The sequence below is a fragment of the Salmo salar genome, chromosome 14, assembly GCF_965601325.2.
Source record: "Salmo salar chromosome 14, fSalSal1, whole genome shotgun sequence".
NCBI lineage: Eukaryota > Metazoa > Chordata > Actinopteri > Salmoniformes > Salmonidae > Salmo > Salmo salar.
In genome coordinates, this window is record NC_138304.1 from 27,126,317 (window position 1) to 27,198,405 (window position 72,089).

The 72,089-nt window shown below is 42.1% G+C and overlaps 2 protein-coding genes across 2 annotated transcripts; both read left to right on the forward strand.

The window, feature by feature from the left end:
• The first annotated feature begins 28,327 nt into the window (after positions 1 to 28,327).
• Positions 28,328 to 54,849, forward strand: cdh12a (cadherin 12a). The gene is made up of 10 exons (XM_082960683.1): positions 28,328 to 28,480; positions 31,607 to 31,901; positions 35,719 to 35,838; positions 36,541 to 36,708; positions 37,094 to 37,281; positions 40,278 to 40,531; positions 43,124 to 43,260; positions 49,262 to 49,383; positions 49,622 to 49,736; positions 54,758 to 54,849. Exons 1-10 carry the CDS (start codon positions 28,328 to 28,330, stop codon positions 54,847 to 54,849), a joined length of 1,644 nt encoding a protein of 547 aa, XP_082816809.1.
• Positions 54,850 to 55,127: 278 nt separating this feature from the next.
• cdh10a (cadherin 10, type 2a (T2-cadherin)) lies at positions 55,128 to 57,264 on the forward strand. Its single transcript, XM_082960862.1, has 2 exons — positions 55,128 to 55,759; positions 56,643 to 57,264. The coding sequence occupies exons 1-2, from the start codon at positions 55,570 to 55,572 to the stop codon at positions 57,167 to 57,169; spliced, it is 717 nt and encodes a 238-aa protein (XP_082816988.1). The 5' UTR covers positions 55,128 to 55,569; the 3' UTR covers positions 57,170 to 57,264.
• Positions 57,265 to 72,089: the final 14,825 nt, after the last annotated feature.

Sequence of the window (72,089 nt, forward strand, 5' to 3'; positions counted from 1 at the left end):
AACAAGCTTTATGAAGAGACAACCATGCTTTATGGGAAGCCGCAGAAGAGCCCATGCTTTATGGGGCACCAGCGAGAGCCAACCATGCTTTATGGGCCGCGAGAGACAACCATGCTTTATGAAGAGACAACCATGCTTTATGAAGAGACAAACAAGCTTTATGAAGAGACAACCATGCTTTATGAAGAGACAACCATGCTTTATGAAGAGACAACCATGCTTTATGACATGTCTCCTAATAATGCCGGTCACCACTGTAGAACCTAAAGAGTGGGAGGAGGAGTGTCCATTTTTGTTCATAAATGTTTTCAGTTCTTTGTAAGAGAGGACCTCCTACTTATATCTGATAACATTGATGTTGTATCTCTTTTCATAGAAATTCTCTCCTGATTGTTTTTTGATGGTAAAAAGTGGTAATTGGAAGCATCTATCGGCCACCCGATTCAGACATTGGTAGTTTTATTGATATCCTTGCATCACCCTTGGATTTGAATAATAATGAAGATAAAATGTGTTTTCTATTGGGTGATTACAACATAAACGTATCTAAAAGTGAGAACCCTTCACTGACATCAGACTTACTGAATGCTTTATACTCCAGCTATCTGTTTCCCCTCATCAAAAGCCCACAGCGTGACCAGTTCATCTGACACCCTTATTGATAATATTTTGACAAATTATTTGACTACTGTGACTTAAACAGGTATACTTTATACTGACATTTCTGACCACTTTCCAATTTCCCACTTCTCTTTGGCAGCTGGAAATTAACAGATGGGAATATTTAGTAGCATTGTGTAGAATATTTAACACCAATAAACGTGAGCGCTTTAAGATGCTGATTGAAGATTTTTCATGGGAAAAGTTTATAATCAGGCCGATATGGAGTCTGCTTACAAGATCTTTCAATTGTGTATTTCACCACAACTTTCCCTTAGTTTTAATCATGTAAGAGAGTAGCAGATGGATTCTGGAAACCTTGGTTTACAACTGGTCTCAAAAAATCTGCAGTAAAAAAAAAAAAAAATGGTATAAAAAGTTTCTCACAAATCCCTCCCCTGAATTCTGCAAATTACAAAAAGTATACGAACAAATTCACTGACCTACTTTAGATATTCCAAAAATCTATATTTCACAAACAAATTCCTAGAATCCTTAAATAATATAAAGTCAAATTGGAAAATCATCAGTCAACTGTTGAATATGAAAAAGGCATCTACAACTATCCCATCTCAATTTATTGTTGAAAATAAGACCTATAGGGATCCTGATGTTATTTCATGTTAATTCAAATCAAATCAAATTGTATTAGTCACATTAGCCAAAAACAACAGGTGTAGACCTTAGTGAAATGGTTACTTAAAAGCTCCTAACCAACAATGCAGTTTAAAAAATATGAATAAGAATAAGAAATAAAAGGAACAAGTAATTAAAGAGCAGCAGTAACATAACAACATCGAGACTACGGTATATACAGGGGGTACCGGTACAGAGTCAATGTGCGGGGGCACCAGTTAGTCGAGGTAATTGAGGTATTATGTACATGTAGGTAGAGTGACTATGCATAGATAAAAACACAGAGTAGCAGCGGTGTAAAGGAAGGGGGGGGGGGCAAATAGTCTGGGTAGCCATTTGATTAGATGTTTAGGAGTCTTATGGCTTGGGGGTAGAAGCTGTTTAGAAGCCTCTTGGACCTAGACTTGATGCTCCGGAACCGCTTGCCATGTGATAGCAGAGAGAACAGTCTATTACTAGGGTGTCTGGAGTCTTTGACCATTTTTAGGGCCTTCCTCTGACACCGCCTGGTATAAAGGTCCTGGGTGGCAGGAAGCTTGGCCCCAGTGATGTACTGGGCCGTACGCATTACCCTCTGTAGTGCCTTGCGGTCGAAGGCCGAACAGTTGCCATACCAGGCAGTGATGCAACCAGTCAGGATGCTCTCAATGGTGCAACTGTAGAACCTTTTGTGGATCAGAGGACCCAGGCCAAATCTTTTCAGTTTCTTGGTTTTGTCGTGCCCTATTCACGACTTTCTTGGTGTGCTTGGGCCATATTCCTTTGCTAGTGATGTGGACACCAAGGAACTTGAAGCTCTCAACCTACAGCCACGTCTATGAGAATGGGAGCGTGCTAGGTCCTCCTTTTCCTGTAGTCCACAATCATCTCCTTTGTCTTGATCACGTTGAGGGAGAGGTTGTTGTCCTGGCACCACACGGCCAGGTCTCTGGCAGATGTGTTGTTACCTACCCTTACCACCTGGGGGCAGCCCGTCAGGAAGTCCAGGATCCAGTTGCAGAGGGAGGTGTTTAATCCCAGGGTCCTTAGATTATTGATGAGCTTTGAGGGCACTATGGTGTTGAACGCTGAGCTGTAGTCAATGAACAGCATTCTCACATAGGTGTTCCTTTTGTCCAGGTGGGAAAGGGCAGTGTGGACTGCAATGAGATTGCATCATCTGTGGATGTGTTAGAGCAGTATGCAAATTGGAGTGGGTCTAGGGTTTCTTGGATAATGATGTTGATGTGAGCCATGACCAGCCTTTCAAAGCACTTCATGGCTACAGACGTGAGTGCTACGGGTTAGTAGTCATTTAGGCAGGTTACCTTAGTGTTCTTGGGCACAGGCACTATGGTGGTCTGCTTAAAACATGTTGGTATTACAGACTCGAACAGAGAGAGGTTGAAAATGTCAGTGAAGACACTTGCCAGTTGGTCAGCGCATGCTCGCAGTACACGTCCTGGTAATCAGTCTGGCCCTGCGGCCTTGTGAATGTTGATCTGTTTAAAGGTCTTACACACATCGGCTGCGGAGAGCGTGATCACACAGAACAGCTGGTCCAGAACAGCTGGTGCTCTCATGCATGTTTCAGTGTTATTTGCCTCGAAGCGAGCATAGAAGTAGTTTAGCTCATCTGGTAGGTTTGTGTCACTGGGCAGCTCTCTGCTGTGCTTCCCTTTGTAGTCTGTAATGGTTTGCAAGCTCTGCCACATCCGACGAGCATCCAAGCCGGTGTAGTACGGTTCTTCGGAGGTCATAGCGGGATTTCTTCTAAGTTCCCGGGTTCGAGTCCCGCTCCTTGAAAGCGGCAGCTTTAGCCTTTAGCTCAGTGCGGATTTTGTCTGTAATCCATGGCTTCTGGTTGGGGTATTTACGTACAGTCACTGTGGGGAAGACGTCATCGATGCACTTATTGATGAAGCCAGTGACTGATGTGGTGTACTCCTCAATGCCATCGGAAGAATCCCAGAACATATTCCAGTCTATGCTAGCAAAACGGTCCTGTAGCTTAGCATCTGCTTCATCTGACCGAGTCACTGGTGCTGCCTGCTTTAATTTTTGCTTGTAAGCAGGAATCAGGAGGTTTGAATTGTGGTCAGATTTTCCAAACTGAGGGCGAGGGAAAGCTTTGTACGCGTCTCTGTGTGTGTGGAGTAAAGGTGGTCTAGAGTTTTTTCCCTCTGGTTGCACATTCAACATGCTGACAGAAATTTGGTGAAATGGATTTAAGTTTCCCTGCATTAAAGTCCCCAGCCACTAGGAGTGCCGCCTCTGGATGAGCGTTTTCCTGTTTCCTTATGGCGGAATGCAGCTTATTGAGTGCAGTCTTAGTGCCAGCATCGGTCTGTGGTGGTACGTAGACAGCTACGAGAAAAAACAAATGAAAACTCTCTAGGTAGATAGTGTGGTCTACAGCTTATCGTGAGATACTCTACCTCAGGCGAGCAAAACCTCGAGACTTCCTTAGATATCCTCCACCAGCTGTTGTTTACAAATATACATAGTCCGCCCCCCCCCCCCTGTCTTACCAGACACCGCTGTTCTATCCTGCCGATACAGCGTATAACCAGCCAGCTGTATGTTGATTATGTCATCGTTCAGCCACAACTCTGTGAAGCATAAGATATTACAGTTTTTATTGTCCCGTTGGTAGTTTAATCGCCCTCGTAGATCGTCGATTTTATTTTCCAATGATTGCATGATAGCTAGTAGAACGGAAGGCAGTGGGGGTTTATTCGATCGCCTACGGATTCCCAGAAGGCATCTCTTCACGCAAATGATGGGGATTTGGGGCTGTTCCTAGGAAAGCAGTACATCCTTTACGTCGGGCTCGTCGGACTTGTTAAAGGGAAAAAAAAGCTTCTGCAGTTTGTGGTGAGTATTCGCTGTTCTGATGTCCAGAAGGTATTTTCGGTCATAAGAGACGGTAGCAGCAACATTATTTACAGAAGAAGTAAAAAAAAAAAAGTTACCAACAACACAAAAAAAACGGGAAAAAAAATGACAGTTGGTTAGGAGCATGTAAAACGTCAGCCATCTTCTCCGGCACCATGATACATTCATTTAAAGCTTTTAATTGTGAATAACTTTTTTTAATAACTTTTTTTGTGAATGTGTCTGTCACGTTCTGACCAGTAAAGGGGTCATTTGTTATTGTAGTTTGGTCAGGACGTGACAAGGGGGTATTTGTTTTATGTGGTTCGGGGTGTGTGTTTATGTAGAGGGGTATTTGGTTAGAGTATTCCGGGGTTTTTGGGTTATGTTCTATGTGTCGTATTCTAGGTTCTATCTATGTTGTGTATTTCTTTGTGTTGGCCTGGTATGGCTCTCAATCAGGAACAGCTGTACATCGTTGTTGTACTTAGGTACCCTGTTTTCACCTGTCCCTTTGTGGGAAGTTGTGTTTGTGCATTGCTGTGTGTAGCCTGCAACACTGTTCGTTCGATCGTGTTCTTGTTTTGTTTGTTACGTGTTCAATTAAAAGTTAAAATGAGCACTCAACCCGCTACGCCTTGGTCCCTTTCATACGACGACCGTTACAGTGTCTGTCTCTGTCAAAGAAAATAGAGAAAACTGATGGAAATCCCTTGGATTACAATAAGGCATATTCCCTTCTCTGCATCAGCTTGATCCTCCTGGTGTAATGGAGGCAATGGAGGTAATTGGTAACTTAAAGATATCAGCAGCAGGTCATGATGAGATTGGTGTCTCTCGATTACTGAGATCTTCCTCGATTACTGAGCCTCTAAAGTATATCTTCACCAAATCAATGCAAACTGGTATTGTTCCTGAAGATATGACAATTGCCAAGGTTTCTGATCAGGCCCTACACCCAAACAAGGGCACTGCGTTCATCCACCTCTGGCCTGCTGGCCCCCCTACCTCTGAGGAAGCACAGTTCCCGCTCAGCCCAGTCAAAACTGTTCGCTGCTCTGGCACCCCAATGGTGGAACAAGCTCCCTCACGACGCCAGGACAGCGGAGTCAATCACCACCTTCCGGAGACACCTGAAACCCCACCTCTTTAAGGAATACCTAGGAAAGGATAAAGTAATCCTTCTAACCCCCCCCCCCCCCCCCCCCCTTAAAAGATTTAGATGCACTATTGTAAAGTGGTTGTTCCACTGGATATCATAAGGTGAATGCACCAATTTGTAAGTCGCTCTGGATAAGAGCTTCTGCTAAATGACTTAAATGTAAATGTAAATGTAATGTAAATGTTTCCCCCTCTATAAATCTGGGGATCCCAGATCTTTTACATAGTACAGATATTGGCAGATACTATCATGTTTTTCAAAAATCCTAGTAAAATTGTTGTATAAGAAAATGTTGAAACATTTAAATCAACACTGTATTCTATGAGCACCAATATGGTGAAAACTATTATGGTAAAAACTACATGGCTCTTTTGTAACTTGTGGATAAAATCTTTACAGCCCTAACAAACAATGACTACGCTCTTGGTATCTTTTTCGATTTATCCAATGCGTTTGACATGGTTGATCATAAAATATTACTTTCTAAATTGCATTATTATGGTTTTCATGATTATACATATAATTGACTTTAATTATGTTCATGATAGAGAACAATTTGTTTACGCAAATGGCTGTGCATCTACCAAGGCCAAGATATCCTGTGGCGTGCCAAACAGTTTGATAACTGGACCTTTGTTATTCTTAATTTATATCAATGACCCTGCTGTTGTCTTCGACCGTACTTCCTATTCTCTTTGCTGACGATACCCATTTGATGTTATCACACAATCATTTTGACTCACTAGTACATGAAGCCAACTCAGGCATGGCCACATTTTCTGAATTGTTCTAGATAAACAAATGATCTCTTAATGTAAAAAAATCCAACTTTATTATATTCACTAGTAAGAGTAAGAAACAACTTGTGTAGGTAGGAGGAATATGCACTGGCCCAGACAATATTACAGTAAATGAGATATGGGTAAACGAAGCTATAGTCTAGAGTTGATGAACCAAACCAAAAGCCTGATGAACCAAATCACTAATCTTTCTGATGACACCAACAGATTTCATCACTTTGCTGCAGACAATTTTTTAAACAATATTATTGTAAATAAATGTACCCATATCTCATTTACTGTAATATTAATATTGTCCGGGCCAGTACATATGGCTCCTACCTACACAAAATACTCATCATACAAAATAAATGTGCAAGTCTAGCCACCTCCTCTAATTACCTGGCTCCATCTGCACCTTTGTTTTAAGAAACTCAATCTTGTCTGTTTATGACATTAATGTAAGTCAATCATTGACTTTTATCTACATGTCACGTTCGTCATAATAATTGGACCAAGGTGCAGCGCGATATGGTTTCCACATATTTAATATTAGAAACACACACAAAACAATAACAAAGAACAAAACAAACAACGAACCGTAACTAAGAGGTGCTACATATACTAACTCAAAACAATATCCCACAAACACAGGTGGGAAAAATGCTACCTAAACATGATCCCCAATTAGAGACAACGATTCCCAGCTGCCTCTAATTGGGAATCATACAAATCACCAACATAGAAATAATAAACTAGAACCCCACATAGAAAATATAAACTAGACTAACCCCCAGTCACGCCCTGACCTACTCCACCATAGAAAATAAGGACTCTCCATGCTCAGGACGTGACACTACAAATACTTATACTCACAGACAGTTGACCTAAACCCTTCAATGGATTCTTGCAGGTTAATTTTGAAATCCATCCATGTAACACAAGATACTACGATAACATCCCAGTGCCGCACCTTACAAAGTCAATTTCCTATCAGATACAGAGGCACCATAGTCTGTAATTCTTAGCTTCACATTGCCAAAACATCATCATCCCCACTAACTTCAAGCAAAGACTTGATGAACTAATCAGTAATCTCCTCCATATAGTCTAACTACTACACATACATTACATGTCTTTTGTCATGATTACCAACCACACTTGCACACCCTTTTTGTTGTTGTTTTAATTTGGTTTTATCTGTATTGTTGTCTATCACTTGTTTTCTTTGGTGCAAATAAATAAATATGTTGATGGAGGAGGCCTCTTCCAAAGCATCTTTACGTTCCATTTGATATAAATATATTTGTAAAGTTACAACAAAGTCCTGCAGCATCAAAGACCTATACAGGCTTAGGATAGAAGAGAGCCGAGAAACCCCTCGTACATACATAATGGAGCTAAAATGCAGTGGATTACACAGCCCTGAGGAACTAACAAACTACAACCCAATATCTTGAGTGTATTAGGACTGCAGTGAGAAGGTTGTTGGAACTTATGACCTCTTTCATGTCTAAATACATATGATGCCTACTTGCACAGATGCACAGTAAGAGACTACAGGGAGTACTCAACAAGTAATACACAAGTACACTATGTTCTCAACTGAGAAACAAACCCACTGAGATGTGAAACTAAACCTGACCTTGGTGGGTGTAGTGTCCATCATTATTCAATTACATGCATAGACCTTTTTATACACATGGGAATTCATGAATCAAATCTTACATTCTGAACACACCACCTTCCCGCTGGGGGAAATGAAATTTGAGGAGCCCATACCAATCTGCAGAGAGGTAAATTATGTGCAAATGCATTTTATTTTGCCTAATTATCCTGCATGTTGGAAGACCATCATAAGTCTTACCAGGATGCTATAAGCTGACTGGAGGAGATTGATTACAACACAATCCTGATGTCACTATATTGTTTATGCTCACAAAGTATGTTCATTTCATTTCCATTTTGATGTCAGACTGGATGAGAAAATAATGCATTGCATGTATAGGAAATGCTTCTAAACCCTTAAGAATATGCGTAAGTCCTCAACATTTTTTGTAAATATTTTGTACATAAGAGAAAATGTAAGTTTACACACATTTCATTGTAATTACATTAGGGAAGTTACCTTCTGCTTCATTGAGCACATCAGGGCTTGATTTGTTCCACCCTATCATGGTAGGATTAGCCACCTTGTTAGAGAGAGTGCTACTCTACTTAGTCATGAACCTGTTGTGACTGACCTTACCAGGGGCTAGACCCTGCTAGGTCTCCCTATCCTGTGTTAGCTGAGGACAGGCTTCGTTAGTGTGCAGCCCTATAAATATCCACTATCCAGACTGCGATAAGGATGAATAAGGATTATAATGTCACTGACCACGTTATACAGTAACCTATAGATAATATAAATCGTTTTTTGGGCTGGTAAACTAGACTAAATACTTTGCATTAAAGATTAGAAATTATATTGTTTTCTGTATGAGTAAAATACAATTATAAAATTATAAATATAGCAAAAATCATCTTGTAAAATGTAATTGTCAAATACAGCAACCGTGTGCTTGGAGGCCAGTTAATTAGCTAGTTCATTATGCCTGTTCATAACATATATTTCAGTCCTTTTCTGACCTGGTTATAGGTACTGTAGTCCATTAAAAAAATATATTCTGAGAAAAAAAAGGATATTACTGTCACAATGATTAATCATTCCATGAAAATATTGCAATAGGAAGGATGGGAAGAATAAGCAAATCAGTTTGTAGCCTATTCTATGAGACCTCATTACATCATTACACTGTATTTTTTTCTCCTGTGGAAGTGCGAGACGGGACAAATTAAATGTGTGTGGCTGACCATGATTTAATTTGATAGCCATTGCAGAATGCCTCTCGGTATCTGATATGTCGCCCTCATTTGTGGTCAGCCAGAGGCACAGGGACTATGAATAGAATCGTCTGTTGGTTAGAACACGGACAGACCTGTATGAATCTAAGCCTCTGCTGTATAATATCATGCACACTAAAAACAGATTCTTGCCCCCTATTCTCCTCTCATATTTTCAGTTGGATTCTAGGGGGACATGTTCAATCACTGTACAGAACCTCAGTAGCTCCACAGAGCACTGGAGACCCTTTGGTTTACAATGAAACACTGATGGAAGGGTCCAAGGGGACCAACATTCAAATCTTATATTCCAAGTGGTTGGAGAGAAATGAGGTCAGGAAAAATCCTCTTCCCCCTCAAGGACCATCCTCTTCCCCCTCAAGGACCATCTCTAACTCCTTTGACCTCAGGGGGAGGTAGTGACTAGACTACGTGTCATCTGTGCCCAAGTAATGTGTGTAAATAAAGGTTGGTAAAACCAAGAAAAAATATCAACAATTAGTGGGGACACATACAAGCAGAATCAGCATTTTACAAGTGTATTTCCATTCAGGGATGCACTACGGTACAGCCTTTTGCTGCCTGGTAAACAATAGTGATGAGTGAAAGCTTGTATTGATCTACCGTTATATTGTCCAGAGGGACAGTGTTATCATCTTAGGTCAAGGGGAAGATGAACACAAGGAGAAAATGGTAACAATGGGAACAGTTACTCTCCCAGGAAAAGCATAAAGGCATACAAAAACAGAATTACTCTTGACCAGGTAGGGCTGCATAAAGCGTTTTTGGAAGCTGACAGTTAATGAGTTTGGAAACAGCAACAGACTAATGGGCCAGTGCTCTCAGACCTCACTGTTTGCCAGAGGCATGGTAACTGTACAATTCAATTTGACCTTTCACTAAGCCCCGCCGCAGAATTTGGGGCAACCCATCGCAGCGCTCCAATTGATAGCAACTATCGTCGAGTCCGACACCTTGGACAAGCTCACATTTCAAACACATGAAAGCCAGGGTAATGGCAAAAACTAAGAGTTTCCTTTTAAAAAATAAAGCACAGTGCACCAGGGCTCCTTGCTACTGGGATTCCTGAAATGCATAGCCTGTTGATGGAGTATTTTTTTAATCCAAAATGATACTTTTGCTACATTGTTTGCTAGCTCAGCTGGTTAGCTAGCTCTGTCTCACTGGCCACCAAACATTGCTAGTGCTAGCTAGCTATGCTCTGGAACTTTGGAGACTAGTAAGTGTTTTTAAACCTACCACTTTGAGCTGGATGTGTCAATGTGTAGTTCATACATGCATAATCTATTAGCAGAAATACTGTTTTACCTCAATTAGCCACCAAATCCCTAGTTTGAAAACGACTGTTTAATGGAAGTAAGGTGTCCCAGAGTGTGTGAAAGTGCACTTTGGTAATGAAATTTCACTTCATTATGTTATAAAATACATTTTACCAAGACAAATATGATTAATAATGTTCTGAATCGTTCTGTGTGGTCTTTCTCTAACATATCATTGACATTATATCCAAAAAGTCAGATTTCATAACCTTATACAACCGATAATAAGCACCAACCTGTCACATCCTGACTAGTAAAAGGGGTCATTTGTCATTGTAGTATGGTCAGGGCGTGGCAGGGGGTGTTGTTTTTGTGTGTTTTGGGGTTGGTTTGTTTCATGGGGATTTGTTCTAGTTTTCATTTTCTGTGTGGCTGAGTATGGTTTCCAATCAGAGGCAGGTGTCTTTCGTTGTCTCTGATTGGAAGCCATACTTAGGCAGCCTGTTTTTTCCTTTGGGTTTGTGGGTGGTTGTTTTCCGTTATAGTCTTTGTACCTTACGGAACTGTTGGTCGTTGTATTTTTTCTGTTTAAGTGTTCTCCCATAATAAATTAAGATGAGCACTCTACACGCTGCGCCTTGGTCCCCTTTCATCGACCGCTGTGACACAACCTTTATTGACATAGCGGTGCAGGTTTCTTGTAACAACTTTTGAAGATTTTACATTTTGTGGTGGTTGCCTTCAAAGTTTTTTCAGAGGGTCGCAAAAAGCTAAATTAGTATGACACGAGCTGAATTAAATATAAAAGGCTTTGAAGGTAAAAAGATTTGTGTCCTGTGGATTCGAGAAGATGACAAGTTAAACGGGAAAGTGAGCCTGTCAGGTAGCCACTAGCCTTAATTCTTGCACAGAATCCAGACTAGTTGACGCGATGCAATGTTCCTGATTTTTGACCACTTTTTTTCTCTGGCCTCTATTGATTTATTCACCCTAACTCTGGCCATCTTACAAGGGTAAACACTCCAATAACTTTAGAACGTATTATGACAGAGACATGAGGTTTGGACCATTGGTTTGTTAGAGGATTATCCACACAAATAACATATTATTTTTGTCATTGGTCAAAATATGCAATTTTATTTGGACACACTACTGGAAGCTGTGCAGCGCCTTTTCCCTTACATTTTCCCCCACGTGGGCCAGCCTCATAGTAATTCAAGTTCTAGCCAATGACCTTCTGCCCCTTTCCATTTGAGTGAAAGCTAGCAAGATACACACACAGCAGAGCGAGAAAGAGAGCAATGACATGGCACACACAGTGGTGGAAAAAGTAGCCAATTGTTATACTTCAGTACAAGTAAAGATATCTTAACAAAAAATTAGTCAAGTAAAAGTGAATGCCGCCCAGTACTACTATAACAAAGTCTACAATTATTTGGTTTTAAATATACTTAAGTATCAAACGTAAAGGTCATTGCTAAAATATACTTAAGTATCAAAAGTAAAGGTAAAAGTATAAATCATTCCAAATTCCTTATATTAAGCAAATATTAAGCAGATGTCACCATTTTCTTGTTTTTTAATTTACAGATAGCCAGGGGCACACTCCAACACTCAGACATAATTTACAAGTGAAGCATTTGTGTTTAGTGAGTACGCCTGATCACAGGCAGTAGGGATGACCAGGGATGTTCTCTTGATACGTGCATGAAATTGACCATTTTAATGTCCTGCTAAGCATTCAATATGTATCGAGCACTTTTGGGTGTCAGGGAAAATGTTTAGAGTAAAAAGTACATCATTTTCTTTAGGAATGCAGTGAAGTAAAAGTAAACGTTATGAAAGTACAGATACCCCCAAAAATGACTTAAGTAGTACTAAAAAGTGACTTGCTCTATTATAATCAGTCACATTGACCCCAAAACACGTGGAGTTTTATACAGTGCTGGAAAGAGGATGATGTCAGCTTTCTAATGAGACCAACAGCATCTCTCTACTCCAAATATCAAGCAACACAAAACCATGTTTTCGCAAAAAACACAGTCAAACTTTGCAGTTACTTTTAAGACATGTATTCAATAATGAATAACAACTATTTACTTCATACAAAACACAATACATGAAATCCATTTACATGAGTGCCAGTGTTCTTCTTCTTTCACTCCCACTCACAGTGTCTGTCTGAATCTTTGTCACACACACACGTGCACGTATGCATACACATGCACATGTATATGTGCACACATTTGTACACATACGTTTGTACACATAAAAGCGTGCCCATTCACATGTACACACATACATGTACATTCATACTGTATGTATGACAGAGAAACACTCTCACACTGAACATGTTCATGCCATGATACTGTATGTGCGAGGACTACTGTACATGCAGTGTGCATGTGTATTTGCACGTGCACATGCATACATGTGCACATACACATGCACACAAACACGTGCACAACCCATGTAGTCCTCGCACATATCATGGTTGTGGCCCTTAGCTTCTCCATTTCAGATTAAATTCAGAGATAAGGATAAATAATGAATACATGTCCACGTTAAATAACATCTCTTAGAAATACATGTCACAGAGAACGTGTATAGGCTATACTCAAACACATCTGACATGTCCCTGGGTACAGCACACAGCATATGCAGAAACCTCTCACAAACCCAGGACCTGCATTTTTATGACAGTCACACAGAGTAAAGGTCATCTGAAAACAGCTAAAACAGGGAAGGGGATGGAGGGGGTGAGAGCTAAAAGGGTGAGAGTAAGCTCTGGTCTCTCTAAGCATCGACTAAAATGAGAAATGTTAAAGAAAATATGACCGTCCTGGGAGTGGCATCACGTGGACATTGGTAAAGTTGTTGACGTAGTGGACGATTCACTTAATATCCTCGTAGAACAGCACCCATTTGCAGGCGAGACAGTCACACCTCTTCTTCCTTGGAGCCACGCCATGCTCTTGGTAGAATTCTATCACTGCAGTTAGCTTATCTGTAGAAATTATGAAACCAGAAAATAAATTATTTAAAACATGCCTTTAATGTGTGCTGAAAGGCACAATGTATACGAAGCTCTTTTTTCCAATTCATGACACAGCCTACAACTCATTCTTTCTTAAATACCTCATGAACTTAAAAACGTTATTTATGCTCTGAATTTGGCCATAAATTATACAGATTATAAAAGCAAAGAGATTGTTTTGTTGAAACCAGATGAAACCCCCAAACAGCGAAAAATCTAAATTTGGCCAAAAACACAATTTATATACAAATTAGCCATTGCGACTTTCGACTGATTATTATTGAGCGCGTCACGTATGTGACGTTGTACGCAATTTTCGGGGAGCGCTACCCTGGTATTGTAAACACAACCCTGGCATTGTAAACACCATGCTCTACCAACTGAGCCACACGGGACCAGAATGTAGTTTCCATTTCTATCTTTTTTTGCCTCTAAGCTTCATAATTTCCATAAGGCAAAGCAAGCCTCTAGAGCTACTTTAATCTGTAATGTTATGCCAGTATTCTTTATTCTGACTGCAAAGTGTAACATGACAAAAGGGAATAGATGAGCTGCATCATATGGTCACAGTGTTAAATTACAGCCTTATTGTCACGTCCTGGCCAATATAAGGGTTAATTGTTATTGTAGTTTGGTCAGGACGTGGCAGAGGGTATTTGTTTTATGTGGTCCGGGGTGGTGTTTTCGTAAAAGGGTGTTTGATTTAGTATTTCCGGGTTTTTGGGTTATGGTCTATGTTTATGTATTTCTATGTGTAGTCTAGTAAGTGTGTTTCTATGTAGAGTTAATTGGGGTGGACTTCCAATTGAAGGCAGCTGTGTGGTGTTGCCTTTGATTGGAAGTCGTATATTAGTTGGGTGTGTTTGTCTGTGTGTTTGTGGGAGATTGTTCTGTGTTTAGCCTTGTGCCTTGTCAGACTGTCTGTATATCGTTCGTTCACTTGTTTTGTTATTTTGGTGTTCATTTTGGGAAGTTAATAAACGTCAAGATGAGCGCACACATACCTGCTGCGTTTTGGTCCTCCATGACCGACGAAAACCGTGACACTTATTCTAAAATTGATTCAATATTTTTTTCCACTTGTCAATCTACATACAATTCCCCAAGACGTCAAAGCAAAAACTTGTATTTCAAAATTTTTGCAAAACATTTTTGCAAATGTATAAAATAAATGGAAATATCAGATGCTTTACTCATTACTTTGTTAAAGCACCTTTGGCAGCGATTACAGCCTCAAATCTTCTGGGGTATGACGCTACAAGCTTGGATTGGGAGTTTCTCCCATTGTTCTCTGCAGATCCTCTCAAGCTCTGTGACATCAGGTTGGATAGGGAGCTATTTTCAGCTTTCTCAAGAGATCTTCAACCGAGTTCAAGTCCAGGCTCTGGCTGGGCCACTTAAGGACATTCATTGACTTGTCCTGAAGCCACTCCTGCGCTGTCTTGACTGTGTGCTTACGGTCGTTGTCCTGTTGGAAGGTGAACCTTCACCCAAGTCTGAGGTCCTGAGCGCTCTGGAGCAGGTTTTCATCAATGATCTCTCTGTACTTTGCTCCGTTCATCTTTCCTTCGATCCTGACTAGTCTCCCAGTCCGTGCCTCTGAAAAACATCCCCACAGTGTGATGCTGCCACCACCATGCTTCACCGTAGGGATGGTTTTGGCCAGGTGATGAGAGGTGCCTGGTTTCCTCCAGACGTGACGCTTGGCATTCAGGCCAAAGAGTTCAATCTTGGTTTCATCAGACCAGAGAATCTTTTTTCTAGTGGTTTGAGAGTCCTTTAGATGCCTTTTGGCAAACTCCAAGTGGGCTGTCATGTGCCTTTTACTGAGGAGTGATTTCCATCTGGCCACTCTACCATAAAGGCCTGATTGATGCAGTGCTGCAGAGATGGTTGTCCTTCTGCAAGGTTCCTTCCATCTCCACAGAGGAACTCTGGAGCTCTGACAGAGTGACAATCGGGTTCTTGGTCACCTCCCTGACCAAGGCCCTTCTCCCCCGATTGCTCAGTTTGCCGGACGGCCAGTTCTAGGTAGTGTCTTGGTGGTTCAAAACTACTTCCATTTAAGATTGATGGAGGCTACTGTGTTCTTGGGAATATTAAGTGCTGCAGACATGTTTTGGTACCCTTCCCCAGATCTGTCCCTCGACACAATCCTGACTCGGAGCTCTACAGATAATTCCTTCGACATCATGGCTTGGTCTTTGCTCTGACATGCACTGTCAACTGCGGGACCTTATATAGACAGGTGTGTGCCTTTTCAAATCATGTCTAATCAATTGAATTTGCCACAGGTGAACTACAATCAAGTTGTAGAAACATCTCAAGGATGATCGATGGAACCAGCATGCACCTGAGCTCAATTTCGAGTCTCATAACAAAGGGTCTAAATACTTATGTTAATAAGGTATTTCCATTTATTATTTTTTTTACAAATTTGCAAACATTTGTAAAAACCTGCTTTCGTGTTGTCATTATGGGGGTATTGTGTGTAGATTGATAATTAAAACATTAATTTAATACATTTTAAAATAAGGCTGTAATGTAGCAAAATGTGGAAAAATGTAAGGTGTCTGAATACTTTCCGAATGCACTGTATGCACACACACACACACACACACACACACACACAAACACACACACACACACACACACACACACACACACACACACACACACACACACACACACACACACACACACACACACACAAACATACACTGAGCTTGACTCAGCCCACCATGTGTTCAGAGGATTAAATAGTGTTTTTCACGGGACATGCCATGCCATCTGGACAGGGGTTGATCAGAGCAGGCAGGGTATTCACATTACTCCATGAACTACAATCAAATTAAGAATACGTTAGGAAAAAGGCAGAGGTTCAGACTCACAGACACAAACGCTATCATTCAATGTCATCAATATAGCGTGCTACACACCACTACTACCAGGTGTTGTGGCTTAGTCTTTGGGTAGTTTTTAATTTGGCTTTGACAATGGACAAGATCATGTATTCCACTAATGCTTCTGAGAGAGCAAAGAAAAAAATAATACCTTAGTCCATCTGCGATGACATAAAGTACACAGATACCATGCCACTGGGAAAGGCATCATGAGCCCTTCTGGGCTCCCGGGTGGCACAGTGGTCTAAGGCACTGCATCTCAGTGCTAGAGGCATCACTACAGACCCTGTTTCGATCCTGGGCTGTGATACAACCGATTGGGAGTTCCACAGGGCGGCGCACAATTGGCCCAGCGTTGTCCGGGTTAGGGTTTGGCCGGGGTAGGCCGTCATTGTACGTAAAAATGTGTTCTTAACTGACTTGCTTAGTTAAATAAAGGTTAAATAAATAAAAAATAAAACCCTATGACACAACAATTGTATCAGTAATTGCATTAGCAATAAATCAGGGTGAGGCTCTTTACAATCAAAGTCTCAGGGCACAAGTAAATTCCGCAGATAACGACCACAACAGAGCACATCACTGGTTCCTCCACTCTATTTATCCATGAATTTAGAGGTGGGAGGAGGATTCCAGACCAGCATGGGGACCTTAAGGGATCGAGACTCTCTTGACACCCACCTCAAATATATTCACAACACGGCACAGGAGCCCATCAGAGTGCTGGGCTTGCAACTTGGCTTTACGCTATGTGCACTGCTGAGCACTCCTGCATACAATACTACTACATACAGCTTATACTCTATTGCTCCTTTTTCATCTTTTTCATCTCTCCTCCGCACTCGTCTGCTGAGAGAAGAGTGAGAACAAAGTGTATTGGAGAACCTTGGAAAGAGAGGGAGAATGAAAGAGAGAGGGAAAGAGAGAGGGGTAGAGTGAAAAAGAGAGAGAGAGAAAAGAGAGGTTGAGGGAAAGAGAAAGAGAGCGGGACAGAGAGAGCGGGAGTGATAGAGACAGAGAGAGAATGTGTTTGAAGGGCTGTAAGTCTGAGTGTGTTCTTTGCTCGCAAGGGAGTTTCATCGCTTTTACCATCAGACGTTTGGATTAATTTGGTCTAACCCCACCAGCCTGGGAACCTGACGAGAGACAGTTAAGGTATGTTTCACTGCTACGGTCCTTAGTTGTTTTGTTTGTTTTGTGAGGATGAAATGCTACAATTACATAACAGAGAAGTGGAGTAGTTATACCCACTGGGTTAATTTCACTTTTTCATTAAAATAATAATTGAACTGAATATTTTATCTTTACAAAGATAAGATAGATAACGAAAAGACAGTAAAGTGTGACAGTAATGAAATAAGAAATTACTGGTACAGTAGCAAACCAAATCTGTCTATATCACCACCCAAAAACATCCTACCAACATGACTCCAAACTCGATTAAGCCCCCATGGAGTATGCCTACATGGATTAAAATATTGTTTTTATTGCATTTGAAGTGATAACATGCAGCAGCCCAGTCAGTCGTCTTTTGCTCAGTGATCTGCACTGGATGAAATTGATGCAAGTGGTGCAGGTACTCAAATTCCATATAAAGAATTGCACAGAATTCCATATAAAGCTCCATGGTAATTGTTTCTGTGTCTAGGTAAACACAAATACATGCAAGGAAGACAACTGCTTCAGTTTTCTTTCCTTTGACTTGCTGTTTTAATGTTTCCTTTCTAAATCCTGATGAAGGCACTGTGTGCCCAAGTGCTGGTTTTTGCCTTCACTGCATTAATAAAAGATGAGAGCAGGCTACAATAATGTGAGACTCACCACTTTCTTTAAAATCACTTAAAAACAAAACATAATTTTATTGCAAAGGCCGTGTTTTAGCACAGATATCGCTGACACGTGGTTTGTGCATTTATTTTTTACTTGCCTCAGCTCTACACATACAGTCAGGGCCGGAATTTGGCTGGGGGATCCCCCCCATCTTTTAGTTGATCCCATCTTTGCGGCAGAGAGAAAATAATTGCAGTTTTAAAGTTATGTCCTGCAATTCTACACATCATGCCATGGTGATACAGAACATTTAGTTTTAAAGCATATTTTCTGCAATTCTACATATTTGTGATCGGCCGCCTTGATTCGATCTTATGTAGAAACATTTGAAATTGTATTTTTTACATTGGATAAATGTAGAGACTCAGAGCTGGTATGGTATATCAAACACTGCAGTTGAGGAACACATGGGAAAGTAATTCTTCTTTGAATCTTGTAACCCCACTTTTGAAAAAATAGCCCTTGAATGTTTTGGGGCACTTACTGGAGAGCTCTTCTTTGTCTACACCCATTCAGCATAGTTCACACCCTCTTAAGCCTTAGCCCCACCCATCTTTTTAAGGATTTACATGTGAGGCCATGTGCTAAACAGTGAGTATGGAAGTGTACAACCAAAGATTTCATGACTAAAGGCTGGTTTATACTACCTCTATCGACATGTCTGTATAGAGTGGTTGCAGTGACATCATGGAAATTCTATTGTTGTCCAAAATCAAACTTGTCGTTGTCGTTATGAAAAAGTATAAACAAAAACGACAGGCTGCATGACATCAGCAGCCTGGGGGTCCAAAATAGCATAACTGGTGAATTTTAACACCAATAAATCCATCCGTTTAGAAAGGGATTTAGTATATGTCAGTCTAGCAAACCAGGCAACTAAATGCAATTTTCTAGATACTTTCTAGATAATGTTTTTGGTTCATTTCTAGCTTGTTGGAAGGTGTAAACGGTACAGTGAAATGGTTACTTGCATAGTGGAGTCTTTTGTTTAGACAATCTGACCCTTCTTTGGACACTGTTTAACAAACCTCCAAACAAGCTTCAATGCCATACAACACTCCTTCCGTGGCCTCCAACTGCTCTTAAACGCTAGTAAAACTAAATGCATGCTCTTCAACCGATCGCTGCCCGCACCCACCTGCCCGACTAGCATCACTACTCTGGATGGTTCTGACTTAGAATATGTGGACAACTATAAATACCTAGGTGTCTGGCTGGACTATAAACTCTCCTTCCAGACTCATATTAAGCATCTCCAATCCAAAATTAAATCTAGAATTGGCTTCCTATTTCCTTCATTCATGCTGCGAAACATACCCTCGTAAAACTGACTATCCTACGGATCCTTGACTTCGGCGATGTCATTTACAAAATAGCCTCCAACACTCTACTCAGCAAACTGGATGCAGTCCATCACAGTACCATCTGTTTTGTCACCAAAGCCCCATATACTACCCACCACTGCGACCTGTATGCTCTCGTCGGCTGGCCCCCGCTTCATATTCGTCGCCAGACCCACTGTTTCCAGGTCATCTATAAGTCTTTGCTAGGTAAAGCTCCGCCTTATCTCAGCTCACTGGTCACCATAACAACACCCACCCGTAGCACACGCTCCGGCAGATATATCTCACTGATCATCCCCAAAGCCAACACCTCCTTTGGCCGCCTTTCCTTCCAGTTCTCTACTGCCAATGACTGGAACGAATTGCAAAATTCACTGAAGTTGGAGACTTATATCTCCCTCACTAACTTTAAGCATCAGCTATCTGAGCAGCTCACCGATTGCTGCAGCTGTACACAGCCCATCTGTAAATAGCCCATCCAACTACCTACCTCATCCCCATATTGTTTTTATTTACTTTTTTTTGTTATTTTGCACACCAGTATTTCTACTTGCACATCATCATCTTCACATCTATCACTCCAGTGTTAAATTGCTAGATTGTAATTACTTTGCTACTTTGCCTATTTATTGCCTTACCTCCCTAATCTTACTCCATTTGCACACACTGTATATAGATTTTTCTCTTGTTATTGACTGTACTGTTGTTTATCCCATGTGTAACTCTATGTTGTTGTTTTTTTGTCACACTGCTTTGCTTTATCTTGGCCAGGTCGCAGTTGTAAATGAGAACTTGTTCTCAACTGGCCTATCTGGTTAAATAAAGTTGAAATAACGTATTTTTATTTTTAATCCCAACTCATAACGTTACTACCCTTCATAGCTAGCTAACATTAGGCATTAACTAGCAATGCAAATGGATCTGAGATACGAATAACATTACTACACAGATCATACACATAACGTTAGCTAGCGAGCCAGCCAGCCAGCTAACGTTAGCTAGCTAGCTAACAGTGTGCTTTAACTTTCTGACAAAATTAGAACGATAAAATATCTGAAAATGTACCTAGCTAGACTCTCTTACCCTTATACTTGGATGAACGCTTATCCCTCTCTGTCACGGATGCCATGGTTGCCCTTAGTTTGAAGATGTAATCCAGTTTTCTACAACAGCCTTCTGTGTTCTCTTTTCAACTCCCTCCACATTTGCAATCAAACACCTGAATTTTCTCCATCTCCTTAGCTATCATACTCTGCTCCCACCAGGCATTCCACTGATTTCAAAACTCGGTCCTCCAGAAAGTGGAGAGCCACTTGCGCAGTTCTTCGTGATATCTTTCAAAAAAGCCACTTTAGAAAGGATTACCTACACATAGTAAGCAGCTCATGTTTTCGACAGAAGCGAGCTACATGACAGACCAATCCAAACTCATCTCTCGGCATGTCCAGCCCTTCCATTATCTAAGCCAATCATGGCTAGCAGGAAGGTTCCTGTCTTTTTCTGTGGCTAAACCAACTAGGCTTGTAATTTAACAATTTTATTCATATTTACAGATGGCATACAAGTTTGTTATTAAGGCACATGAAAGTTCACATGTTCCAGAAGGCATTTCTGCCCAAAAATGCATTTTGATATAAAAGTATGCCTTTCATGTGAAGTAGTGATACATGACATATGCCTAATTTCCTAAAACAAGTGACATTTTGTGATGGGGCAGATTTTTCTTTGTAGTTTTAAAACTACTTTCATGCAATTATACTCATTTTGCCATGGGGTGGAGATGTTTTTGTTGTTGCAGTATTAAATAAACTTTCCTGCAATTCTACACATTTTGCCATGATCATACAATATCTGGGTGAGGGTGACTAACAAAATCAATGGGGGCCCCCTGGAAGTCAGGGCCCCTGTGCATGTGTCCTGCGTGCGCTGTCGGTAAATCGGCCAGGATTACTGCAGAGTTTAGATAGCTGGCTAGACTAATTTACCTATCAATCCAAAAAATTGGCTAATTGAGTGACTATCAGTGACCGACACAACAAGAAGAAAACTGCTGATGCACAACCACATTTAGAAATTGCACCTTGTGTATTGTAATATTATAACTGGTAAGTTGAGAACCTGCCAGAGTTCCCTTGGTGAGGGGCCCCTTAGTGGCCACTTATTTTGCTTATTGGCAGGGCCAGCCCTGCATACAAGTATGTAATGCAGTAAGTTGACTAACTTGTCCACACAACATTAAATAAGTTGGTCCAACCCATAAATCTTCTACAACTGGGGCAGCAGAGCTGGTTTGACGTCATAGGATGATTGATGACATTTGTGTTTGGGAGGATTTGAAAACGTTTCAGGGAGAGTGTGTGGTGTGTGTGTGTGAGAGAGAGAGTGATAATTATGTAGTAACATACAGTACAGATTGTTTAATGGTCCATAAGGGCATCTCAGACCATCCTTTCTTGGGGCTCCCGAGTTACGCAGCGATCTAAGGAACTGCATCTCAGTGCTAGAGGAGTTACTACAGACCCTGGTTTGATTTCAAGCTGTATCAAAACCAGCCGTGATTGGGAGTCCCATAGGGCAGCGCGTAATTGGCCCAGCGTTGTCCGGGTTAGGGTTTGTCATTGTAAATAAGAATTTGTTCTTAACTGACTTGCCTAGTTAAATAAAGGTTAAATAAAATTAAATTAAAATTAAAAATTCTAGCCTCTGGTAATGTTTGTGCATTTGGCCATGACTTTAAAGATATAATAATTCTCTGAGGATAAATAATTACCGTACTGTACAGTATACAGACCAGAGGGTCATATGTATGTGTTGATGCACTAATGCAAACACTGTTCCTAGGCTTTGCTGGTTCATATTGGGTTCTACTTTATATGAAAAACTGACTCTTATGTAACACAATTGCAGTTGAACATAATACCATTTCCTTTGTCTCTGAATATTGATCCAGCAACAAAAGTATTTTATGCTTTGCAATGGTCTACGTACTTGTATGCCTGTCATTGCAAACTTGTTCTTCGTTTCTATGTAAAAGTCGTGACACATCTCTCAATATAGAGATGGGGTGCACATGCAAAAAATACAAGTTTGTTCTTGCTTGATGTAGTCTTTTACGTTTTAATTCAATATAGTACAGCCATCACGGAAGTTTCTGCTACTGCCTTTCTCAAGGGATGCTGTTGGATATCTCTCAACACTTCTCTCAACCCAAAGGATACTACTGGTGGATTAGAGATGGCTGTCTTTTAGGGATGAGCATCTAACCCTTTCAACACGATTCGGTACTTATATACGCTTAACAAAAATATAAACACAACATGCAAAAATGTCAAAGATTTTACTGAGTTACAGTTCATATAAGGAAATCAATCAATTGAAATGAATTCATTAGGCCCAAATCTATGGATTGCACATGACTGGGAATACAGATATGAATCTGTTAGTCACAGATACCTTAAAAAAAGGTAGGGGTGTGGATCGGAAAACCAGTCAGTATCTGGTGTGACGACCATTTGCCTCATGCAGCGTGACACTGGAACACGCTGTCATGCACATTGATCCAGAGCATCCCAAACATACTCAATGGGTGACATATCCGGTGAGTATGCAGGTCATGAAAGAACTGGGACATTTTCAGCTTCCAGGAATTGTGTTCAGATCCTTGCGACATGGGACCATGCATTATGAATGGCACGACAATGGGCCTCAGGATCTCATCATGGTGTCTCTGTGCATTCAAATTACCATCAATAAAATGCAATTGTGTTCGTTGTCCGTAACCCATGCCTGCCCATACCATAACCCCACCGCCAGCATGGGCTACTCTGTTCACAACTTTGACACCAGCAAGGACGACGAGCATGCAGATGAGCTTCCCTGAGACGGTTTCTGACAGTTTGTGCAGACATTCTTCAGTTGTGTAAACCCACAGTTTCATCAGGATTACTTTGATCGGTTCATGGCCACACAGACCAATGTTTTCATGTGCACACTACAACTCATCGGCATCTCTTCTCTGTTTATAGCTGCCAAGAGGGAGGAAATCTACCCTCCAAAGGTGCATCAATGTTACTGATGGTGCCTGCACTGAGGATGATATCCTATGTATGGAGCTAATCATTATGAATTAGATGTTTATTTTATTTTTATTTTTAAATATCTACAGTTGAAGAAGCTGGATTTGGAGGTCCTGGTTGCACGTGGTCTGCAGTTGTGAGGCCGGTTGGACGTACTGCCAAATTCTCTAAAATTATAATGGAAGCGGCTTTTGATAGAGAAATTAACATTCAATTCTCTGTCAACAGCTCTGGTGGACATTCCTGCAGTCAGTATGTCCATTGCACGTTCCCTGAACTTGAGACATCTGTGGCATTGAGTTGTGTGACAAAACTGCACATTTTAGAGTGGCATTTTATTGTCCTCAGCACAAGGTGCACCTGTGTAATGATCATGCTGTTTAATCAGCTTCTGGATATGGCACTCCTGTCAGGTGGATGGATTATCTTGGCAAAGGAGAAATGCTTACAAACAAGGATGTACACACATTTCAGCAGAACATTTGGGAGAAATAATATTTTTGTGCTTTTGGAACATTTATGGAATCTTTTATTTCAGCTCATGAGACCAACACATTTATATTTTTATTCAGCATAGATAGAGTGCATTCGGAAAGTATTCAGACCGCTTCCCTTTTTTCACATTTTGTTATGTTACAGCCTTATTCTAAAATGTATAATTTATTTGTATTTTTATCAATCTACACACAATACCCCATAATGACAAAGCAAAAACAGGTTTTTAGAAATGTTTGCAAATTTATAAAAAATTCTAAACTGAAACCTTATTTACATTTACCTTATTTACATAAGCATTCAGACCCTTTGCTTTGAGACTCGAAATTGAGCTCAGGTGCATGCTGTTTCCATTGATCATCCATGAGATGTTTCTGCAACTTCATTGGAGTCCACCTGTGGTAAATTCAACTGATTGGACATGATTTGGAAGGCACACACCTGTCTATATAAGGTCCCACAGTTGACAGAGCATGTCAGAGCAAAAACCAAGTTATGAGGTCGAAGGAATTATCCGTAGAGCGCCGAGACAGGATTGTGTTGAGGCACAGATCTGGGAAAGGTTACCAAAACATTTCTGCAGCATTGAAAGTCCCCAAGAACACAGTGGCCTCCACCATTCTTAAATTTAAGACGTTTGGAACCACCAAGACTCTTCATAGAGCTGGCCAATTGGCCAAACTGAGCAATCAGGGGAGAAGGGCCTTGGTCAGGGAGGTGATCAATAATCTGATGGTCACTCTGACAGAGCTCCAGAGTTCCTCTGTGGAGATGGGAGAACCTTCCAGAAGGACAACCATCTCTGCGGCACTCCACCAATCAGGCATGTATGGTAAAGTGGCCAGACGAAAGCCACTCCTGAGTAAAAAGCACATGACAGCCCGTTTGAAGTTTGCCAAAAGGCACCTAAAGAACTCTCAGACCATGTGAAACAAGATTGTCTGGTCTGATAAAACCAAGATTGAACTCTTTGGGTTAAATGCCAAACGTCACGTCTGGAGGAAACCTGGCATCATCCCTGTGGTGAAGCATGGTGGTAGCAGCATCATGCTGTGGGGATGTTTTTCAGCGGCACGGACTGGGAGACTAGTCAGGATTGAGGGAAAGATGAACGGAGCAAAGTACACAGAGATCCTTCATGAAAACCTGCTCCAGAGGGCTCAGGACCTCAGACTGGGTTGAAGGTTCACCTTCCAACAGGACAACGACCCTAAGCACACAACCAAGACAGCGCCGGAGTGGCTTCGTGACAAGTCTCTGAATGTCCTGGAGTGGCCCAGCCAGAGCTCGGACTTGAAACCGATCAAACATCTCTGGAGAGACCAGAAAATAGCTGTACAGCGACACTCTCCATCCAACTTGACCGTGCTTGAGGGTCTGCAGAGAAGAATGGGAGAAACTCCCCAAATATAGGTGTGCCAAGCTTGTAGCGTCATACTCAAGAGGACTCTAGGCTGTAATTGCAGCCAAAGATGCTTCAACAAATTACTGAGTAAAGGGTCTGACTATTTATGTAAATTTCATATTTCAGTTTTATATTTTTAATAGATCTGCAAAAATGTCTAAAAACCTGTTCTTGCTTTGTCATTATGGGGTATTGTGTGTAGATTGATGAGGGGGGAAAACGATGTAATCCATTTTAGAATAAGGCTGTAACGTAACGCAATTGGGTTTGAATACTTTCCGAATGTACTGTACATACAGGAACAATACGATACAGGAACGATAAGTTTCAGTTTGAAATTATTCGGTGCTATTCGGTTTGATTAGAGGAATGCATCGATGTGATTCAATAACATTTGTTAATAAAGATTTATTTTCCATGTAAATCATAATCTGCTGCTGATGGAGCTCATGAGCTGCGGCTATGAGATGGATCGGCCTGAGCTAAATGTGTGTGTGACCTAATGTCTATGGTGTATGTAGTCACCTGAGCTCAGCTAAGGGAGAATAGTGGGCATCGACCACCCCACTATCAGATTAGGGGTGGCTGTCTGTTAAGTCACATGTTTGTGCAGTAAGGGGGTTGGTTGAGCCCTCCTTGGCCAGTATTAGTGCCATGCAGGCTCCCACTCACACACACACACACACACACACACACACACACACACACACACACACACACACACACACACACACACACACACACACACACACACACACACACACATACACACAAGTCTGTTCTCATTAGGCCTTCTGCTCTGGAGGCAGAAACTACAGAAGACATCTCACATTAACTGTAAAATAACAGTGATGACTTATGATGGCCTACTCATTAAGTCAAACAGTACTTTATAGGACACAACAATATAATTTGTGTCAAAAAGTCATATGGATGCAGGTACTATAATCAACAAGGTCATCCAACACATGTCATCAGTCAGATGTTGTCATCATTCGGTGACCACTCAATCTCAGATAGTGGGATATGGAATAGCCGAGTGTGGCACGATACAAGGACATTTTGTACAGTCTTGGGACTTGCCTTCCAGACAGATAAGAACAGTGGGGGTTTAGCCTCCAGAGAATACATGGATGCACAGTAACCTGTTAACCAAGGAATATAGCCTACCATCGCACAATGAAGGAAAGAAACTACTGTAAATTTGTATAAACCCGAAGCTAAATATAAACCGGTCTGTTGAAGCAGATTTGAAGGGGGGAGGGATAGAAGTAAAGAGGGATGGGGGCGGGATCAGTGGAAGTGGGCCTACAGCTGTCATTCAGTGCTATGCACACAGACACTGTGCTGTTAACAACTAACACTAGTATAGAAGAGGTGGACTGTTTAAGGAAGTTTTGACTGGTTCAGAATGCTACCATGGTGCGTCGATAAGGCAGATGAAACAAAGAGATGAAGCAAGAATCCAAATAGTGGGGTTTATTGCACACACAGACACAGGAGCACTTGGGGAACAGTTGCAGGATAACGTTGAGGTTTACTAGGGAAATACAAGAGGGGGATACAAACACATTTTAACATACAAGCATGACTGACAAGTGCAAAATGGATAACTGAAATGCATCTCAAATGCTGGACTGACAGGAAATGGTACTAATTTGGATGCAGAATATACACTAACTTTAACAAGGATCTTAATATGAACATGTATACATATTCTTTAATAATGAAAGGTACTCACTTGTCAGTCACTCACAAAATGGAAAGGAAAACATAAGTTGGCCGCCCCATGCGTTTACCAACAGGAATAAGGAAGACTGGAGGGTGCTAATGAACAGAGTGGAGAGGGTTGAGGTGAGTGGCAAGGGAGGGGCATGGCCAGAGGTTAAGGTGAGGACATAAGCCTTCACAACAAAGTATCCCCTTCAAGTCAAAAGGTGACAGGAATTCTAGTTAATTATGCAATATGTAAACTATTCTCTAATCTCTAGTATGCAGTTGTTGTTAGAAATGCAGGAATGTCACATCATTTATGCAAAGTTAATTAGAAAGTCAAAACACTGACAGAGAACCTGGATCCTTGACATCTAGCTCTGGCACTGCCTCCTCCAGTTTCCTCCAGTCACTTCAAGTAAAATCAATGCTTGGACCAATATCCAGGACACTGGCACAATACATTGTATCTTTCATGCTCCCTTACGGTGATTTTTCTGGACGTGGAGTCTTGTCATTTTTGCTTCTCTCTCTTTCCTCTGTGTGTGTGACTTTGTTTGATGTCTGCTCCTGCTCCACTAACTTCACATAGCCTGACTCGTAGAATTAAATGCACGCCAGAGGACCAATTTGCTCATGTTTCATTTTTCCGGAATCATTATCCGTAAAATTCCTCCGGTAAGATACTGTCAAGGTTGACTAGACGAACATAGAAAGTGCATTTTGACCTCAAAATGAGTAGATATAATTGGAGCAGAGTTTGTTAGTAATGATGATGAGTTACTGATGTGCCAGTTATATGATTGGGACTGTATGAAGTACTGCTATTTATTTCAATGCAGTACTTTGTATATAACCTCGTCCCCAGGCTATATTGCTACCACATATAGAAAGAGAGACACGTTCAGTTGGCTGGTGGATAAGATTATTTTCCATGTTGTCTTGTAACTACTTTAACTGCATTGTAAAGTAAGCCCATGTCTTCCCTCTTTCCACCAGGAGACCTGGGTAATGAAGACTAGTTGAGTGAGAAGCTAAACATCCTGGAGACCAATCTACCCATGTCACCACAACATCCTCCCGTCCCTTTCTTCATTGGATCTACAACCCAGCTGCTATTGTCTCACTGACAGTCTCTCACTGGAATTCAACAGAGATACTCCACTGCCCAGATTGCCAATGATCACAAGGAACGGTCTGCTGTTGGTCTTTTGGTTTCTCTTGGACAAAGGTTTCCTGGCTTCCCTCCACGCTCCGCCCCAAAGCAGGATGGGAAGAGAGCAACACCTGAGGGGTGTGGAAGGACTGGGACTGAGGAGACATGTGGCGTCAGGGGTTCAGAGGGTGAAGAGAGGATGGGTGTGGAACCAGTTCTTTGTACTGGAGGAATATATGGGATCGGAACCACAATATGTTGGGAAGGTAAGGCCACCATCGTTTTAAAGCATTCATTCAGATTTATCTATATCAACTTTCCCACAGTAGGTTGGAAAAAAAAGGCAACATAAGTTCAAGGTTATGGTTCTCTAAGACTAATCAATGTAAACCTCTGTCTTTATTCTTGTGATGACAGTTTGAGGTCAGAAATCAAACAGGAGTTTGAAGGCGTGTGCCTCTTTTCGTTAAGACTTAAATAATGTAGGAATACAAGCAGCACGACACGAATCACATCTAATTGCTTGAGCTGCTTGATCGCTTCTGACTGCGATTTTGCAATTTTCCCAGCATCGGCTCTAATTATCCACACACATAGGAAGTGAAAGGGATTTTTGGGCAGTTCCAAATCAAATTTTAAGAGGCATTAAGAACCATTCTGGAATCTGGCACTTCCAGCTCAAATGAAATAATGGCTTAGATTGACTTGTCAGCTGCTGATGCCAAGGCAATCTACCACAGCCTTTCTCAGCACGCACAGTCTCGCTGGATGTGTTTCTGTTGGCTGAGAAAGGAAGGATGGGATAGTCGCATCCACACATTGTCAAACAGATGCTACAATTACTGAGTGATTCACTCCTCACAGTAGGTGCATCCCCAAATGGAATGTAACCAGTGTCTGAATGTAAAGTGTCTGTGTTGAGAATGAGGATGGCAGAAATCGTAACCGGCCAGCACTGAGACCACTGATTAATCTGTTGCTGGTTAATAGGGGACAGTGTGAAGGATCAGGACCTTGATTATCACTGTGAGCTGCATTTTTGGAAAAGGGAACATAAACCAAATCTGGCTTGAAAACCATCTGACTGCCAGTTCATGAATCCCCCTCCAGCTAGAGAGAGCTGTCTAATGGTTTCTGTTACTCTATTTAGAAAACCTAGAGAGGCATGTTACAGTATATCATGATAATTTGCACCTGAAGACTTTCCTCAGCCATTGCTTTAGTTATTGTTTCTATATCGCCTTTGTAAAGAGATTTAGCAAGACAACACCATGATTTATAAACAGATACAAATGACAACTTTGAATTTACCAACAGGTAATGGCCACAGTCTTCCTGGCAAAAACAGGAGATAAAGCATTTTCTACCATTAATCGCACACCTTTGTGTGAGCATTTTGAAGACAGAAAATGACTGCACCACTGATCCATGTTGCCAAAAGCTCCTCTGCTGGGTTTGTTCCCATGTATTATGCAACTGTAGAGGCAGACACAGACAAAGCTGACCAGCTAAGAGTGAAAGACCCAAATTTAAACACCAGCTTGCATTGTGCCCCTGGATCTGACATTCAGAAAGCCTTATGGGGAAAACAGCTATATGCTGTACTCTGTACAATTGAACAGTCTGCTACTGGGCCCCGTACTAAGCAAATGCCATCTGCAAGGAAGACTGAGCTAGTGGGCTTGTCTGGTCTGAGTTAAAACACACTAAGCCTCTCTAGTCTAAATCACTGTGTTAAATTGTTTGTGGTACTGATGATCATTTAAGCATGCTGGTTGGGTCTCTCAAGGATAGACACTTCTCAGTTTAAACTACAACATGTCACTTAGGCTATCATATTATTTTGCATTGCAAGTTTGCAGCTTCAAACTAGAAAACCAGTAAATGTAGAGCCACTAGCCCCCATGACTATGTATTGCATAGAAATGCTGCATCAGATAATAAACTGATCATAATTTTCTTCAATCATGAAAAAGGCTCACCTCTCAAACCTTTTTGGTCAAGGATATATCGACCCCTTGCCCAGTATTCCTTATTGGTGAATAACCTTTTACAATGAGACGTTAGTCACATACAGGGGCACCAGTAAGATAAATTATCACAGACCACAGGTTGTATCATAGTATATGGATTCAGCTAAATATCAACACCTCATTATTTTCTATATCTGCCTGATGCTGACAGATACCCCCATCCCAACACTGCTTTGTACTCAGGAAACAAGCGATTCCTCTACATTATAGCACTGGATGGACACTGTTAAATATTATATTAAAATATTTATTTCCTCCCAATTTATTTTAATCCAGACATTGTTCCTGTGGAGGTTTCATTCGTTTTTATTGGTGTACCACAAATGCCATTAATATCTGATTCACTTTAAAACTCATTATATCCGAACCCACTGTCAAGAGTAAAATCGTGTTCTGCCTGCTGAATGAGGTACATCAGACGGTGAGGGAATGGACATAAAACAATGTAATGAGTGAATGTGTCTTGAGATTCAGCCGTCTGATTTAATTACATTCAATTCACTGACTTTCTAAATAAACCATTAATCTCATGGATAGAAAGGGTTTTATTGTCCCCTGCGTACTGAAACTGAATCACAATCTGAGTCCCAAATGGCATCCTATTCACTATATAGTGCACTACTTTTGACCAGAACCCTATAGGCCCTGGTCAAAAGTAGTCCACTACATAGGGTAGGTGTCGGCAACAGGCAGAAACAGGCGTGAAATTGAAATTGAGCAAAAAAGAAATGTATTTAGGAAAGTTTTCCCACGAATAAAGAAATAGACATACGTGATCGTGTCTCAATGTAATCAAGGTATGAAATTATTCTTATTTTCAAATGCAATCTTTTTTTGTGCTTAGTTGTGGTCAATTTGCAATGTGCAAATTATTTTAATTATGGTCCAGCCCCATGACCAAAAATCGTCCCGCGGCTGAATTTAGATTGCCAACCCCTGACATAGGGAATAGATTGGGACTCATCCCATTTTATTGTTATTGTTGTGGCTCATGGATTATCTGCTATGTAAAACCTAAGCCTTGCCATCCACCCTAAGTAATAAATCCCTTTATAGGATAACCGAGCCACAGGTCAACTAAAGGAAGTCTTCATTGACTTGGGGACTGTGCTCTGCCACTATATGTATCTATCAAGAGCACAACATGTCCTCAGCATTTCCATATGGTCAGTGACGGTTGGAAGGAAGGAATGAGGAGGAGGAAATAGACACAGCTCAGCAACAAAACTCTGTCCCCTTGTCATCCATCAAACAAGCCACAGTATGCACTTATGCTCAAGTCACATACAGATCTAGGCCAAGTACATGTGTATTCCTACTTTGATTCACTGACAAATACAACATGTTTTCTCTATGCAGCTTCACACTGACCTGGACAGGGGCGACAGCGACGTGAAATACACTCTATCAGGAGAAGGAGTCGGAACCATCTTCACCATAGACCAGACGACAGGTGACATCCATGCCTTGATGGGTTTGGACCGAGAGGTGAAGTCTTACTACACGTTACGAGCCCAGGCTGTGGACATGCACACAGGCAGGCCTCTGGAGCCTGAGTCTGAATTCATCATAAAAATTCAAGACGTCAATGACAATGAACCAAAGTTCTTGGACGGCCCATATACAGCCAGTGTCCCAGAGATGTCACCAGGGGGTAAGAAAGGCACCTATAACGTACTTTTTGGCTTATACAAATCCATATGGAGTAAAGCTACGATGACAATTGGACATTAAGCTAGGTATTTGAAGGGAATCATGTAGGAAGTTGAGTCAGTCTCAGTAAGGATTGAGTCATTCTCAGTAGGAGTTGAGTCAGTAGAAGTTGAGTCAGTCTCAGTAAGAGTTGAGTCTTTCCTCCTTGCCTATCTTCATTTCCTAAATCCCTTTCCTTCTTTCCTTTCCTAGCTCTCTTTTCTCCTTTCCTTTCCTAGATTTGTTTCCGTATTTTTCTTTCCTCATAGGTTCTACGCTTCCTTTCCTCCTTTCCTAGATTCCTTTCCTAGCATCCATTCCTAGTATAATTTCCTAAAAAGTTTTCCTTAATTCCTTTCCTGTATCCTTATTTCCTTTCCTAATTTCCTTTCCTAGCTCTTTTTCCTCCTTTCCTAGAAAAAGGAGCTAGTAAATGAGGAAAGGAAGCTATGAAAAGATAGGAGGAAGTGGAGCTAGAAAATCAAAGGATGGGAGGAAAGGAAGCTAGAACAGGAGGAAAGGGAGCAGGGAAACCAAAGGAGGAGAGGAAAGTAAGGCAAGGTTTCAAGGAAAGTAAACTAGGAAATGAGGAAAGGAAGATAGGAAAAGGCAGAAAGGAAGCTAGGGTATGAGGAAAGGACATTTTGTTAATAATGTAGGAGGAAAGGATTATGCAAAGAGAATGCACATGTATGTGGTAAGTATTCACCAGCACCAGTAGATGTTAATAGTATTGGTTTTAATAAGAGGCCAGTCATACTGACACATTATCAGTAACCACAGCTGTCACTGAAAGGTGGTCACATGATCATCACATATTTATTACTCTCCTTATGCTCTAAAGAAATGTACGTACATGTAACCTATGTCACTGTGCTGCAACCGGCTTCTCTTCCACCACTGTCCCTGTCCCCTTACTGGGCTCAAACATGTGGTCCTCTGATTGCAAACACACGTGACCGCCCACCTGACAAACAGACCAGGGGTGCATTCAGCAGGATGCAACGTTTTGGTACGTACAGATAGAAATATGCTATGTAGAACAAACATCCCTCTCTGTCATGTAGAAAAAGGAATCACTTTGTCTCTACTCGTGGCATATCCACAATGTTCAACAATGTTTGGCTACTGAACGCTGTCAAAAAACAAAAGAGGCTTTATTTAGCATTGGCAGAGCCATTAAGGACTTCAACTATTTTTAAATAATCAACTGGATGGGACTTCCTATGGGTTAAGGAAGAATCACATGATTCCATCCGGGTCATCGGGAGGGATCAGCCAATTAATTATACTCGTGAGCAAACATTCCATAACTGCAGGTGGCAGTAAATCGCAAACCTTGGCTTTATACCTGTTCAAACAATACACTCCAGGGGGCAGTATGCACTGTTTCAGTTTGTTTACCAACTCAGAAGTAGTAGAAGAAGAAAATTGACTACTTCAAAACGAACATGGCCTCAATGGCGCTGTCCGTGCTCTCACAGATGCCATAATGAGACAGATACAATGATGCAATGTCTATGATGCCATGTCTATGATGCAATGTCCTAAGTCTATGCTGAAAATACTGACAATTGCGCAACTGTGGCCCGCACTCTAGGATGCTGTCATGAGAATTTTCAATCCCAATGATGATAACTCAACAATCACTATAGCTTTGACCAATTCCCCAGAGGTTGTAAGGCCCTAGTTAATAGAAGAATTTGACAAAGTCTCAGTATTCTGCAAAAGGTTAGTTCTTTATTCAGAGAGCTCTAAAAATCATACAATGCACATAGCCTTTTATACCTCACATTTGGTCATACCATACCCCTTATTAATGCCCCTCCTCTTCTTTAACACTGTCAATGCTATTTACAAGAATTTTCCAACACATACATTGCTTATCATATTCTGCCACATGTTTCACAATCTACTGCAAGCCTAACGGTTTAGGCTTGACCTCCTTCCTGTTATCAGTTTCACAGTTGCCACAAGCTGTCTTGTCACAAGTTGTCTGTCGACAGTTCCCCTTTTCCTTGAATGTCTCACTTACATTGCTAAATAGTAAAGTCTTAACTTGTCTTATAACAGTCTTATAACCACTCAGTTATACGTTTCAAGGTGGAATACTTTAGTCATTACCTTAAACACATAAATTCCTTTATCAGATGCACACACTGTAGAGCACACATGAGCGTTCGGTGAAAGCAACAGGAGGTTGCTGAGGGGAGAACGCCTCTTAATAATGTCCAGAACGGCGCAAATGGAATGGCATCAAACACATGGAAACCATGCGTTTGATGTATTTGATACCATGCCACTAATTCCACTCCAGTTATTACCACAAGCTCATTCTCCCCAATTAAGGTGCCACCAACCTCCTGTGGTGAAAGTGCAGAAACACAAACAAATGAAACAAGGATATGAAAATGAAATAAGATTAAATTAAATAATGAAAACCTCTACCTCGTGCTGCCCATTAAAGGCCTAGTCTTTATATTAGTTATGCCTGCTTAATATGCATCCTGTACTTTATTCAATAATTTTGTTGGTGACATAACTCCCATCTATCTGTCTGGTAAATACAATTATGTAAAGTTATACTAACAATTATATTTTAAGACCATCATCTCTTAATTCTCATGAAGTCTAAATTCCATGTAGAGGAAGCTTCAGATTCAGCCTTTATCAAAAAAGTTCAGCCAAGTTGTCAATATCTTGCTTTGAATTATATTAGATATCCTAATAAGAGGGGTACTATCTGAGAAGGTCCGGTCACATACACTTCCTAGTTTCAGATATGAAGGTAAGACCCAGATGCAGAAAACGTCAAATTAACAATGGTTTAATAATCCAACAGGGGCAGGCAATAGACAGGTCAAGGCAGGCAGGGGTCAGTAACCAGAGGTGGGGCAACGGTACCGGACGGCAGGCAGGCTCAGGGTCAGGGTAGGCAGAGGTCAATAATCCAGAGGTGGGGCAAAGGTACAGGTCGACAGGCAGGCTCAGGGTCAGGGGTAGGCAGAGTGGTCAGGCAGGCAGGCTCAGAGTCAGGACAGGCAAGGGTCAAACCCAGGAGGGCGAGAAAAAGAGAGACTGGGAAAAGCAGGAGCTGAGACACAACAACGCTGGTTGACTTGACAAACAAGATGAACTGGCAACAGACAAACATAGAACACAGGTATAAATACACAGGGGATAGTGGGGAAGATGGGCGACACCTGGAGGGGGGTGGAGACAATCACAAAGAGAGGTGAAACAGATCAGGGTGTGACACCTACTGCAGGAGGCAAAGGTCTGGATGGATAATGTAATTTATCGGCGTAGTAACAAACCCCCAACTCGCAACCCATGCAACCCCAAACTGTTCACACCCCTCTTGTTGGTGGAGAGAAAATTATGCAGTTTTAAAGCCAATTTCCCGTAATTCTAAACATTTTGCATGTGGCAGAGCATTTTTTCCCCCGCTGTTTTAAAGCTAATTTCCTGAAATTCTATGCATTCTAACATGTCTTATGTGTGTTTACATGATAGCAGGTTTTTTTGGGGGGGGGGCTGCGGTCCATTTTGACCCCGTTCATGGTCCAGATCCGGTCCGCGGTCCACCAGTTTAGTATGGAGGTCCTATGGCCTATGTAGGTTACATTGCATCCCAAAATGTGTCAAATTATATCATGACATTTTTCATGAAGAATTCAAAAGAATCTTGTACTATTCTTAAGACGTAATGCTCGAAGTGATGAAAATAACACTATTTATTAACAATTTCCTTCCTTTTGTCTCTGTATGATGGACAGGTACTTTTGTTATGCAGGTGACTGCCACAGATGCTGACGACCCCTCCTATGGGAATAGCGCACGGATCGTCTACAGTATCCTTCATGGACAGCCTTACTTTTCAGTCGACTCCAAAACTGGTGAGATCACAACATAGTTGAAATCAAGGCACGTCCACAATGTCAAATGGAGAGATTTGAAAACCAAAGAGTTAAATGTGTAACCGGCCTTTACAATGGCAAAATGTAAAGCTGTACCACTGCAATATGTGATTATTGTAAATACTTTGAGATTATATTGCAGCTGAAGTTGGACTGAGAGTATAGGGGAACACATTGAATCAGGTTACTCGTTGTCGGTGGCAACTTGTGCCCCTTTAATACCTGTACCATGTGACTCATTCCTGATCAAACGCTATTTACACAGGTAGAGGCACTATTAGGTCAGATTAGTATTTCCACAGTGTCAAAGGTCGCCCTTTCATGTCATCCTACACAAATGTGTAACATTCTCCCAAATGAATGCATGAGTCAAAATCCACCTCTTCTCTATTCCTTCGGCGAACATCAAAGGGGATTCAATCTCTTATAATCACAACTCATCTCTCTTTCTCCCCCTCACTACTCTTTACTCTTGCTTGCCTCTCTCTCTCTCTCCCACACACACACACACACACACACACACACACACACACACACACACACACACACACACACACACACACACACACACACACACACACACAGCACACACACACACACACACACACGCACACACACACACACACACACGCACACACACACTCTCACATCTTCTCTGTTGGTTTTTGTGACCTTGAACAGGGGTTATTAGAACTGCGTTGCCTAACATGGACCGTGAAGTGAAGGAGCTTTACCAGGTCCTTATTCAGGCAAAGGATATGGGCGGTCAGCTGGGAGGACTAGCCGGAACCACCACCATCAACATCACCCTCAGCGATGTCAACGACAACCCACCCAGGTTTTCAAAAAGTGTGCCAAATTGCATTTTAATGACTATGGTTTTGTTTGCTATTACCCAATGAATTTAACAATATTGTGGGCACTGAAAGGGAATCTTTCTGCACATAAGGGATCTCATCATATCTCTAGGCAACTAGATGTTACTTTAATAATTAACTAGTGTTATTGTTAATCAATTATAATTAGGTAATTCATATTTGTATGAGCTGTTTATATAAAATCAATGGGATAGCAACACCAGTGAAGTGATACTTGTATAAATAGGCTTCACATTATTAAAAGAGGGTAAATTGAATCTCTGGTCCTTACATAAGCCGAGACTTGACTCAAACAAGAAGCAGCCAATGACATCTTTTGTATTTCTACATTTGAATCTATTCTTACTGTACGGCAGGTATATTCCACCTCCGGGTCCCAGAGTCTTCGTCAGTGGGCTCAGCAGTGGGGAAGATCAGAGCTCATGACCTGGACTCCGAGAAGAATGCAGAGGTGGAATATTCTATTGTTCCTGGAGATGAAGGACACATGTTTAACATCACCTCCAACGGGCACAGTCAAGAGGGAATCATTGTCCTCAGTGAGGTAGGAATTAACAACCCTTCACCAATCACTTTATTTTACTTGAACCCTTTTACTCTATGTTGAGGAAAGGTCCACAAATGAGCTCCATCGCGCTCTGTTTTGGGCCAGTTTCTCAAGTAAGAATTGCAGGTCTGTTATGCTAGATCATGAGCAAAGCTGTGCTCATTTAGATAATTAAACTAACATACTACTTAGGCCTTGGAATATTAATAGATAATTGCTGCATATATCCTTTTTGTCACACCCTGATCAGTTTCACCTGTCCTCATTATTGTCTCCACCCTCTCCAGGTGTCTTTTGTTTTCCCCAGTGTATTTATCCCTGTGTTTCCTGTCTCTCTGTGCCAGTTAGTCTTGTATGTTTCCAAGTCAACCAGCGGTTTTCCCATTCTCCTGCTTTTTGCATTCGCCTGCTTTTTCCATTCGCCTTCTTCTTGTCCTCCCAGTTTTGACCCTTGCCTGTTTCTGGACTTTGAAACCGCCTGCCTGACCATTCTGCCTGCCTTGACCATGAGCCTGTCTGCCACTCTGTACCCCCTGGACTCTGATCTGGTTTTGACCTTTTTGCCTGTCCACGACCATTCTCTTGCCTACCCCTTTGGATTAATAAACATTGTAAGACTCCAACCATCTGCCTCCTGTGTCTGCATTTGGGTCTCACATTGTGCCTTGATACTTTTATTACAACTACAAACCATCCTCAGAACCTAACCATGAGGAAATATGGAGAAATTTATGATCCCTATTTTCTGGCAGTCTAAAAATGTATTTTGATATTTTTGTTCAGGAAAGTGCTTGGATGTCTTTGGATTTAGCCTAAAATGAATAACTTTGAGGCTATGATCAGACAACACAACTCCTGATGGGATGTGACAAGCAGGAATCCCTTTAGAAAGCCCCTTTACAACAGCTTCTTCTCTCTCTCTGTGGCCCACAGACTCCCAAATACTGGTATCCTATCTTCACATAAGTGGATAGTCGCACCAAAGCTTTTGAACTGGGTTTGAGTGCATGCCTCGCCTGGGCTGGGATTATATTATTATTCACAGATGGGGTGTGTATCTTGCAGCTCTGTGAGTTACCTCGATATAAGTATATCAAAGCGCTACTTGCACTTGTCTGGATGTTGACAATGAACATTCAAAACATTAGGCACTTTCTTGCAAATACATAGTGGGAATATACAAAGGCACTTTTGCCTTCTGAAATTGAAATGATTTTAGAGCCATCTATTTGTAGCTGTTTGTATCACAGCCATCCTTGTTAGTGTTCTATTTCTTCCTGATCTCTAACTTTAAGACACCTACTAGGTCCTGACAAGTAGCCCAACATGACCATTTACCTGACACTGCAGAATGATACCTCAAAATGACTGTTGGTGGATCACCAGGTGGTAGAGACACAGGGGTCAACTACGACCCCCCCCCCCCCCCCCCCCCCCCCGCCCCGCCCCCATGTTCCTCTGCTAAACCAGCACCTGTAATACTGTGAAAGCCCAGGTGATGGAGGAAAGTCTGGAAAATGGCTGACTTGGGGAGGGCACAGCCAAGGTTTGCCACAGTTTGTGATAAGAGGATTTGGATGAGTAACCGTTTCAAGCGATAATAGACTCCATCAAAATAAAAGATTATAGTGAACGATGGATAAACCGTCTGTGGGATTCAAATGGCCTCTAAATGTATGTATATGTCAAGAAATTGGGTCTATACTTTGTTTCTACATTGGACAATGCTGGATTTAGTTTAGGCCTGAAAGCACGCCCAATGTATGATATGCTTCAAGACTCCAGTAGTTATTATCTGTTCCAACCAAAATAGCACCAAAGCGATTATGAAAAAAACTGTAGTATGCAGGAAGTCAAGCACTTTGATATGGAAATGTCAAACCTTTATACGTTAGAATATCAACCACAGTCATCTAGTTTATTTATTTGAGATAATATGATCTCTTTCCAAGCCAAACTCTGGTATATTCCAAACAGTTTTTACCATGTAGGTTATCAGTGAATTTAAAAAAGTGTGCCCTCACACATGAAGTGGGAGGTTGAGCTGCTATGCTATCCCATGGATCTCCTTGATGATGAGTCAGGCACCTAGGAGGGCACAGTGAAAACAGCAGGAGCTTCCTGGCACAAATACTGTAATTGACACCTCTGTGCCGTTAATAAGAAGGAATTGTCACTAGGTTGTGGGTGGGAGGTAGAGTAAGAGGATATAGGCCCAAACCAACAACGGATGGGTTCACTTTCCAGATAAGGAATATTGTCCCTGCCAATTTGCATGTATGCAATGTTTTGTGTTCCCTGCAGGTAACGCTGAGCGGTGCTTTTTGGATGGGATGGCACACATGCTGTGTTGTCTGTCCTCCTGCATCTCCTGCCCAGTCCTGTTGTCTGTCTGGTTGTTTTGCAGTCAGCAGGGTGGCTGCCCATTCCACAGATAACCAGGCTTTTGTATGTGTGTGTCTCAGGCAGGGACTGCTGTGTGTGTGTTGACAGTGAAAACTGCTCTGCTGTCAACGCTAACTAGGGAACCAGCTGAGTTAATGTGAGACTGTAATATAGGGTTAGAAAGCTGTTCTCAAAGTGTCTTCCTGAAAATGTGTTAAAACCCCAAACATTGGATTTTCAAGTCTCAAATTGCTTAAAACTGAGACACTGAAGAACATGAGTCTGTGTTGATAAAAGAACATTGAAACCAACACTTTTTATTCATTTAACATAAATCAATCTTGGTTGGTGCAGTTAACGTGCATATTTCCATATCAAAGTGCTTGACTTCCGTGTCTGTTGAGCATACTTAACCTAACAGAGGTGTTAACAAACTGAACCAAGCACTATATTTGACCATTGCACGCAGTATATTCATATCACAGAACATTTACATGAAATGCATTCTGTTTTTTGACGATGTGAATGATTTTATAAATACTGATTCTATGTTGATTTGATTACTATGAATAATAAATGCATTTCACCTTTCATTCATTATCTTTCAGCATCTCGACTACGAAACCAAAAGATCGTACACCTTTAAAGTGGAGGCCTCCAATGCTCACCTGGACCCCCGGTTCCTGCACCGGGGTCCCTTCAAAGACACTGCCACCGTCAAGGTCAACGTGCTGGATGTGGATGAACCCCCTGTGTTCACTAAGACCTCTTACACCATAGACGTGTATGAGGACACTCCTGTGAGCACCATCATTGGATCTGTTACAGCGCAGGACCTAGATGCAAGTAACAGCGCAGTTAGGTAAGGACTCTTGAATACATTTATACATACATGTATAGTAAGTCATATTTACCTACTGTATGGTTAATCAAAATGAGATTCATCAAGGCTCGTGTTGAGCAATGGGACCATGATGGATTGAGGTATTTTCCAGTTGGGCACCTGTATCCGACACCTTAAATGGCAAAAAGCTGTCAACATAGATCAACTTTACTGTATCTATTTAGCGCGATGGGAGCATTTTGGTCTGGTGACTGGAGTGTTGGATGTTTGATTTAACCAACAGAGACACACTTTGCTCCTCAGAGTTATGAACACTGACAACTAATATCCATTTGGCTTGTTGTTTTTCTTCTTCTTCCAAATGTTTTTCAAGTACAGTTGGCTTCCACTCTGTTGGTGTTGAGAGACAGAGCGTGAGATGCAGGACATCTCTTGCGCAAGAACATAAAAATACGTTGTGGCCCAGCAGTGTGTTTTTTGTTATCGATGAATATTTAATGTCTTGCTAGAAATGGAGGAGGCAGCAATTCACCTTGCTCAAAAGGCCATCTTTGTGATGCCTGCTTAATATTTTAAAGCATTACATTTGTCATTGTTTTCATGGGACATGAAACACATAAACATACTAGAATGCTGATCAGAACACAACCACATGGCATTATGTTCCCTATATAGTGCACTTCTTTTGATCAGGGTCTGGTCATAAGAAGTGCACTATATAGGGAATAAGGTGCTATTTGGGATGCATCCCTAGTTTCTACATGAAAAGAGAGTGATTATTCTTTTGTGTAATGTTTGCGGTCATTGCCTTGATCTTTATTTGATTAATCGTTAGGACATTTCTCCTTCGGGACCAATACATTATTTAGGCCTATCTATCTCTATAGACCTATTACATTCAGATGTTCAACGACAGTGCCTTCAGCAAGTATTCACACCCCTTGACTTTTTCCACATTTTGTTGTGTTACAGCCTGAATTTAAAATAGTTTAAATTTAGATTTTGTTGGTCACTGCCCTACACACAATACCCCATAACGTTTTTTTCAAAATGTTTACAAATTAATAGAAAATGAAAAGCTGAAATGTCTTTAGTCAAAAAGTATTAAACCCCTTTGTTATGGCAAGACTAAATACACTTAGGAGTAAAAATGTTCTTAACAAGTCACATAATAAGTTGCACGGACTGGATGTTTTTTGAATGACTACCTCATCTCTGTACCCCACACATACAACTATCTGCAAGGTCCCTCAGTCAAGCAGTGAATTTCAAACACATATTTAACCACAACGACCAGGGAGGTTTTCCAATGCCTCGCAAGATAGGGCACCTTGAATATCCCTTTGAGAATGGTGAAGTTATTAATTATACTTCGGATGGTGCATCAATATACTCAGTCACTACAAAGATAAAGGCATCTTTCCTAACTCAGTTGAGAGGAAGGAAACAGTTAATTGATTTAACCATGAGGCCAATGGTGACTTTAAAACAGTTAAAGAGTTTAATGGCTGTGATAGGAGAAAACTGAGTAGTTACTCCACAATACTGAGTAGTTACTCCACAACATTGTAGTTACTCCACAATACTAACCTAATTGACAGAGTGAAAAGAAGGAAGCCTGTACAGAATTTAAAAAAATATTCCTAAACATGCGTCCTGTTTACAACAAGTCACTAAAGTAATACTGCCAAAAAGTGGCAAAGCAATTACCTTTTTGTCCTGAATACAAAGCGTTATGTTTGTGGCAAATCCAATGCCACACATTACTGAGTACCACTCTCCATATTTTCAAGCATAGTGGTGGCTGCATCATGTTATGAGTATGCTTGTAATCAATAACGACTGGGGAGTTTTTCAAGATAAAAAAGAAACGGAATGGAGACAATCCTATAGGATTGTCTCCATTCCTATAGGAGACAATCCTATAGGAGAACAGGCTTTAGTCTGTTTTCCACCAGACTTGGGAGATGAATTCACCTTTCAGTAGGACAATAACCTAAAACACAATGCCAAATCTACACTGGAGTTGCTTACCAAGAAGACAGTTAATGTTCCTGAGTCACCGAGTTACAGTTTTGACTTAAATCTACTGAAAATCCATGGCAAGGCCTGAAAATGGTTGTCTAGCAATGATCAACAACCAATTTGACAAATCTTGAAGAATTTTGAAAAGAACAATGGGCAAATGTTGCACAATCCAGGTGCGGAAAGCTCTTAGAGACTTACCAGAAAGACTCACAGCTTTAATTGTTGCTAAAGGTGATTCTACAAGTATTGTTTTCACATTGTCATTTTCACGTTGTCATTATGCCTTCAGAAAGTTTTCATGCCCCTTGACTATACACCTTGACTTATTCCACATTTTGTTGTGTTACAGCCTGAATTGAAAATGGATTCCATTTTGAATTCAGGCTGTAACACAACAAAATGTGGAATAATTCAAGGGGTATGAATACTTTCTGAAGGCACTGTACATGCAAATAAAGAATGAAGGTGTGGAAAGAATAGTTCAGATGTAAGTATTGATTGAAAGATGCTGAGTGAGGTTGAAGAAATCATGTTCAGCAGTTTTTAAAAAATGTATTCATGTTTTTTGTGAATGTTTTGTAGATACTCTATTGAGTGGAAGAGGCCTGTGGATGGCTGCTTTGACATTGATACTGTGGAAGGGACCATCTCCACCAACGAGATGTTGGACAGAGAGAGTAATAGGCAGCACAATATCTCTGTTGTGGCCACTAAAGTTAGTAAGTATAGGATGAAGGGTAAATATGTACAGTATATAATATGTGTTAATATACACTGAGTGTACAAAACATTAGGATATTGAATTGCACCCCTTTTAGCCCTCAGAACAGCCTCAATTCATCGAGGCATGGACTCTACAAGATGTTGAAAGGGTTCCACAGGGACGCTGGTCCATATTGACTCCAATGCTTTCAACAGTTTTGTCATGTTGGCTGGATGGTCTTTGGGTGGTGGACCATTCTTTTTTTGTAAGATGTGTTTTATCTTTTATAAACAATACAAAACATACACACACACACAAAAAAATATTTACAAACATCAACTACATCACACCTGCCCTGACCAACTAGCACACATCCCCATCTCTAGCGCCCATGGCCTGTGTAAGAATATTTTGAAGATAAATCACAATGCAGAGGACGAGAGGTCAATAAAGGACTAAAAGTGAACGGAGTACTAACGATCAATGGAAATAGGGTTTTTCTGTAATAGGGGATTAATGATTAATGGGTCAGAGATATGGGAGGAATTTCAGTCTGGGACTCATAGCTACATGGCAAGTTATCATTGGTCCAAATTGTTTATACATTGATCCTGAAATAGGATAGTTGTTATTTGTGTCACGACTGTCTAGGACCAGTGGAGAGGTGGAATCAGGAGCAGGAGACAGAGGGCCGGAGCAACGGTGTTTTAATAATATTATTGGCACGCAAATAGCCGTAGGGCACCAGGCGCGTGGCGAAGTCTGCCAGGGGAAAAACACCTTCCCAAAACAAGCGCACTGGAAACGAAAAGCGCACGGGGCGCAGCCCGGCAATAATAATCTACAATAACAATTTATAATCACAACTGTCCTGAGTGGACAATAAACAATCCCGCACGAGAACCCCAACTGAAAATACACACTAAATAACCCCCCACTAATGACAAACACAAAACAGGTGCGAGATAGACAGACAGACAAAACCAAAAGACACAGAAACAACGATCGGTGGCAGCTAATAGGCCGGCGACGACGACCGCCGAGCGCCGCCCGACCGAGGAGGGGCGCCACCTTCGTTAGATACTGTGACAGTACCCTTCCCCTGACGCCGGCCTCGGGGACCTTGCCTGACGGGGATTAAGCCTCCTCGCTGCCCGAATATACTCCAGGTTACGGTGGTCGGTCCAGATGAGAAAAGGGTGACGTGCCCCCTCAAGCCAATGTCTCCACACTGTCAAGGGCACTCCGTTCATCCACCTCTGGCCTGCTCGCCTCCCTACCCCTGAGGAAGCACAGTTCCCGCTCAGCCCAGTCAAAACTGTTCGCTGCTCTGGCACCCCAATGGTGGAACAAGCTCCCTCACGACGCCAGGACAGCGGAGTCAATCACCACCTTCCGGAGACACCTGAAACCCCACCTCTTCAAGGAATACCTGGGATAGGATAAAGTAATCCTTCTAACCCCCCCTTAAAAGATTTAGATGCACTATTGTAAAGTGGTTGTTCCACTGGATATTATAGGTGAATGCACCAATTTGTAAGTCGCTCTGGATAAGAGCGTCTGCTAAATGACTAAAATGTAAATGTAAAAATGTCAAAGCCCTGACCACGGCTAACAGCTCCCGGTCCCCCACATCATAGTTGCGCTCCGCCGGGCTCAGCTTCTTAGAAAAGAAGGCACATGGGCGGAGCTTCGGAGGAACGCCCGAGCGCTGCGATAGCACAGCTCCTACCCCAGCCTCGGACGCGTCCACCTCCACTATGAATGGCAAGGAGGGGTCCGGATGCGCCAGGACAGGTGCATTGGTAAACAGAACCTTCAGACGATGGAAGGCTCTGTCCGCCTCTGCTGACCATCGTAGCCGCACCGGCCCCCCCTTCATCAGTGAGGTAATGGGAGCCGCCACCTGACCAAAACCCCGGATAAACCTCCGATAATAATTAGCGAACCCCAAGAACCGCTGCACCTCCTTCACAGTGGTTGGGGTGGGCCAATTACGCACAGCCGTCACGCGGTCACACTCCACCTCTACCCCCGAGGTGGAAATGCGATATCCTAGAAATGAGACGGCTCGTTTGAAGAACTCGCATTTCTCAGCCTTGACGTATAGGTTATGCTCCAGCAGCCGCCCAAGCACTTTACGCACGAGGGACACATGCTCGGCGCGTGTGGCGGAGCAAATCAGGATGTCATCGATGTACACCACCACACCCTGCCCGAGCATGTCCCGAAGGACCTCGTCCACAAAGGATTGGAAGACAGCGGGAGCGTTCTTTAACCCATACGGCATGACGAGGTACTCATAATGGCCCGATGTGGTACTAAATGCGGTTTTCCACTCATCTCCATCTCGGATACGCACCAGGTTATATGCGCTCCTGAGATCTAATTTCGTGAAGAAGCGCGACCCGTGAAATGACTCCACTGCCGTAGCAATGAGAGGTAGCGGGTAACTGAAACCCACTGTGATAGCATTTAGACCTCTATAGTCAATGCACGGGCGCAGACCTCCCTCCTTCTTCTTCACGAAAAAAAAGCTCGAGGAGACGGGGGACTTAGATGGCCGAATGTATCCCTGTCTCAAGGATTCAGTGACGTATGTATCCATAGCCACTGTCTCCTCCTGAGACAGAGGATAGACGTGACTCCTAGGAAGAACCGCGTCGGCCTGGAGGTTTATCGCACAATCCCCTCGTCGATGGGGGGGTAATAGAGTCGCCTTCGTCTTACTGAAGGCGATAGCCAAATCGGCATACTCTGAGGGAATGTGCACGGTGGAGACTTGGTCTGGACTCTCCACCGTAGTCGCACCGATGGAAACTCCTATGCACCTACCTGAGCACTCCCTCGACCACCCCGTAAGAGCCCTCTGTCTCCACGAAATCTGCGGGTTGTGCGTGGCTAGCCAGGGGATTCCCAGTACCACCGGAAACGCTGGGGAGTCAATGAGGAACAGGCTGATACGCTCCTCATGACCCCCCCACGTCTGCATAACCAGTGGCACTGTGACCTCCCCTACTTGGCCTGACCCTAGCGGTCGACTATCTAGGGCGTGCACAGGGAAGGGGTGGTCCAGCTGAACCAGGGGAATCCCTAACCTCTTCGCTAACCCACGGTCCATAAAACTCCCAGCTGCACCTGAATCGACTAGTGCCTTATACTGGAAGTGAGGGGAAAAATCAGGAAAACAAACAGAGGTGTACATGTGGTCGACAGGGGGCTCTGGGTGTGGCTGGTGCGGACTCACCTGGGGGTTCAAAGTAGTGCTCTGCCTGCCCTCCGAACTCCCGGGGGGACCACTCCAGCACCGGTTCACAGTGTGTCCTCTGCGTCCACATCGGGTGTAGGAGAGACCCCCCCCTCCGGTCCTCCTCGACGCAGTCCCCCCTATCTCCATGGGCTGTGGAGCGGGGGGACTGGGAGGCGGAACGAACAGGCCCCGACTGGAACGTCCCCGGGAAGCCAGCAGGTTGTCCAGTCTAATGGACAAATCCACCAGTTGGTCTAAGGTGGAGGTGTTGTCCCTACAGGCCAGCTCCCGGCGGACGTCCTCGCGAAGGCTACACCTATAGTGGTCTATCAAGGCCCGCTCGTTCCACCCCGATCCAGCGGCGAGAGTCCGGAACTCTAGGGCGAAATCCTGAGCGCTCCTCGTCGGAAGGGGGGGGGCGGACGGTCGCCAGGTATAGTTCCAATTGGAGCAAGAACCCCTTGCACCCAGCGGCCGTCCCATCGAACTCCCGGGGAGGAGTAATCCGGATACCACCGGCGGCCGCTTCAGGGGGTGTGTGTAGGGGCGCAGGGTGAGGGACCGGAGCTGGTCCAGCTGGGGAAGCACCTCTCTCCCAGTTCTCCAACCGGGCCAACACCTGGTCCATGGCCGAGCCTAGGCGGTGGAGGAGGCTGGCGTGTTGAGAGACCTGCTCAGCCATGGACGGCGCTTCTGCTCCTGCTGACTCCATATTCGGTGCGGGATTCTGTCACGACTGTCTAGGACCAGTGGAGAGGTGGAATCAGGAGCAGGAGACAGAGGGCCGGAGCAACGGTGTTTTAATAATATTATTGGCACGCAAATAGCCGTAGGGCACCAGGCGCGTGGCGAAGTCTGCCAGGGGAAAAACACCTTCCCAAAACAAGCGCACTGGAAACGAAAAGTGCACGGGGCGCAGCCCGGCAATAATAATCTACAATAACAATTTATAATCACAACTGTCCTGAGTGGACAATAAACAATCCCGCACGAGAACCCCAACTGAAAATACACACTAAATAACCCCCCACTAATGACAAACACAAAACAGGTGCGAGATAGACAGACAGACAAAACCAAAAGACACAGAAACAACGATCGGTGGCAGCTAATAGGCCGGCGACGACGACCGCCGAGCGCCGCCCGACCGAGGAGGGGCGCCACCTTCGTTAGATACTGTGACAATTTGGCCATTGGCCCAGTTTTATTACAAGGAATTCTAATTTGACAACCGCAGGCTAGGGCTGGGTTATAAAGTACATCCTGTCTCTTTGTTCTGTGGAGAGAATCACTGAAGAGAATCACTGAAGAGAATCACTGAGGACAGAGGAGAATGAACATCTACCTCTCAGCGTAACACCTATGATTCGTCCTCTTTGAATAAACCTATTTTCCTCCTCCTGATTTGCTTTGGGGTCTGTGGTTTTGAAGAGCTCCAACTTTCCCCTACATCTTATGCAAACACCAGTTCTTTTTAAGTCTTTGGTCAAATAGATAATATTTTTTTCTAAGAGATTGTCAGTTGGATATGCTCTCTGCAAGATTTTGTATATTCTTCCCTGTCATATGAACATAATTTTCTAATTCACATAAGATTCCCTCAAGGTTGCTCTGATGTCCAAGAGATTTCCTGTTACCAAGTCATTTACAGTTTCTAAGCCTTTATGGTTTCTATGGTTAACCATTCTAGATACATACGGGAAACACCCTGTAGCGTTGCAGTTCTTGACACACTCAAACTGGTGCGCCTGGCACCTACTACCATACCCCGTTCAAAGGCACTTACATCTTTTGTGTTGCCCATTCACCCTCTGAATGGCACACATACACAATCCATGTCTCAATTGTCTGAAAGTCTTAAAAATCCTTCTTTAACCTGTCTCCTCCCCTTCAGCTACACTGATTGAAGTGGATTTAACAGGTGACATCAGTAAGGGATCATAGCTTTCATCTGGATTCACCTGGTTGGTCTTCACCTGGTCATGTTATGGAAAGAGCAGGTGTTCCTAATTTTCTATTCTCAGTGTATATCCGCCAAGGGCTGTATTCAAAAAGCATATCAGAGTAGAAGTGCTGATCTAGAATCAGTTTTGCCTTTAAAATCATAATGAACAAGACGGGGGCCCTGATCCTAGATCAATCAGTACTTCTCTGAGACGCTTTGTGAATAAGGGTCCTGGTGCAAGTAATTTGGACATAGTTTGCACAAAGCAGGCCATACAGTAGTCTACAGACACACACAGGGTTCCATACTTGTGGCACCATCTAGTGAAATTGACTGATACTTACAGTAAAGCAGCTCAACAGATTCGATGAACTAAATGCTATTTTTCCTCTGAAAGAGCAGTTTATTAAATGGGAATCTTTTCAATGGATTTTTACAAATTCATTAGCATTATTAGAAAATCACACAATACAATCAACACATATTATTAATTTCTTATAATTTGACTGTGCAGCCATTTGTTTTTTCTATGAAAACATGTTATTATTTGTCAATGACTCAATTTTCAAGTATTGTCATGTTATTTCATTGTCAATTTCATATTACTTGTATGAGGCCTGCAGTTTCAAGCGTAAACAGATAGTGTCACTGTTAAATCTTTCATCAAGCTACTGTGAACATAACACTGTTTGTTTTACAAAGCAGTTCAGACATGAGAGAAAGGGCTTTCGCGATGCTCACTCATTTGTGATGCTCACTGAGGTCCACTATGTGCAGGATGCATTATGTGTTGTACGATTACTGTTTTCTTTGATTCTACAGACAACCCTCTCCTATCCAACAAGGTCACAGTCACAGTCAATGTGCTGGATGTCAACGAGTTCCCTCCGGAGCTCACCATTCTCTTTGACACGTTTGTCTGTGAAAATGCAAAAGTAGGCCAGGCAAGTACAGCTCCTTTGTGATAAAGGTTGTGTGTGTGTGTGTGTGTGTGTGTGTGTGTGTGTGTGTGTGTGTGTGTGTGTGTGTGTGTGTGTGTGTGTGTGTGTGTGTGTGTGTGTGTGTGTGTGTGTGTGTGTGTGTGTGTGTGTGTGTGAAAGAGAAATATAATAATTGTGATAATTGTCTCTCCACTTGTTTCTGGGCATATACTGTAGTTTAAAGCTCTTTGTGCTTTACCAGGTAATTCAGACCATCAATGCTACAGACAAGGATCTTCCCACTGTTGGACAGAAGTTCTTCTTCAAGTCCCCCAGGGAAATCAGAAACAGGAATTTCACTGTGCGAGACTTTGGAAGTAAGCCATGTTTTTTTTTTCTTCGGAGAAATAAATGAAGGGATAAAAGAGAGCAAGAGATGGAGAGAAGGTGAAGGAGGGGATAGCGAAAGAGATGGAGTGAGAAAACGGAGAGAAAGAGGGAAAGAGAGAGTTGAAGAGAGAGGAGAGAGGGAGAATTAAACAGTTGTGGCACGTTCAGTAAGGTTATTTTTTTAAACTCTATTGAAAGTCTCTGTATATTATATACAGACTATCTATTACGATGCCATGCCTGTGACTCGCTTCAAATCTACCTTCTTGATACTAGCTCCCTACAATATCCACTAACAATTGGTATTGAATTAATAGATGTTCAGGGTTTTTTGTCACAACCCAGGGGACGCCAGGGTGAAATGTTTTACTTTTCGCTAACCCCTACAGCCTTCCCACCTCACCATCCTCCGTTAGTATTTTTCTAACACAGTAACACATAAATATCAGAGCTGATTCAGAGAGACAGCAGCGCTCATGGCCATCGCAGCAAACAGGCACAAGGTGTGCTATAATGGCTCCTACCTTGTCAAATGAGATATTCGTCCAGCCGGGCAGAGGGAATGCTGTGTGACAGAGTCAGTCCACCACCACTAGCCTGGTGCTGGAGACGAGGCAAGGCACATCGGTACGTCATCTCTGTAAAAACACCAGGCCTGTGTTTTATTTTTTTGTACATGCTAAGTACTCACCATCACCTTATTTCAAATAAGGCACAACTGACATTCTAGATACAGTTGAAGTCGGAAGTTTACATACATCTTAGCCAAATACATTTAAACTCAGTTTTTCACAATTCCTGACATTTAACCCTAGTAACAATTCCCTGTCTTAGGTCAGTTAGGATCACCACTTTATTTTAAGAATGTGAAATGTCAGAATAATAGTAGAGAGAATGGTTTATTTCAGCTTTTATTTCTTTCATCACATTCCCAGTGGGTCAGAAGTTTACATACACTCAAATAGTATTTGGTAGCATTGCCTTTAAATTGTTTAACTTGGGTCAAACATCTCAAGTAGCCTTCCACAAGATTCCCACAATAAGTTGGGTGGATTTTGGCCCATTCCTCCTGACAGAGCTGGTGTAACTGAGTCAGGTTTGTAGGCCTCCTTGCTCGAACACGCTTTTTCAGTTCTGCCCACATATTTTTTATAGGCTTGAGGTCAGGGCTTTGTGATGGCCACTCCAATACCTTGACTTTGTTGTCCTTAAGCCATTTTGCCACAACTTTGGAAGTATGCTTGGGGTCATTGTCCATTTGGAAGACCCATTTGTGACCAAGCTTTAACTTCCTGACTGATGTTTTGAGATGTTGCTTCAATATATCCACATAATTTTCCTCCCTCATGATGCCATCTATTTTGTGAAGTGCACCAGTCCCTCCTGCAGCAAAGCACCCTCACAACATGTTTTTATTTATTTTATTTTACCTTTATTTAACCAGGTAGGCAAGTTGAGAACAAGTTCTCATTTACAATTGCGACCTGGCCAAGATAAAGCAAAGCAGTTCGACACATACAACAACACAGAGTTACACATGGAGTAAAACAAACATACAGTCAATAATACAGTAGAAAAATAAGTCTATATACAATGTGAGCAAATGAGGTGAGATAGGGGAGGTAAAGGCAAAAAAGGCCATGGTGGCAAAGTAAATACAATATAGCAAGTAAAACACTAGAATGGAAGATTTGTAGTGGGAGAAAGTGCAAAGTAGAAATAGAAATAATGGGGTGCAAAGGAGCAAAATAAATAAATAAATAAATAAATAAATACAGTAGGGGAAGAGGTAGTTGTTTGGGCTAAATTATAGATGGGCTATGTACAGGTGCAGTGATCTGTGAGCTGCTCTGACAGCTGGTACTTAAAGCTAGTGAGGGACATAAGTGTTTCCAGTTTCAGAGATTTTTGTAGTTCATTCCAGTCATTGGCAGCAGAGAACTGGAAGGAGAGGCGGCCAAATGAGGAATTGGCTTTGGGTGTGACCAGAGAGATATACCTGCTGGAGCGCGTGCTACAGGTGGGTGCTGTATGGTGACCAGTGAGCTGAGATAAGGGGGGACTTTACCTAGCAGGGTCTTGTAGATGACCTGGAGCCAGTGGGTTTGGCGACGAGTATGAAGCGAGGGCCAGCCAACAAAGCGTACAGGTCACGGTGGTGGGTAGTAATTGGGGCTTTGGTGACAAAACAGATGGCACTGTGATAGACTGCATCCAGTTTATTGAGTAGGGTATTGGAGGCTATTTTGTAAATGACATCGCCGAAGTCGAGGATCGGTGGGATGGTCAGTTTTACGAGGGTATGTTTGGCAGCATGAGTGAAGGATGCTTTGATGTGAAATAGGAAGCCAATTCTAGATTTAATTTTGGATTGGAGATGTTTGATGTGAGTCTGGAAGGAGAGCTTACAGTCTAACCAGACACCTAGGTATTTGTAGTTGTCCACATATTTTAAGTAAGAACCGTCCAGAGTAGTGATGCTGGACGGGTGGGCAGGTACGGGCAGTGATCGGTTGAAAAACATGCATTTAGTTTTACTAGTATTTAAGAGCAGTTGGAGGCCACGGAAGGAGAGTTGTATGGCATTGAAGCTCGTCTGGAGGGTTGTTAACACAGTGTCCAAAGAAGGGCCAGAAGTATACAGAATGGTGTCGTCTGCGTAGAAGTGGATCAGAGACTCACCAGCAGCAAGAGCGACATCATTGATGTATACAGAGAAAAGAGTTGGCCCAAGAATTGAACCCTGTGGCACCCCCATAGAGACTACCAGAGGCCTGGACAACAGGCCATCTGATTTGACACATTGGACTCTATCGGAGAAGTAGTTGGTGAACCAGGCGAGGCAATCATTTGAGAAATCAAGGCTATTGAGTCTGCCGATGAGGATGTGATGATTGACAGAGTCGAAAGCCTTGGCCAGGTCAAAAAATACGGCAACACAGTATTGTTTCTTATCGATGGCGGTTACGATATCGTTTAGGACCTTGAGCGTGGCATAGGTGCACCCATGACCAGCTCTGAAACCAGATTGCATAGCGGAGAAGGTGCGGTGGGATTCAAAATGGACGGTAATCTGTTTGTTGACTTGGCTTTCGAAGACCTTAGAAAGGCAGGGTAGGATAGATATAGGTCTGTAGCAGTTTGGGTCAAGAGTGTCCTCTCCTTTGAAGAGGGGGATGACAGCAGCTGCTTTCCAATCTTTGATGATGCTGATGAACATGATGCTGCCACCCCCGTGCTTCCCGGTTGGGATGGTGGTCTTCGGCTTGCAAGCCTCCCCCTTTTTCCTCCAAACATAACGATGGTCATTATGGCCAAAGAGTTCTATTTTTGTTTCATCAGACCAGAGGATATTTCTCCAAAAAGTATGATATTTGTCCCCATATGCAGTGGCAAACCATAGTCTGCCTTTTTTATGGCGGTTTTGGAGCAGTGTCTTCTTCCTTGCTGAGCGGCCATTCAGGTTATGTCGATATAGGACTTGTTTTACTGTGGATATATATACTTTTGTACGTGTTTCCTCCAGCATCTTCACAAGGTCCTTGCTGTTGTTCTGTAATTGATTTGCTCTTTTCGCACCAAAGTACGTTCATCTCTAGGAGACAGAACGCGTCTCCTTCCTGAGCGGTATGACGGCTGCGTGGTCCCATGGTGTTTATACTTGTGTACTATTGTTTGTACAGATGAACGTGGTACCTTCAGGCGTTTGGAAATTGCTCCCAAGGATGAACCTGTAAAGGGTGCGTACTGGCGGCACAGAAGTCAAGCGCAGGAGAGCGAAAACTGTGTTCCAACAGAGCAGTTTAATAATAAAAACCACTGTAAAATAGAACAAACAAACAAACAATGGGTAACAAAACCCGTCACACACCAGCATACATGCACAAGCACTTAAATAAACAATTCCGGACAAGGACATGGGTGGGAGCAGAGGATTAAATACACAACATGTTATGATGGAATTGAAACCAGGTGTGTGGGAAGACAAGACAAAACAAATGGAAAATGAAAAGTAGATTGATGATGGCTAGAAGACCGGCGACGCCGACCGCCGATCGCCGCCCGAACAAGGAGAGGCATCGACTTCAGCAGAAGTCGTGACAGAACCAGACTTGTGGAGGTCTCCAATTTCTTTTCTGAGGTATTGGCTGATTTCTTTTGATTTTCCCATGATGTCAAGCAAAGAGGCACTGAGTTTGAAGGTAGGCCTTGAAATACATCCAGAGGTACACCTTCAATTGACTCAAATTATGTCAATTAGCCTATCGGAAGCTTCTAAATCCATGACATCATTTTCTGCCATTTTCCAAGCTGTTTAAAGGCACAGTCAACTTGGTGTATGTAAACTGCTGACCCACTGGAATTGTGACACAGTGAATTATAAGTGAAATAATCTGTCTGTAAGCAATTGTTGGAAAAATTACTTGTGTCATGCACAAAGTAGATGTCCTAACCGACTTGCCAAAACTATAGTTTGTTAACAAGAAATTTGTGGAGTGGTTGAAAAACAAGTTTTAATGACTCCAACCAAAGTGTATGTAAACTTCTAACTTCAACTGTACAAGACCGGCAGCGATTTTGATCTTTAGTATGTGCCCTATATTTCTCCCTAAATAAAGAAGATTAAGTTTGAACTGCAGGTTCACGCTCTACAACATCTGTAGAATACGACCTTTCCTCACACAGGAAGTGGCGCAGGTCCTAATCCAGGCACTCATCATATCCTGTCTGTACTACTGCAACACTCTGATGGCTGGGCTCCCCGCTTCTGCAATCAAACCCCTGCAACTTATCTAGAATGCCGCAGCCCATCTGATGTTCAACCTTCCCATGTTCTCCCATGTCACCCCACTCCTCCCTACACTCCATTGGCTTCCGGTCAAAGCTCGCATCCATTAGAAGACCATGATTCTTGCCTAGGAAGCAGCAAGGGGAACTGCCCCTCCCTACATTTAGGCTATGCTCAAACCCTACACCCCAACCTGAGCTCTCTGTTCTGACACCTCAGGTCTCTTGGCCGTCCCAATCCTACAGGAGGTCAGCTCCTGCTTAACTCAATCAAAGCTCTACTCTGTCCTGACACCCCAATGGTGGAACTAGCTTCCATCTGATGCTATAACAGAAGAGTCCCTGCCCATCTTCTGAAAACAAAACATGTGCACTTGTCTTTTCCTACTAGCACTGACTTTTCTGAAAAATGTACTTATTACAACTGTGATATGTGGTTGTCTCACCTAGCTCGGGGGGCCCCCGAGTGGCGCAGCAGTCTAAGGCACTGCAACTCAGTGTTGGAGACGTCACTACAGACCCTGGTTTGTTTCCAGGCTGTATCACAACCGGCCGTGATTGGGAGTGCCATAGGGCGGTGCACAATTGGCCCAGCATTGTCCGGGTTAGGGTTTGGTAGGCCGTCATTGTAAATAAGAATTTGTTCTTAACTGACTTGCCTAGTTAAATAAAGGAAAAATAAAAAATAAAAAAGCTATCTTAAGATGAATGCAAGTGTAAATCGCTTTGTATAAGAGCATCTGCTAAATGACTTAAATGTAAATGTGACTATGTAAGTAAATACATGTAAGTACTCTCTGTTGCGTCACGGGTGAACACTCTTTGATGATCCCTCATTTGGTTTTTAGACAACACTGCAGGGATAGTGACCAGAGGTATAGGGTTCCAGACTTAATTGATTGATTGATTCATTGATTGATTTATTGATTTAAGACATGTAGGGTTAATGGTTGTGTCATTTGGTTTCCAGACAACACAGCGGGGATAGTGACCAAGCGTGTGGGGTTCCAGAGGCGGGTCCAAGAGTACTACATGGTGCCTGTGGTGGTAGAGGACAGTGGCTACCCAGCCCAGAGCAGCACTGGCACCCTCACTGTCCGCGTGTGTGCCTGTGAGACCGACGGTTCCCTCCTGTCCTGCACGGCAGAAGCAGTCTTCCTACCAGTGGGTCTCAGCACCGGGGCAGTGATGTCCATTTTACTGTGTATGGTCATACTCCTGGGTAAGTCATGTCTGCCAGTCAGAGATTGTAGTGTAGACACACAGTATTTCTGAACGTACAGTATACAGTATATTATTTCCATTTGACACCCACCTTGATGATGATAAATGGTAATAATGGTAATAACGGCTTCCCCCAAGTGTTAATTTCTTGCTATAGACTGTAAATGTACATTATCATAATGTTAATGTGTACAATTTTACACTAGGGGGAGCTGAAGTCCTAACGTACAGTAATGTCATTAAATTGACCATTACAATTTGAAAAATGGCCCTTGAAACAATCCCATAATCATACTTGTAGGTCGATTTAGCTCACTTATCTTGGTCCAGCAATTCCTCCCTACTTTCTCCTACTAAAGTATAATCTCTTACTATTGAATAACATAACACAGTGAGCACTACAGTAGTGTGGAGTAGGCTGCTGTGTTGTACTCTCTACTGTCTGCCACTGGGAGGGAGAAAGAGAGAGGGAGGGAGAAGGAGAGATGAAAGCATTGTGAAACAGCCTTTCATCCTGTCTGACTGCTGCCTCAGTACAATAGTGACAGATGGCATGTCAGAAATGGATCACGGCTGGCCTCAGGCTGTGATTCCTTTAAGTTCTCCTGCTGAAAAAAAGAATGGCTGAAGAAAAGAGGAAATTAACTAATGGCTCCTCACACATGACATCCCACTGTCTCTCTTCCCATTGCCTCCTACAGTACTCTGAAAAGCTCTTGAAACGCACGTCACTGTATATTTTCACTGCAGTACATCTATGTATGGAGACGATAAAACGGTGGGTGCAGTGCGCTTGTTTCTTTTGTATTGTATTGATCGTGGTGCGCTTGTTTATTTTGTATTGTATTGATCGTGGTGCGCTTGTTTCTTTTGTATTGTAGTGATCGTGGTGCTCTACGTAGGCCTGAGACGGCAGAAGAAGAGGGAGACATTGATGTCGTCCAAGGAGGACATCCGGGACAACGTGATCCACTATGACGTCGAGGGGGGCGGTGAGGAGGACACCCACGCCTTCGACATGGGCACGCTGAGGAACACCAAGGCCATCAAGGAGAACATGCTCCGCCGGGGCACAGGGTCATGGTCAGATGTCACCACTCAAACTGAGATCAATGGGTCAACCCCTACCACAGAGGGCAGCACTGACATCATCAGGGACTATATTCACCAGCGTCTCCAGGAGAACCACCTGGGTTTCTCTGCTCCCCCGTATGACTCGCTGGCTACATACGCCTACGAGGGGGATGGGTCAGTGGCAGAGTCACTGAGCTCCATCGAGTCGTGGACGGTGGATGGCCGTGAGGACTTCAGATACCTCGGCGAGTGGGGGCCGTCCTTCAAAACTCTGGCGGGGATATTAGACAAAGACAAAGCAGATCCTCCCACTGCGGAAGTGGAGGAGAGCTGAGAGTACTTGTAAAGCCAGGAATGACAGAAAAGACTATTTGATTTGCAAAAGTTGTTTTACTTTTATAGTACTTTTATAGACAATGGGAATAAAATACAAGCTGTTCACTTAAGTTTTTATCATAGTTTTGTGGTGGTTGTTATTGTTGTTTGTTTTTTGGTTCAAATAAACTTGACAAGCTATCAAAGTGCCTCGGGAACTGCTCTGTTTTTATCTAACTACAGAATCTACAAAATGTCTTTATTGTAAGAATGTAATACTCTATTGAAAAGAGACACCTCATCCATGCTCACATAGGCCAGATACTCTCACCCACTTGAGCTAAACTGGGGCTTTAGACCATAATCATTATGGCCCTTCAAAAGCATGCAGCTGTGAACTACAGTATTGTACAATAATCTTTACTTAAACCCTTATCCATGGATTCTGATGAGCTAGCTAGAATTGAAGGTGGTGCTAATCACCATAGGCAAATTGTTTCTGTCGAAATCAAGATCCAACCAATGCTCTTGTTTGTCTTGTTCATCTGCAAGGAGCTACAAGCTTTCACCCCCTTTCATTCTTGTCAAATTAAATGTCAAGTGATTTTTAAATGTCAACTGCAGTGGCATATTTTATTGTAATGCGATTCTCGCATTAATTATGCTAAAGACTGTAAGGATAAGACGATTATCTTGAAAATTATAAGCTTTCTAGTTCACCAACCACTCAAAATGGTTTAAACACTTAGATGTTTACATTTCGTACTTTGACTTTACAGAAAAGTAAGCAGGGTAGGATCAGACCGTTTCAATGCATTATTTGATTTGTTCATCTATGTTTATCCACATAATCTTTTCAATATATGTTGATCTACTTGAAAGCATACATTAACATAGAACAGTGTATCCTTTTGAGATTGTTTCATATACTGTATGTTGTGATGATACATTAACACACTCCTTGAGTAGGCAAGTGATAAACAGTTATTTATACTTCTCACGTGCATTAGCATGTGTGTCATTTGTCGAAGGAAGAAAATAGATTATGAACCTAAAGTCGCACCTTGAAGGTGACGAAGAAATATATAATTTCATTTTTATTGTGCAGGTAAAAGCAACAAATAATTTTTCAGTGTGTGGCTCATCAAACATCTAATATCAACACACAGCGTTATTCTACTCCCAGAGGACAACGTTGCATGTTGACCCTAATAAACATGTCATCATGCTAAATCAATATTATGTTATTCACATCTACAGCAGTAACCCACAGCCCCCAGGCCAGAAGCACCTCTCGAAGTGAGAACATGGATGAAGACATCATAATCATCAGGCTGCTAAGCTACTGGTATCCCACTGCATAGTATCATGTTCCTTGCTCACATGCTGGGGCCTAAATTGGCCAATCTAATTCAGTGCAAAGACATTAATTGTGGATATTTTTTTTAATTCCCTTTTCCCCCAATACTATACCACAAGCAGAGCTCTAGATTTACCCTGTTTTATTTATGCAGTTGAAATGGCATATTCTGAGGAATTCCCTTCTTCTTTATTTAACCATTATTTTGACAGGGAATCTGCTGAGACCAAGGTTTCTGTCACAAATGAGCCCTGCATCACATCAATACATATCAATATACATTATGCACACCATTATACACATCATTATACACATCAATATACATCAACATACATTATGCACACATCATTATACACGTCAATATACATCAACATACATTATGCGCACCATTATACACAACATTATACACATCAATACATATCAATAAACATTATGCACACCATTATACACATCATTATACACATCAATACTCATCAAAGCAAAACACGATCATAGAAAACAAACACATTTTCCAGTAAATGGTCAATAAGTCTTGTTGAATTGCCCTAGAGGCACCAATTCATCAAATTTTAGAGAGCCTTGGAGATTATTCCATAAGTAAGGTGTAAATAAACTAAAAGCAGATTTACCTCTCAGTGGAGTTCGAAGGGATCTCCAGAGTTAGCTATCCCTGAGACTGAGTGTGGTATCTCGTACATCTGTAAGATAACAATGAAGTAAGGTACGGCGGAGGTTTATGCAGGAGGGCTTTATAAACAAAAAGAGTGCAATGCATTGATCAATGAGACCTCAGAGAGGTACTTTCTAATACAGAATGCAGTGATGTGTACTGAACCTGTCGCCTGTAATAAGTGCTGTGTGCTATGATAAACAGCTGCATTCATATACAGTGGCTTGCGAAAGTATTCACCCCTCTTGGCATTTTTCATATTTTGTTTCATTACAACCTGTAATTTAAATGAATTTTTATTTGGATTTCATGTAATGGACATACACAAAATAGTCGAAATTGCTGAAGTGAAAGTAAAAATATAACTTCTTTCAAAATATTCAGAAAAAAAAACGGAAAAGTGGTGTGTGCATATTTATTCATCCCTAAATAAGATCTGGTGCAACCAATTACTTTCAGAAGTCACATAATTAAATAAAGTCCACCTGTGTGCAATCTAAGTGTCACATAATCTGTCAAATGATCTCAGTATATATACACCTGTTCTGAAAGGCCCCAGTCTGCAACACCACTAAGCAAGGGGCTCCACCAAGCAAGCGGCACTATGAAGACCAAGGAGCTCTCCAAACAGGTCAGGGACAAAGTTGTGGAGAAGTACAGACCAGGGTTGGGTTACAAAAAATATCTGAAACTTTGAACATCTCACGGAGCACCATTAAATTCCATCCACCTTGAAGGAACTGCAATGCTCCACAGCGGAGATTGGAGTATCTCTCCATAGGACCATTTTAAGCCATACACTCCACAGAGCTGGGCTTTACGGAAGAGTGGCCAGAAAAAAAAAAACATTGCTTAAAGAAAAAAATAAGCAAGCACGTTTGGTGTTCGCCAAAATGCATGTGGGAGACTCCCCAAACATATGGGAGAAGGTACTCTAATCAGATGAGACTAAAATGGAGCTTTTTGGGGATCAAGGAAAACGCTATGTCTGGCGCACACCCAACACCTCTCATCACCCCGAGAACACCATCGCCACAGTGATGCATGGTGGTGGAAGCATCATGCTGTGGGGATGTTTTTCACTGGTCAGAATTGAAGGAATGATAGATGGTGCTAAATACAGGGAAATTCTTGAGTGAAACCTGTTTTAGACTTCCAGAGATTTGAGACTTGGACGGAGGTTCACCTTCCAGCAGGACAATGACCTTAAGCATACTGCTAAAGCAACACTCGAGTGGTTTAAGGGGAAACATTTAAATGTCTTGGAATTTAAAAGGCCTAGTCAATGCCCACACCTTAATCCAATTGAGAATCTGTGATATGACTTAAAAATTGCTGTACACCAGCGGAACCCATCCAACTTGAAGGAGCTGGAGCAGTTTTGCCTTGAAGAATGGGCAAAAATCCCAGTGGCTAGATGTACCAAGCTTATAGAGACATACCCCAAGAGACTTGCAGCTGTAATTGCTGCAAAAGGTGGCTCTACAAAGTATTGACTTTGGGGGGGTTGAATAGTTATGCACGCTCAAGTTTTCAGTTTTTTTGTCTTATTTCTTGTTTGTTTCACAATAAAAAAATATTTTACATCTTCAAAGTGGTTGGCATGTTATGTAAATCAAATGATACAAACCCCCCAAAAATCTATTTTAATTAACCTCTCTAGGGTCGGCGGGACGAAATCGTCCCACCTACTCAACAGCCAGTTGAATCCCGTGGCGCGTTATTCAAATACCTTAGAAATGCTATTACTTCAATTTCTCAAACATATGACTATTTAACACCATTTTAAAGACAAGACTCTCGTTAATCTAACCACACTGTCCGATTTCAAAAAGGCTTTACAACGAAAGCAAAACATTAGATTATGTCAGCAGAGTACCCAGCCAGAAATAATCAGACATCCATTTTTCAAGCTAGCATATAATGTCACATAAACCCAAACCACAGCTAAATGCAGCACTAACCTTTGATGATCTTCATCAGATGACAACCCTAGGACATTATGTTATACAATACATGCATGTTTTGTTCAATCAAGTTCATATTTATATAAAAAACCAGCTTTTTACATTAGCTTGTGACGTTCAGAACTAGCATACCCCCCGCAAACTTCCGGTGAATTTACTAAATTACTCACGATAAACGTTCACAAAAAACATAACAATTATTTTAAGAATTATAGATACAGAACTCCTCTATGCACTCGCTATGTCCGATTTTAAAATAGCTTTTCGGTGAAAGCACATTTTGCAATATTCTCAGTAGATAGCCCGGCATCACAGGGCTAGCTATTTAGACACCCACCAAGTTTAGCACTCACCAAAATCAGATTTACTATAAGAAAAATGTTATTACCTTTGCTGTCTTCGTCAGAATGCACTCCCAGGACTTCTACTTCAATAACAAATGTTGGTTTGGTTCAAAATAATCCATAGTTATGTTCAAATATCCTCTGTTTTGTTCGTGCGTTCAAGACACTATCCGAATGGTAAAGAAGGGTGATGCGCACGATGCATTTCGTGACAAGAAATGTCTAAATATTCCATTACCGTACTTCGAAGCATGTCAACCGCTGTTTAAAATCAATTTTTATGCCATTTTTCTCGTAAAAAAGCGATAATATTCCGACCGGGAATCTGTGTTTAGGTTCAAAGACGAAAGAAAATAAAAACATGGGGTCGACTCGTGCACGCGCCTCAGCCCATTGTCCTCTGATAGAGCACTTGCCAAAAGCGCTAATGTTTTTCAGCCAGTGGCTGGAATTACATCATTCAGCTTTTTCCCGCCTTCTGAGAGCCTATGGGAGCCGTAGGAAGTGTCACGTTACAGCAAAGATCCTCAGTCTTTAATAATCAGAGTCAAGAAGCTCAAGGAATGGTCAGAGAGGGCACTTCCTGTACAGAATATTCTCAGGTTTTTGCCTGCCATATGAATTCTGTTATACTCATAGACACCATTTAAACAGTTTTAGAAACTTTAGGGTGTTTTCTATCCTAAGCCAATAATTATATGCATATTTTAGTTTCTGGGCAGTAGTAATAACCAGATTAAATCGGGTACGTTTTTTATCCGGCCGTGTAAATACTGCCCCCTACCCCCAACAGGTTAAATGTGGTAAGGTAACAAAATAGGACAAATGCCAAGGGAGTGAATACTTTTGCAGGCCACTGTATAACTGATCAAATTATGAAAGACAAGCATTGTAATTTTGAATTCCGTAAAGTGAGTGTGGAAGAAGTGAAAATAATATTGCTGTCTATCAACAATGACAAGTCACCGGGGTCTGAAAACTTGGATGGATAATTACTGAGGATAATAGCAGATGAAATTGCCACTCCTTTCTGACATATCTTCAATCTAAGCTTACTAGAAAGTGTGTGCCCTCAGGCCTGGAGGGAAGCAAGAGTGATTCCGTTACGCAAGAATAGTAAAGCCCCCTTTACTGCCTCAAATAGCCAAACAATCAGCCTGTTACCAACCCTTAGTAAACTTTTGGAGAAAATTGTGTTTTGTCAGATACAATGCTATTGTACTGTAAACAAATTAACAACAGGCTTTCAGCATGCTTATAGGGAGGGACATTCAACAAGCACAGCTCTTACTTAAATGACTGATGATTGGCTGAGAGAAATTAATAATCACAAAATTGTGGGAGCTGTTTTGTTAGACTTCAGTGTGGTTTTTGACATTATCAATTATAGTCTGCTGATGGAAAAACATATGAGTTATGGCTTTACACCCCCTACCATATTGTGGATAAAGAGTTACCCGTCTAACAGAACACAGAGGTTGTTTTTTAAGGGAAGCCTTTCCAACATAATCCAGGTAAAATCAGGAATTCCCCAGGGCAGCTGTCTAGGCCCCTTACTTTTTTTCAATCTTTACTAATAACATGCCACTGCCCTTGAGTAAAGCAAGTGGGGCTTGGTATGTGGATGACTCAACACTATACACACCAGCTACTACAGCGAGTGAAATCACTGCAACACTTAAGAAAGAGATGTAGTTTCAGAATGGGTGGCAAGGAATAAATTGGTCTGAAATATTTCATAAACTAAAAGCATTGTATTTGGAACAAATCATTCACTAAACCATAAACCTCAACTAATTCTTGTAATGAATCATGGAAATTGAGCAAGTTGAGGTGACTAAACTGCTTGGAGTAACACTGGATTGTAAACTGTCATGGTCAAAACATGTTGATACAAAAGTAGTTAACAAGGCACTAGCAACAAGGCAGGTCCCAGATGCTCTACTTTTGTTGCAACGGGACTACTGTTCAGTCAGGTGGTCAGGTGCCACAAAGAGGGACCTCGGAAAATTACAATTGGCTCAGAACAGGGCAGAATGGCTGGCCCTTAAATGTACATGGAGAGCTAATAATCATTATAATGCATGTAAATCTCTCATGGCTCAAAGTGGAGGATAGATTGACAACATCACTACTTGTTTTTGTAAGAAGTGTTGACATGCTGAAGTGTCTGTTTAAACTACTAGCACACAACTTGGACACTAATGCCTACCCCACAAGACATGCCGCCCAATCCCCAAGTCAAGAACAGACTATGGGAGGCACACAGTACTATATAGATCCATGGCTACATGGAACTCTATTCCACATCAGGTAACTGATGCAAGCAGTAGAATCAGATAAAAAAAACAGATAAAAATACACATTATGGAACAGCGGGGACTGTGAAGAGACACACACAGGCACAGACACACATGCACATGATAAGACACGCACTCGTTCACATGGATGTTGTGCACATGGATGTTGTATTGTAAATATGTGGTGGTGGAGTGGTGGCCTAAGGGAACACACTAAATGTGTTGGGTAAGGTGTCATAAAATGTAATGTCGTGTAGTATTTTAAACTGTATGTAACTGTCTTATGTTGCTGGTCCCCATGAAGAGCAATGAGGATCCATAATAAATACAATTCAATACAGGTGTACAGTATGTAAAAAAAAGCAGATTGACTAACATTGTTTATATAGACAGTAAAAAGTACAGGACCTAAAATCCTGTGGGACACCTTTCGTAATATCAAGGAAACCTGATTTAACACCATAAGGAAAAAAAACACATTGTGTCCTGCCTGTCAAGTCATTTTCAAACCAATTACATGATGCCTGATCCATACAGATTACAGACAATCTTTGAATCAATAAAGAGTGGTCAACAGTATTGAAAGTTTTCGATAAGTCAATTAAGAGAGCAGCACAGTGCATCCTCCTATCCATACCCTTTACCACATAATTTAACACCAAGGTTGCAGCAGAGGTGGTGCTATGACCTGGCCTGAAACCAGACTGGTGAACACAGAATACAGCTCGTAGCTAGGAAGGATCTAAGCTGACAGTTGATTAGGCAAGACAATTTTGAGATAGGTCAATAATTATTTCGTTTGGAAGGGTTACCACCTTTGTGGAGTGGGAGCACATGGGCTGCCTTCCAAACCCTGGGGATAGCACCCGAGATAATAGTCAGATAAAAAATATCAATATCAATGTCAATGTCTCCTTAATCAGGGGAGCAGAATGCTGCAGCAAGAAAGGATCAAGGAAATCATCCCCATCAAGGCATCAAGCACATCACAAGTAGAAAGTTGTTGCAATGAAAACAAAGATTCACGCGAAGTTGATTAAAAGCATCACTTACTGTATCAAATGTGACTCAGTAATGATGCCAGAGTCTGATATAACTTGCCTAGGCAGGGAAGAAGAGAAATGTCCATGTTTCAGTGCATTAACTATTTTCCAAAATTCTGACAGATCACTAGCAAAGTCTGTGAGAGAAATTAGAAAGTAGCTACTTCTATTTTTCTATTTCCTGTGCCGCTTCCTGTGTAACGTAGGGTCGTACTCTAAGGATGTTGTAGAGCATGAACCTGCAGGAGTGAGTCACTGCTTTGATGCTTGCAGAGAACGACAGGGTGTTGTCCAGACATCACACAAAGGGTCCTTTGCACTTTGCAAGCGGGCAGGCCTTCCCCGGGGAGAGGAGAAGATCCGTCTTGTTGAGGTTGAGCTTGAGGTAGTGGGCCGACATCCAAGCTGAGATATCTACCAGTCACACAGAGATCCATGTTGCCACCTGTGTGTCAGAAGGGGGGAACGAGAAAAGTAGTTGAGTGTCATCCGCATAGCAATGATAGGAGAGACCATGTAAGGACATGACAGAGCCACGTGACTTGGTGTATAGAGAGAAGAGGAGGGGGACTAGAACAAAGCCCTGGGGGACACCAGTATTGAGTGTACGGGGTGCAGACACAGATCCTCTCCACATCACTTGGAAGGAGTGACCTGCCAGGTAGGATGCAATCCAAAGTGTGCAGAGCCTGAGACGCCCAACCCTGAGAGGATGGAGAGGAGGAGCGAATGGTTCATGGTGACGAAGGTAGCGGATAGATCTAGGAGGATGAGAACAGAGGAGAGAGTATCATCTTTGGTGGTGTGGAGAGCCTCCATAACACAAAGGGGAACAGTCTTGGTTGAGTGACATGTCTTGAAGCCTGACTGGTTAGGGTCAAGAAGATCAATCTGAGAGATAGCAAGAGAGTTGGTCAGAGACAGCATGCTCAAGTGTTTTGGAAAGAAAATAAAGAAGGGATACCGATCTGTAGTTTTTGACGTCAGAAGGTTTAAGTGTTGGTTTCTTGTGGAGGGGAGTGACTCTGGCCATTTTGAAGTCAGAGGGGATGCAGCCAGTTGTCATGGATTAGTTGATGAAGAAAGTGATGATTGATAGCTCTCCAGAGATGGTCTGGAGAAGGGGATGGGGTCAAGCAGGCAGGTTGTCGGGCAGTTGGACCTTACTAGTCGCAAGATTTCATCTGGAGAGAGAGGGGAGAAAGTGGTCAAGGCATAGGGTAGTTCTATGTTTGTAGGACTAATGGACTCAAAAGGCTGAGTGAATGAGGAGCGGATGTCGTCAACCTTCTTTTCAAAGTAGTATGCAAAGTTGTCCACAGAGAGGGGGGAGGGAGGGAGAGGGAGTGGTTGATTAAGGAGGGAGGAGAAGGTAGAAAATCGTTTCCTAGGGGTAGGCTTACATTTTTAAGTGATAGAAAGTGGCTTTAGCAGTGGAAGTGAAGTTAGAGAGGAGGGAGTGAAAGGATGATAGTTCCTCTGGAAGTTCATTTTTCCTCCGTTTTTGCTCAGCTGCTCCTCCTATGACTCACAATGAGTCACTCAGCCATAGAGGTAGGGGTAGGCTGAGCTGGCTGGGAGGAAAGGGGACATTGTGAGTCATAGGAGGCTGAAAGGGAGGAGAGTAGGGTCAAAGAGGCAGAATCAGGAGACAGGAGGGAGGGAGAAAGATTTAGCAGAAGGGAGAGATGATAGGATAGAAGAGGAGAGAGTAGTGGGAGAGAGAGAGCAAAGATTGCGATGGCGCATGACCATCTGTGTAGGGGCTGAGTGGCTATGGTTGGAGGAGAAGGATACAGAAAAGAAAACAAAGTAGGGATCAGAGACCTGAATGGGGGTTGCAGTGAGATTAATAGGCAAACAGCCTCTAGTAAAGATTAGGTTAAGCGTATTGCCTGCCTTGTGAGTGGGAGGGGACTATAAAAGGGTGAGGTCAAAGGAGGCAAGGAGGGGAAAGGAAGAGGTGGAAAGAAATGAATTGAAGGCAGACATCGGGAGGTTGACATCACCCAGTACAATGAGCAGTGAGCCATCATCAGGAAATTAGCTTATCAAGGTGTCAAGCTCATTGAGGAACTCTCTAAGGGCACCTGGTGGGCAATAGATAACAACAATGTTAACCTCTCTAGGGGGTGTGGGACGGTAGCGTCACCTGGCCAGTATCCGGTGAAATTGCAGAGCGCCAAATTCAAATTAAATTACTATAAATATTTAACTTTCATGAAATGTACAAGTGTAATACATCAAAATAAAGCTTAATTTGTTGTTAATCCAGCCGCTTTGTTAGATTTCAAAAAGGCTTTACAACGAAAGCAAACCATGCGATTATCTGAGGACAGCGCTCAGCACACAAAACATTACATACAGTTACCAGCCAAGTATATTAGTCATGAAAGTCAGAAATAGCAAGAAAATTAATGACTTACCTTTGATGATCTTCGTATGGTTGCACTCACAAGACTCCCAGTTACACAATAAATGTTTGTTTTGTTCGATAGTTTTGTTCGAAGTCCCTCTTAATATCCAAAAACCTCAATTTTGTTGGCGCGTTTTGTTCAGTAATCCAATGGCTCAAATGCGGTCACAACAGGCAGATGAAAATTCCAAATAGTATCCGTAAAGTTTCTAGAAACATGTCAAACGATGTTTATAATCAATCCTCAGGTTGTTTTTAGCCTAAATAATCTATAATATTTCAACAGGACAATAGTGTCGTCAATAGAAAAGAAAAACAAGAAAGGGGCGCTCTCGGTCGTGCGCAGTAAACAGCTCTGGGGACATCCCACTATCCACTCACTCAAAGTTGTCATTCTCCCTCATTTTTTCAGAATAAAAGCCTGAAAGAATGTCTAAAGACTTTTCACAACTAGTGGAAGCCATAGGGAATGGATCTGGGTCCTATCCCTTTAAATGGTGGATAGGCTTTCATTGGAAAAAAACAGCCATTTCAAAATAATGTCCGTTTCTGGATGGGTTTTCCTCAGGTTCTTGCATGCCATTTCAGTTCTGTTATACACACAGAAATTATTTTAACGGTTTTAGAATCTTTGGAGTGTTTTCTATCCAAATCTACTAATATATGCATATCCTAGCTTCTGGGCCTGAGTAGCAGGCAGTTTACTTTGGGCATGCTTTTCATCCAGAGGTGAAAATAGTGCCCCCTACCCTACTGAGGTTAAGTGGACAAGTAACAGTGACAGCATGGAATTCAGATGAGGAGGTGAACAGGAGAGTGAGGGAGAAAGAGAAAATCTCCACTTAGGAGAAATAAGTAGCCCTGTGCCACCACCTCGATGACAGATGCTCTCGGACTATAAGAGAACACATAGTCAGATGAAGAAAGAGCAGCTGGAGTAGCAGTGTTCTCTGGGGAGATCCATGTCTCCACCAGGCCCAAACATTCTAGGGACTGATCAAATCAATCCACCATTTCCTGGTTGCTAAAATTATAATAGTTTTGTGACAAAACAAGCAACTATAGAGTAGAGAATCATTGTACCATCTAAACCGCTGTGAAATATATTTACCATAAATATTGTATTTTCAGCTGTTTGAAGCTGGTGTACAAAACTGAAAGTAAAAAACGTAAAAAATCTTAACTTCAGAACAGGAAGCATAGATACAGCGCACATAGAACAGATTTGCTTTCAATGAGAATGACCGATATATAACTCACATTTCTATGTGAATTTCGTCAGGTCACCCAAAAAGTTAAATATTGCAGCTTTAAGGGGAAATTTCTAAATTGTTCAACTTCATATTCATTATCTTCAGCACCACCCCAACATCAACATATGTGAACACTGCCCATTTCTATGTTTTGTAGTAAAAAAGATAGAGGAAGATTGGATACGCTTATCTTCCTCCATCTTTTTTAGTGCAAAACATGGAAACACGCAATTTTTTATATATTCACTACGGTCCAAAAGTTTGGGGTCACTTAGAAATGTCCTTTCCATGAAAACATACATGAAATGAGTTGCAAAATGAATAGGAAATATAGTCAAGACGTTGACAAGGGTATAAATAATGTTTTTTTTTTTTTTTTTTTTACTCCAATTAAGCGCCGTCCACAGGGTATGGCATGGCGTTGCAAAATGGAGTGATGGCCTTCCTTCTTCAAGATTCCATTTACCCTGAATAAATCTCCCACTTTACCACCACGAAAGCACCCACAGACCATCACATTGCCTCCCCCATGCTTGACAGATGGTGTCAAGCACTCCTCCAGCATCTTTTAATTTTTTCTTTGTCTCACGAATGTTCTTCTTTGTGATCCGAACACCTCAAACTTAGATTTTTCTGTCCATAACACTATTTTCCAATCTTCCTCTGTCCAGTGTCTGTGCTCTTTTTCCCATCTTAATCTTTTATTTGCCAGTCTGAGATATGGCCTAGATGGAATAGCCTTCATTTCTCAGAACAAGAATATACTGACGAGTTTCCGGAGAAAGGTCTTTTTTTCTGGCCATTTTGAGCCTGTAATCGAACCCACAAATGACGATGCTCCAGATACTCAACTAGTCTAAAGAAGTCCAATTTTATTGCTTCTTAAATCAGAACAACAGTTTTCAGCTGTGCTAACATAATTGCAAAAGGGTTTTCTAATGATCAATTAGCCTTTTAAAATTATAAACTTGGATTAGCTAACACAACGTGCCATTGGAACACAGGAATGATTGTTGCTGATAATGGGCCTCTGTACGCCTATGTAGGTATTCCATAAAAAATCTGTGGTTTCCATCTAAAATAGTAATTTACAACATTTACAACGTCTCTACTGTATTTCGGATCAATTTGATGTTATTTTCATGGACCAAAAAAATTGCTTTTCTTTCAAAAACAATGACATTTCTAAGTGACCCCAAACTTTTGAATGGTAGTGTATGTTGATGTTGAAGTGGTGCTGGAGATGATGAATATGAAGTAAAACATGTTTTTAGATTTCTCTTTAAAGACGCACTCCAGCTATTTTTGTACTTTTCCTGTTGAGAAACAATATCCCACGTATGAATACGGTACTGTACACACACTTACGGGGAACAAAAATATGTTTGAGCAAAGTAGTTTTTTGCAAACTTCAAGGGGTAGGCCAAATGAATAAGGAGTAGGTCTTATGGTGCCCTCTGATGTCATCGGCCTCCCGCCTTGCTTGCAGGAACAATAGAGGAACAATAGAGAACAGAAGAGGAAAGGCCCACCCCCGTACTTGTGCCATGTCATGAGGATACCTTAACCATTTATTGAGATGTGCCTTTTGTTAAGTAAATCAGCTCATAAATGAGGTGAAAAGGAGACTGGAGTGCGACTTTAATCTTCACATGGATGATTCACCATCTGATAAAGTATCTTAAATAATGTGGCCTTATATTAACAGTTGCTTAATATCTTAGTGCTATAAGGATTTTTAATTGTTAATGGTAGTCCATTATAAACTGAAGAACGCTTCAGTACTCCATGATAATTCCTAGAAGAACCTATTTGTTTCTCTGTCTCTAACATATGGCAATTTTTAATATGATACAGCCAATTATAATACTTTACATCTGAGGTTTTCTTTAAGATACTCTAATTTGATGAATTTGATTTATAAACTGAAAGTTATTTTCAGAGATTTGAAGTATGATTACATTCAGGTCAAATCCTGTCCTCTGAATGAACAAAAATAATAACCTAGACAAGACATTTATTGAGTGCTTTTGGATGTGCATATGCTACAGTACACATACACAGTACATTAGCCTACTGTATAGTGCATTCGGAATGGATTCAGACCCCTTGACTTTTTCCACATTTTGTTAAGTTACATTCTAAAGTTGATTAAATTGCTTTTTTCCCTCATCAATCTACACACAATACCCTATAATGACAAAGCAAAAACAGTTTTTTAGAAATTGTAGCAAATGTATTACAAATGAAAACAGAAATTCTTTATTTACATAAGAAATTCAGACACTTTGCTATGAAACTCGAAATTGAGCTCAGGTGCATCCTGTTTCCATTGATCCTCCTTGAGATGTTTCTAGAACTTGATTGGAGTCCACCTGTGGTAAATTCAATTGATTGGACATGATTTGAAAAAGGCACACACCTGTTTATATACTGCTCAAAAAAATAAAGGGAACACTTAAACAACACAATGTAACTCCAAGTCAATCACACTTCTGTGAAATCAAACTGTCCAATTAGGAAGCAACACTGATTGACAATAAATTCCACATGCTGTTGTGCAAATGGAATAGACAACAGGTGGAAATTATAGGCAATTAGCAAGACACCCCCAATAAAGGAGTGGTTCTGCAGGTGGTAACCACAGACCACTTGTCAGTTCCTATGCTTCCTGGCTGATGTTTTGGTCACTTTTGAATGCTGGCGGTGCTTTCACTCTAGTGGTAGCATGAGACGGTGTCTACAACCCACACAAGTGGCTCAGGTAGTGCAGCTCATCTAGGATGGCACATCAATGCGAGCTGTGGCAAGAAGGTTTGCTGTGTCTGTCAGCGTAGTGTCCAGAGCATGGAGGCGCTACCAGGAGACAGGCCAGTACTGCAGGAGACGTGGAGGAGGTCATAGGAGGGCGACAACCCAGCAGCAGGACCGCTACCTCCGCCTTTAAGCAAGGAGGAGCAATGCCAGAGCCCTGCAAAATGACCTCCAGCAGGCCACACATGTGCATGTGTCTGCTCAAACGGTCAGAAACAGACTCCATGAGGGTGTTATGAGGGCCCGACGTCCACAGGTGGGGTGTTGTGCTTACAGCCCAACACCGTGCAGGACGTTTGGCATTTGCCAGAGAACACCAAGAGTGGCAAATTCGCCACTGGTGCCCTGTGCTCTTCACAGATGAAAGCAGGTTCACACTGAGCACGTGACAGACGTGACAGAGTCTGGAGACGCCGTGGAGAACGTTCTGCTGCCTGCAACATCCTCCAGCATGACCGGTTTGGCGGTGGGTTAGTCATGGTGTGGGGTGGCATTTCTTTGGGGGGACGCACAGCCCTCCATGTGCTCGCCAGAGGTAGCCTGACTGCCATTAGGTACCGAGATGAGATCCTCAGACCCCTTGTGAGACCGTATGCTGGTGCGGTTGGCCCTGGGTTCCTCATAATGCAAGACAATGCTAGACCTCATGTGGCTGGAGTGTGTCAGCAGTTTCTGCAAGAGGAAGGCATTGATGCTATGGACTGGCCCGCCCGTTCCCCAGACCTGAATCCAATTGAGCACATCTGGGACATCATGTCTCACTCCATCCACC

Coding starts and splice junctions, on each gene's coding strand:
- cdh12a (XM_082960683.1), top strand. CDS start 28,328: ATGGGAAGAGAGCAACACCTGAGGGGTGTGGAAGGACTGGGACTGAGG. Junction 28,481..31,606: donor AACCACAATATGTTGGGAAG/GTAAGGCCACCA, acceptor TTCTCTATGCAG/CTTCACACTGACCTGGACAG. Junction 49,737..54,757: donor CACTGTGCGAGACTTTGGAA/GTAAGCCATGTT, acceptor CTGACACCTCAG/GTCTCTTGGCCGTCCCAATC.
- cdh10a (XM_082960862.1), top strand. CDS start 55,570: ATGGTGCCTGTGGTGGTAGAGGACAGTGGCTACCCAGCCCAGAGCAGC. Junction 55,760..56,642: donor GTGTATGGTCATACTCCTGG/GTAAGTCATGTC, acceptor TTTGTATTGTAG/TGATCGTGGTGCTCTACGTA.